Source organism: Gossypium hirsutum, chromosome D06 (assembly GCF_007990345.1).
Source record: "Gossypium hirsutum isolate 1008001.06 chromosome D06, Gossypium_hirsutum_v2.1, whole genome shotgun sequence".
Taxonomy (NCBI): Eukaryota; Viridiplantae; Streptophyta; class Magnoliopsida; order Malvales; family Malvaceae; genus Gossypium; species Gossypium hirsutum.
Genome location: NC_053442.1, coordinates 12,782,247 through 12,851,539, shown reverse-complemented (window position 1 = coordinate 12,851,539; position 69,293 = coordinate 12,782,247). Strand labels below are relative to the sequence as shown.

Below are 69,293 nucleotides of genomic sequence, written 5' to 3'. Positions count from 1 at the left end.
AGATGGATATTGCCTGTAGTAGTTGGAAGCAACGTGTTTTAGGCAATACCAATAGTGTTTTCGCTGTCATAAGCTTCCCTGTCGATCAATTGCAACTAGTATTCCGATGCCCCGATCCGAAATAACACAGATATCAAGTTGGGGGCATACATGCCTCCTTAGCCTAGATAGAAAAAAATCTCAGTCATCAGTTGACTCCCCCGGTGTTATTGCAAACGCAATTAAAAGAATTCTCCTACTGCTATCTTGTGCCACTACTAGCAATAGCCGATGGGTATGTCTACAAAACATAAAGGTACCGTCAATTTGTACAAACGGCTTACAGTATGAAAATGCATCTTGGCATTGCTTAAAGGTCCAAAACAGGTGTTTGAACACTTGGCATCCATGTAGCAATCAGCCGTTGTAGTACGCATGTTTCGTTTCAAGGTCTGTTATGCAACCTAGGACGTATCTCTCTAGCACTTGACACCACTGTCATATTTCATTATATGAAGCGTCCCACCCACTATGCAACTTCTCCAACGCCTTTTGCTTAGCTATCCAAGCCTTGCGGTAAGAGGGCGTGTACCTCATTTGGCTACGAATATTGGCAATTAAGACCGGCACTGAAGTTTTGGGATCTGCCTTCTTCGTGGGCAATATCAAGCTAGATAACATAGCTGAATCCATCTTGGGATGATCTTGTGAAATACCTATCAACGGAGTATATTAAATAGTGCAATATTACATAATAACAGTGTTATTCAGAAACCCTAAATACTGTACCTGCAGCACATGTATGTGGACCTTTGTACTTTTTTATCTCCCACAACCCTGTCCTTTTCCTCAACGAGGCGTAGATTTTCCATGAACATGTACCGTCTTGTACTGCACACTTCGCCTCAAACTTATCAGCTTTGGATTTAACCACGTGGTAGTTAACACCGTTATTGATGCTATGTTGTTTCAATGCACCAATAAAATTATCATTGTTGGAAAACTTATTACCAACTTCAAATTCACTTGAATCTAGTAGCGAACTTGTACGATCACGCAACCTGTGTGGTAGATCTGAAAACCCCAACGCATCATCTGCAGACAGATCGACATTATGCATATGGGCTGGAGGTGAGTATGCCTTAAATCGTAGATCTCCTTATTTATCTGAACCCCCTTCAACATCTTCAGGTTCGGTTAGAATAGGCTCCGATTTAGAAAATAATGCAACTTCTGCACCATCGGGCCTAGGCTCTCGAGGTGGATCCACATCGGAGTCATCTTCTAACCCACCATCATCTACAACGTACGAGGTCCCCTCACCGGTGGACGTCGTAGGTAGTATATCATCCCTTTTTCTGGGCATTTCATAACGTCTCCAATTGAATGTAGATTGTCAACCACTAGAAGTTGATACCGTTCCCCAGTACGTATTTCCAGCATCAAACATCGACCCACCGAGGTGAATGTCTCATCCACTGACAGAGTGTTGTGCAGGGGTTGTGTATTCCATACTTCTACCAAACATGGGGTGTTCCGTGTTTTGTAAGCCACTAACCGAGTGTCGGGTAGGGTTCGTGTATACCTCTCGAACAGCAGTCGCAAGTGCATCATTTGATGATTTAAATTGTATATATAACTCAATATAGGGTGCTCTACTAGCGAGATGAGTCTGCACCGTTGCCTCCAAGCTACGAGCACCTTTTATGTCGAACGAGTCATATGTCACCGGATCAACAGAAGAACAAAATCGATACGTAATAGACAGAATTTTCATTTGCGTCGTTCTGAATATTTTATGCCTAATTCTTTTACGAAGTTCTGTCAAATATATGTTCTGGTTAAAAACCAGTCGCACTACATTCTTTGATAAAAAAAACAACACCGTTCTTGGTGTGACGAACCTCACCATCATAGTAAATAATAGAACTAATACGTTCACTCATCTTCAATTTCTATCCTTCTGAGTCTCTCTAATTTTTTTTTGCTGTAACTTATGTAATCTGAGAAAAAATTTTGCCTCATTTATAGCCTCAGGCAAAATAGGAGCTACTGTAGCAAAAGCGCGTCCACGTGGGAGCTTCTTTCAATACTTTTGCTGACAAAGCATCCTGCTTAAAACGTTTTTGACACTATTTGCTCAGAAACGTCTACTTGAAATTATTTTTTCAAGAGCTACTGTAGCAAAAGCGCATCCATGTGGGATCTTCTTTTAGTACTTTTGTTGACAATGCATCCTGCTTAAAGCGTTTTTGACACTATTTGCTCAGAAACGTCTTCTCGAAATTATTTTTTCAGGAGATACTATAGCAAAAAAAGTCCACGTGGGAGCTTTTTTAAATTAACAAATAATTTAATTAAGTAACCCTAAACCCTAATTTATTTGAGTTTTCCTTAAAAAAATTTAAACACTGAACCCTAATCTAATTTTTTTAAAAAATTTATAATTAATTTACTCAAGTAACCCTAGACCCTAATTTATTTGATTTTTCCTTAAAAACCCTTAACACTAAACCCTAATCTAATTTTTTAAAATTTTTAATTAATTTACTCAAGTAACTCTAAACCCTAATTTAATTATTTTTTCTTTAAAAACTATAAACACGAAACCCTACTCTAATTTTGAAAAAATTATAATTAATTTAATTAAGAAATCATAAACCCTAATCCCTTATTTATTTAATTTTTTCTTTAAAAACTTAAACCTAAAAACCCCAAAACCCTAACCTTAAACCTTAAACCAAAAACCCTAACCCTAGCAGGAGACACGGGCAAAACGCTTTCTCAAGGAAGTGTTTTCCTGCTTCATCACCTGACAACGCATTGACGTGGACGCGTTTTCGGGGAAATAGGGTCATTCCGGTAATTAATTTTTTACCTGACCCATTTCAGTAATTTTTTTTAAAAAGGGGCTTTTATTTGTATTTTGCCCTCATTTGATTCTACATGCAATTTATTTCTGGTTTTAACAAGCTAGCGGATGGGCCAATTGGATATATGTAATTAAGGCGCAAATAATTTATATTTAATTTTCAACTTTTTCCCTATTAATTATAAACTTATTTAGTCACGAAGTCATTCCACTATAATATCATGATTGAGCTCTCCCTAATTACATACCATTACGAAAACTACTTAATCAATATGCATCTAATGACCTTATCATCAATGTGTTACCCTCATAGGATATCTTTAATCTCTTAGGGATAAATTCTTTCTAATATAATTCTATTTTATCTCATGGTAACCAGTATATCTTCCTTTATGGAAAGTCAATTACTGTAAAATAGTAATTAAGTCATTACCCCAAAGATAAATGACCCGTGACCACGTTTTTTTTTCATCTATCATGTAATGCTGACGAGAGGATGTCATTTACTCATTAGTTGGGTTATGAATTCTACTATTGTGAATGATGCTACATATTGCAAAAGTCGTATATCCAACGCATCAGCTTTCGTTTCCTTATCTATTTGAACTTGGGCTTTTACTTACATTAAAGTATACGAGTCACACATACATTGTTCATCATCCACTCAAGATTAATGTAAGTCACACTATAAATGTCACAAGTGAATAAATCTATAAATGGATATAGAATCTATTCTACTCGAGTCATGTCCGATGTTTTATCACTCCAGTTAGTTACATTTATGTCTCTATCTTTTAGGAGTCATCCGCTCCGATGCTCAAGATAAAACATCTCCCCAATTGGACTTTATAGATGACATATCAGTCTTTCAACCAGTTTGCTCATTTCTGATTAGATTAAGGATATGTTTAAGTTCATTTGCTAATACAAGATGCCATTTCGTATTACAATCCAACCACGTAATACCGCTTAGTATTAGTTAAACATTATATAACTAGTGAGCCAATATGTGCTTCTATTTCCATTTTGCTTTACATGCAAAAACATTAAGGACAATATACAAAGAGTATTAATGTAATTAATAAATGTGATTATTAAATCAATTTGTTCGAAAAATATAAGTATACAAAATGAATATACTACACTTCAAACATCAGATTCAACACAAATCTATTATCAATTACCATTAAATAGAAAAATAAGATTAGAGGAAAAGTAGAGGGATCAAACAACTTACTCAAGATCAAGCATACCGTCTGTTTCAACGCAAGGAATGGAGGCAAAAGGGTTGATCATATCAGAAGGCTTATTAGAAAGAAAGACAACTTTATTGATCTCTTAAACGAAGTGGCCTTCCTAACCTTTAACGTGTAACCTTATCAGGATCCTCCATTAGTGTTAGAACCCACAATAAGATCTTGTGATGGCTTGAAAGACTCTTTAGTAAGCTCTAACTAAAGGATTGCATATTTTCAAATTGCATGTATCTTTGTTTTTCTCATTTTCCTACCCATACACTCACCATACTTCTTTTGAATGATTAACTTGCAATGCAAAGAAGATTTTGATTTGCACCATTGCATGATGCCCTGGCTCATGGCTTAAACCATTAGGTAGCAGTGGCTCAACTCCATATCATCCATAGCAATGCCTTTTGTTTTTTTGGTCCTTCTAGAGGTTCTTCGACCATGCCATGGAAATGTCTTCATCAGAGGATGCACTTTATACTTTAATGATGGATTGGGATATTTCACGTTCTTACACGCAACACACATGATATTAAACACATATGCCATGGAAATGTTTTCATAGAGGATGCACTTTCTACTTCAACGATTGATTGGGACATTTCATGTTCTTGCACATAACAGATATGACATTAAAAACTAATATATATAAGTACGAGTTGGAAGAAACTTTTGAATTACCAATACAATCTTTATTGTTCATTATATTATTGAATTTTTCATTTCAAATATTTTTTATTTATAAGAGTTATTACGTTTATAAATAAAAAAATCAATTTTACTAAAATAATTTATTAAAAACCTATTACTTATAAATTATAATTTTATTAAATTAATTTATATTTAAATTATTATGTTTCCATTAGCCAAAAAGGTAAAATGAAAAGTAATATATATTACATTTTCGATAGCAAATTTTAATTATTTATACACCAAGTAATTTTATATTTCATATTTAAGATTTTATAAATACTATATTTTTATAAATAATATATTATATTTACATTATTTATATATTATCTACAATTCATTATTGTCAGTTTATTGAACATTAAAAAAATTGAATAGTAAACAATTTATCAAAATCTTTTATAATTTTTACAAATGTTTTAATAGTGATTAGAAATTTGTTATTAGCATTATATTTAATTAGTATATATTAATTATGTTTTTAGTTATTATTTTAGATAACATTTCTTTTCATTAATTAGATAAAGTTAAATTATATTGTATATAGAATTAATTTTCTTAGTGAGTATATAAATTATTTAGAATTATATATGATTTGTAATATTCTAAATACATTACTTGCATAAATATGTACAATAGACTAAATAATTAAAATATGCGCATTTAAAAATAATGATAAATAATCTTAAATTTAGAGTGACATATTCATAAATCATAAAGAAAGTTTGAAATTAATTGATATTATTATTATTTTATTAATTAGATGAAGTGAAACGATATTTGAATATTGAATTGATAAAAAATGTTTACGGTTTAAGATTTTATTATAATAATAATATTAAATATTGTTTTACACTAATATGATAGTAATTAAAAACAATATTTGAAAATGTACAATTTATTTAAACTTTTTGTCTAAAATTATAATATAACTATAGTATTTAATCTCACATAGCTGTTTTTATATTAAACAAAAATTAAAACTAATTCAGTGGAATTGCAAAATGATCCCTATAAATTACTTGAAAGAAAAATAGACCCTAAATTAAAACCCTAAAAGGGGTCATTAGCAAACGAGTCCACCGATCCCAGAAGCGTGGGTCTTCTTTCTAAGGTAAAGCGGCGTTAGAAGCCAAGAGCAGTCCTCCACTCACCTATCTATCGTCTTTGCCTTCAATCGATAACGCGCTCTCTTTTTCTCTCATCGAAGGTAAAATTCACTTCCTTCTCTTAGATCTGCAATTTATTTTATTTCAAACTTTCTCCTAGAGTCCAGTATTCTCTCTTTATTATTGTTATTATTATTATCAGATCTATTGATTTTAAAGTTCAATCACAGTCCACAGTTATTTTATTTTTCCATTTTGATTGCTTTTTTTTATGTTATTTTAATTAGCTAATTTCATGTTCTTTTCAATTTCACCATTTATGTTGTTAACTTAGGCTTTGCCTGCTATTTCAGAAAAAAAGAAAAGGAATGTGTATGTTTTTAATTATTTTATTTTTTATACGGTGCAGGTTTTGATGGCGTCAAAATTGCAGCAGTTGCAATCTAAGGCGTGTCAAGCGTCGAAGTTTGTGGCAAAGAACGGAACTGCTTACTACAAGCAATTGTTGGAGCAGAATAAGCAATATATTCAGGAGCCACCAACAGTGGAGAAGTGCAATGAGCTGTCTAAGCAGCTGTTTTATACTCGACTTGCCAGGTAATTGTTACTTGCCTTTGGTTATGAAGACTTTCAATTTTTGAGAAACTGATAGCAATTTGTTGTTTTAGTATCTTTTCCTCTGATGTTGTTATGTGTCCATATATTTTGCTTTCCGAGTTACTGGATCTGCCTGCATCGGAATTACTACTAAATGCTAGTATTTTATTTATGTATTGCACCTACATTATCATATAAACTAGAATTAATGTGTGTCAGCGCTTGACTGTTTATGTTAACCGGACTTGAGGATGAGTATTAGATACAGGTATGCATAAACTTGTGTAATTTTTTTGGGAGGATCATACCCTCGATCTATATGCAAATACTGGTCTCTCACAAATAGAGAGTAAGTTTATGACTTTATGTTTTTCAATTCCAGTGCCAAAAGTTTTGAGCAATGAAGAAAGTGAAAGTGAGACATGACTTATGTTGTGTTGACATGTCAAAGTTCTGTTGTAGAGCTCTAAGATTTGAGGTCTGAAATAACAAAATGATTTTAATTCAGTTATTAAAAACTGCAGTGAAGGAAATATGTTATAACTAGTCCAAATATCGATCAAGTTGAATCTCGCAGTACTTCTTAGGCATAAATCAAGTGTAGAAGTTGTCTTTGATAGAGGTGACAATGTCTCCTGTTATTTTATATGGAATTTCAGCTGTAAAGTGAAATCATGCAGTGGTAGCAACTTTGTCATGTAGTTGTATCTGTCCACGGCTCCACACTATTGCTAAGCTAATGATTATGGTGCTTTTTATCAGTATCTGCTAAAACTATATGTGATTGTTAAAGGAGAATTGAATTTATTGGCTTGTTAGACTAAAATGAAAGACCTTGAATTTTCTTCTACTAGTAGCAGAATTCATTTCTGTGGGGAAGAATGGGGAAACCATTGTTTACAGAATTCCCTGAAAAAATGTCATTTTGTTACTCCTCTCTCCGTTTGTGGCTTGTGGTTTGCAGTTGAAAGCTGCCTTGCAGCTTATTAATAAATATGTCAACTATTGAGTTGACGAGAACCTACTAATGCGATTGTGCATTCTCTTCAACATCATGGGAATTTCTGGGACTTTGCTAGTGACATCCTATGAACTTCTGAACAGAAAAGAATTAAGGAACAAAACAACTTGGCTGGTTTGTTTATGATTGGGCATGTTACAAAGAGTTAATCATACGGCTCCTTGTACCTTTTTGCTGTGTTTATACCATCTAAACATCAGAAACCTGAGGACGTATCAGAATAACTCTTATTGGTATAAATTTTGCAGTATCCCTGGCCGTAACGAGGCATTCTGGAAGGAGCTTGATTATGTCAAGAATCTGTGGAAGAATAGGCAAGAACTGAAGGTTGAAGATGCTGGTATTGCTGCATTGTTTGGACTGGAATGCTTTGCATGGTTTTGTGCTGGTGAGATAGTGGGAAGGGGTTTTACTTTTACTGGTTACTATCCCTAAGGAAAATCAGCTAGTAGAAGGCAGGGAGTCTGATGGATGTGTATGCCTTTTATCATCGTTTGCATGATTGAATTGCGGCCACTTTAGATGCACATTTTTCTTGTTTCGGTGAAATTTTTGAAGCTGAGAAATCAGTGGTTAACTTGCTAGCCTGAATAATTTTTATAGTCGAAATGGCTTAAGCTTGGTAAGCCTTACTGTTGTGTTTCTGGATTTGTCAGCATAATGTACTGCACCCCATTCTTCTTCTTTCTTTGATTATTCCAATTATTTCATGCCACTGATTGGTGGTATAGCAGGGTGTTAGCTGAACTGCCAATTGGTCTATCCGCAGCCATGAAATTTGGATTATGGGTCAAATTTTAAGAAATTAAAATATCTGAAAAATTCATATAAATTAATGCATTAATATTCAATAAATCAATGTATAATATAATTAAATGTAGGATTATTACAAAATTATTAAAAAACTAAAAGAAAAGGTTTCAATTATTGGTATCTTTTTTACAATTGTTAGAAGGCAAAATTGGTGCGGATAGTGACGCGTTTCCCACTCAATAATGCACAACTAAAAGTGAATTCCAAGTCTTCAAGCAGGATGAACAAAGCCAAAGTATTTTTCATCACAGCTTTTGGTTTTACTCATCGGTGTTCTTTCAACGGTTTCAGTTAGCTTTGTTGTTTGTATTATCTAAGGAGGAGTTTGCGACTGTTGAACATGCTAGGAGAAGTGGGGGTGTATAAAGTTGTCGTTAATAGAATTTTTGGAGTCTATTTTCTAGTGTACGTTTGATGATGAAGAAGTGAATATCTTGGAAGCAATGGGTAGGAAGACAGGAGGTTGGACAATAAGATAAGATGGAGGGATTGGAAAAAGATATATTTTTAGTTAATAATAAATTTATTATTTTATTTTAATTAAAATGTCACGTGCCATAATATAATCGGTCAATAGACCTTTTTTAACGGAGTTAATGGTTGGACCAAAAGTGTTACCTGAATCAAAGTTTGAGTGTCATTTTTATCAAAAAATAATAATTTATAGTTAATTTTTTATTTAAGTCTTTTGAATTTTATTGCTTGAAGAGAAATTAATTTTTTTTATATAAATTAATTTGTTTTAAAATAATTATGGGTATTATTATTCAAAATTTTCTTGATTCTTCAATTAATTTTTTTTAACTCAAAAAATTTTGTGGGTCAATTGGCTCCACCACTGCCTAAAGTTGACCTATCTATAATTAAGCAATGTACATGGTGGAACCTTTGATGTTACACTCGTGCTGGTCTTGCATGGCGCTGAACCCTGATCTACCTTTAACGTAATACTAAAATGGCATTTGGAAGAAAAAATAAGACACACACCGCAATGGGTAAGCAAATGTATGGAAATAATTTCCAACCCCTAAATCGTTTATTTGACGCCACAACTCTACGTCTTCCTTATATTGCGCCATTCCCTAATTTGAGTGAGTGTTGTAATGGAATTCGTTTACAGACTCAACACTCAGGATAAAATTTAAAAATAGAAAAAAAGGTTGGGAAAAAAAATGAAGAAAGAAAAACCTACATTTTCAATTTCCTATTAACATTTTTTTTATTCAGCTCTAACATCTTAATTTCCTTAAATCAAAATCAAAACTCAGTTTGTTTTCATGGTGTCTTCGAAAAAGATTTGAAGACAAAACCATTCTCTCCTTATCACGCTCCCTAAATAATCAAAATGCTTCGCAGGCGCTTCAAGCCAGAAAAATGGTTAATTATTTTCTTAATTCTATTTTAGTAATTGTTTCCTTAAAGTGGTTTTTGGATTGAAGAGGATGTGATCATATGGTTTTTCCCCTTGAATTTATGCAGCAAGATAGCTTTAAAGCTAGCCATACCGCGAATAAAGGTAATGAGGAACAAGAAGGAAGCACAGTTTAAGCAGTCCAAGAGGGAATTGGCTCAATTACTGGAGTCAGGGCAGGATCAAACTGCCCGAATTCGGGTACTGATTTAAAAAAAAAAAAGTTGATAAACATGATTTTATTATTATTATTTTCTTTTTGTAATGTGGTGGTAGTGGTGGTGTTTATTTTGTTTTTCAGGTGGAGCATGTCGTTAGGGAAGAAAAAACCATGGTAGCATATGATCTTCTTGAGATATATTGTGAACTCATTGTGGCACGTATGCCGAGCATTGAGTCTCAAAAGTGTGTAAAAGTACTTCCTTTAGTATTTCATATTTCGATTTTATTCACTTTTAACTTGAGATTTATATTGAATTATGTCTCTTATTTAAGGGTTGGGAGGGGTACGGGTAGTTCTAGACATTGTGTAAAAAAAAACAGATATGATACGAACTTATAAAGAGCTTAATGTTAAAAAAAAAAACTTTAGCATACTTTTGTCTAGTATTTACTTCAAGCTTGGGTAATATGAAATTAGGAATTTAAATGCGGAGAATAAACCTTTCCCCTTGGTCTTTAAAACTCTTTACCTGACATTTGATTGAGCTGCCAAAAACTAGTTTGATTTCTATCCTCCTGCAAGAGTTTTGAATGCCTGTTTATTTAATTGGCTGGATATGTGTGCTTAAATGTATAGAAAGCTAATCATGGATAAATGCATTATGGCTAGTTAATAAAGAGGATGATCTTATAAGAGTTTTAGTTTTTCGACCAGATTAAATTATGTCAATCGCTAACAAACTTGATCATTCAGAAACTGCCCAATTGACTTGAAAGAAGCAATTTCAAGTGTCATTTTCGCATCTGCAAGGTGTGAGGAGATACCAGAACTCAAGGATGTCACCAAACATCTTACAACAAAATACGGAAAAGATTTTACTACTTCAGCTCTTGAGCTGCATCCTGATTCTGGTGTTGGTCGAATGGTGGGTTTTCATGAACATAAACGGGTTAACAAACATTGATTGAAATGTAACTCAAAGTTCTATAATACTACTATTGATTGATCCTTTCCTTTTAGTTGGTTGACAAGTTATCTGTCAAAGCACCAGATGGCCCAACCAAACTCAAAATTTTGACTGCAATTGCTGAGGAACACAACATTAAGTGGGACCCTGAATCATTTGGAGCAAAAGAGTCAAAGGTTTATGACAACTTGATGGTAAGAGTAGAATAGTGCAAATTAGGTTTTTTCTTTTTTTTGTTTGACGTGCCAACATACAGTCAATGCTTAGGATCATTCTTGGAGAAATATGGTCGAATGTTATTTGTTTGTTAGAGATGTAATGGTTTGCTTGAAAACTTATTTCTTTCCATATGAATTTGCTTGTGCAGAATGGACCAAGTACTTTACCAGAGGCCACCAAAATGTCGGCAGGTCCTCATAATACCCAAGCTTCAACAAGTTATTATGTACAGAGACCTCCTAGTGTTCAAGATCCAAAACACATTGCTAAAAGTGATGTGCCCTCAAGCTTCTATGAGCACAAATCAAGATTATCTCCTCATCCTAAAAACTTTGATTATTCAAATACTAGTGCCAATAATTCAATCTCCTCTGGAGCTTATCATCCAAGATCAAAACCTCAACGTATGTTAATTAGATTAGAACTTGCATATGATTCAATTCTTTTGGTATTTTTTTGTTATCATCATCATCACCATTATTTGGGTGCTTTCCTTAGCAGAAACTGAAAAACAAGGGATGGAATTTGAATTCTCAAATACTAGTGCCAATAATTCAATCTCCTCTAGAGCTTATCCTCCAATATCAAAATCTCAACCAATGTTGATTAAATTAAAACTTGCATATCATTCAATTCTTTCAATCTTTTTTTTGTTTGTTTGTTTTGTTTTTGACTTATAATTACATATTTGAGTACTTTTCTTTGCAGAAACTGAAAATCAAGGGACGGAATTCAGGAATTCATCTTATAGGAATGAGAGTGCTTCACCTAGGGAACATGGGAATATGGAATTCAAGGATGCTACTGCTGCTGCTCAGGTAGCTGCAGAATCTGCAGAGCGAGCGAGTATGGCTGCTCGAGCTACTGCTGAACTTTCAAGTCATGGAAATATCGCCCCTCAGTACTCAATGGAATCTAACATATCGGGTCATGGTATGAGAGACGAGGAACCAAGAAAATATATTGGCTCGGCCTCTCAGTATGAATATTTTGCCAGACATCCAGTTGATACTTCCTTTCATGAAAGGAATTCTATGAAGTATGAACAAACTGACAGCAACAAACAACATAATCGAACAGGAGAGACTGAAAATGGTTTTACTAACTTTGTGAAGAATGATGGTAAATCTACTCACTGTTCTTCTAAGTCGACTGCGGATTCCTTCAATGAAAAACCATCAGTGATTAATGAAATTCCAGATGCATATTCTCAAATAAACTCATCTGTAGGCAGGGAAATGGAGCATTTTTCTGAAGTGACTATGGAGAGAAACTCAGGCAATGAGATGCAGTTTGTGAACGAATTGCATGGTATTAAGAATCCGCAGAATGTTGACGATCATGAAGTAAGGGACTGCAAACAGTCAAGCTATTCTTCTCACTCTCGATCAAACACTTCCATCAATGATTGTGATGTCGCCTCTAATTTAGATTGGCAGAAGTCAGAAAATGATAATAGAAACTCAGGTGAAAAGATGCAATTTGTGAATGAACTGCACGATAGGAAGAATTATGATGTTACTGATTATCAGGAAGAAAGGATTGGGAACCAATTAAGCTTTTCTTCATCTTCTAGTTCAAGTACTTTTAATGATGATGTTGATGTTGTATCAAATTTCAATCATCAAAAGTTGGGAAATTTTTCTGTTGAGAATTCTGTTCTTCTCAATGATAAAGGAAGCCTTCAAAGAAACACAATTGAAACAACATATACTTATGATAATGCCTCAGCAGTTTTTGATGATTATGGATCATATAATGATGAAGGTACTTTTGATTTTGAGGAGGAGCACAAGGTACATGAAGACAATATGAACCTTTCATATCCATTTCAAAGATCACCGGCTCATCCATGTCCATGTACAAATTCTTTGGGCTTTAAGCAGAAGGTTGAATCACAAAAAGAGCCCTATTCACAATCGCATATTTTCTCAGAGCAGCGGTCTACTCCTGTCTTCTTTGAAAGTTCAACAAGCTCGGCAGTTCCTTCACATGGAAATGATTTGCCTCCAACTTTTGATAAGTATGGCCCTAGCTCAGAAAGTGAAGATGAAGTAGACAAGTCTGATAGGAACAACAATCCTAGTATAGGGAGTCAGAAAAGGAATATGGATTCCCACCAAGCTGAAAACAGTGTTTTCAATCAACGGTTGGCTGGGGGCATGGAAGATACTGAACTTTCTAATGATTCTAGTACGGAAAGTAAGGAATTGAACTTTGGGAAGTTGATAGGTGGCCTTCGAAATAAGGGCTATAGGCATCCACCATATTTAAAAATTCCTCAAGGGATTGCTTTATCCTCTGGAGAGGCAGAGAATGATACATTTGCTAGAATTAAACAAACATCCCCACCACTAGCTGTGGAGGATTCAGTTAGTACTAGATTTTACAATCAAGAATGGTGCAGTAGGAAAGGGAGTGGTGAAGCGAGTCAAAAACTCAACAAGAGAATATCAGTTACTTGTGCTGATTCTAGTGATGATGACTTTGAGGAGGAAAGACCAAAACAGACTTTTAGTAGCACTCGAGACCTATACAATATACTGCCAAGCTCTGAAGAAAATAAAAGATCAACCTCAAGGGTCCCCATGGCATATTTTGATTCAGGAAATAGTGATTCCGATGAAGATCTTCCTAAAACAGGTTCAAAGGTTCATTCAAGCATTGGTTTTTCTCACAAGACAACTGCCTCCCCGAATTCAGGAAAAGGTTCCACTGTTAAAGCTGCAGTTTCCTCCGAATCGACGCTAGTTTCTAACCCCATACCATATTTTGGTCCAGGAAATAGTGATTCTGATGAAGATCTTCCTAAAACAAGTTCAAAGGCTCGTTCAAGCACAATTTTTTCTCATAGGACAACTGCCTCTCCAAATGCACGAAGAGGTTCCACTCTTAAAACTACAGTTTCCTCTGAATCGAAGCTAGTTTTTGACCCCATGCCGCATTTTGGTCCAGGAAATAGTGATTCTGATGAAGATCTTCCTAAAATAAGTTCAAAGGCTCGTTCAAGCATGATTTTTTCTCATAGGACAACTGCCTCTCCAAATGCAAGAAGAGTTTCCACTCTTAAAACTACAGTTTCCTCTGAATCAAAGGTAGTTTCTGACCCAATGCCATATTTAGGTCCAGGAAACAGTGGTTCTGATGAAGATCTTCCGGAAACAAGTTCAAAGACTCATTCAAGCACTGGTTTTTCTCATAAGACAATGGACTCTCCTTCAAATTCACGAAGAGGTTCCACTCTTAAAACTACAGTGTCCTTTGAGCCAGCGGTAGTTTCCGATTATGGTGGGGAGAAGAATTCCTCCTCAAGGAGTTGTAGTGCTGATGAAGCACTACTGGAGCTTCAGTCTCATAAAAGGAACTCAGATAACAGGGAAAGCTTTCAAAACTCCCAGTTGGCACCAGAGACCAAAATGAATTCGTCTGATGGATCTTCGAAGTCATCAGAAAATGAACAGCCGTCTACTTCTGTCCCAGTGATTGTATCATCAGGTAGCGCAGAAAGTTCGAAGGCTCAAAATTCAACCGAAGGGAGGCCAAGTTATGTTCACCCCAAGCTTCCTGATTATGATACTTTGGCCGCACACTTAAATTCTCTCAGGCAGAACCACCAATGAATATGTATTGTATTTGCATTCTGATATGCAGTTTACCAATATGACTACTGATTTCGATGTGCATGTTTATACATGTTCTTTTCGAGGTTTATAGGAATCCAACTTTATTTGTTTACTGGTTTGATTTCATAAACTTGTTTGATTTGTGACTTGTAGTACTGCAAGAAAATGTTCAAGTCTTTTGTGATTCGGTCTCATGTTTTCGGTTTATATTAGCATGCAATATCATCCTTTCTTGTAAATGTAAATATGTAATATGAGTCAGTTAATAAGCTACTAATGTAGAAAATCCAAAGCTGACATCAAATCAAATCGGGTTTATTTATGTAATGGCGGAGCCACTAACAACATGTTTGATTGGGTGTAACGGATTAGTCATTACAACCCTATTTTGTGGGCCCCACTTAATCCCCATTTAAACCCGTGTTTGGTTCGATGTATTGCCTATTACAGATCTATTACTTTACGGACGTATTCCTCATTTTCTATACATAAACAAGGATTAGCTAATAGTCTCTGTTTTACCCTCCCAGCCGAAATCCATCTCCACCCCACCCTCTCCCTCCCAACATCAACATCAGATCGCCTGTGAGTAATCTCTATTTCTTTCCTCTATGCATGCATAATTCCAATTTTGTGAGTGAAAATTGCCCTTTCTTCAAAAACCCAGCCTTAAACCCTTCTTCTCTTTCAATACTCCATTCGAACAGGTTGTGGCGTCTCCCTCCTCTGAGCTATGGCTCGTTTCCATAACGTAAGTAATAGCTCTGTTTCTTTAACTTTGGCATCGAGCGACTCTTTTCAAGTCCAAAATTAGTCTACTCGCTTTGAATTTAGGCCTATTTTTGCACAGTTAGGGTCTTTTTGGGGGTTCTTTGTTTTTTTTTGTTGGTTTGGTTAAATCATGTTCTGGTATTTGAATTTAAACAAAAAAAAAAGAGAAAGAAAAGGTTTTTGTTAAGCCAATTGTGAAAAAGCAGTAGCAACAGCAACCGAATGTAGACCATATCACAGGGAATAAAATCCGGAAGAGTTCTGTGTTTTCGATGGGGAAGCTTCCTGGTCCTCTTAGGCAACTTCAAATGGATTTGAGAAAATTGATGCTTCCTTATACTGCTCTCAAACTCAAGGTAATTCATTTCCCTTTTTTTTGTTTAAAAAAAATGAAATTTTGTTGTTTTATAAGTTGTCCCTTTAACTAGATTTATTGTTTGTCGTTGTTTAATGGTTGCAGGAGAATAAAAGGAACAATCTGAAAGACTTTTTGAATGTTGCAGGGCCAATGGGTGTAACCCATTTCCTCGTTTTATCTAAAACCGAAACTTCGCCTGTCCTTAGGGTTGCAAAGACCCCTCAAGGCCCTACTCTTACATTTAAAATACATGAATATTCATTGGCTGTTGATATAGCCTAATCTCAATTGCGCCCTCGTTGCCCGCAGGATCTTTTCAAGAATCCTCCTTTGGTAATTTCTTCTACTCACACTGTCTCAGCAGTGGAACTTGTTAGGTTATTGTAATTCTTAGCTGCTTGTATAACTTAGAAATGGATGTCTTTTTATGAGCCAAATATTGTGGTGTTTTTTTATATTAAAACATAACTAAAGAGAGATTGAAACCTCGTGCTTTCTTTGAGTTTATGCCTTAACTTGTATGGAACCTTCATGGTAGTAATTCTAAATATATCTTTGGGCAGATTGTTCTGTCTGGTTTTGCGGCAGCAGATGAACAATTAAGGCTCACGACTATGGTGTTCAAGAACATCTTTCCGGATATTGATATCAATACTGTGAGTTCACTTAGACAGTTAAATTATAGTATCCAAAGTGATCTCATTTCTTTTCTTCTTCCCTCTTTAACATTGTTTGGACATGAAATGTTTCAGGTTAAACTTTCTTCTTGCCAGAGGATTGTGTTGCTTAACTACAATAAAAACACGAAGCTTATTGATTTTCTGACATTATTCTATCAGACTAAAGCCTGTTGGTGTCTCGCGTAGAATTCGAAAATTCGTGCAGAACTATCAAGTGCCTGATCTTCGGTATCTTCAAGATATGAGCGACTTCGTCACTAAGTGAGTATTGTTATGAGCTATACGTATTTATAGTACTGTCCTTTTGAATGGTATACTCTTTGTGATTCGTTTAGTTCTCCTCACTCCTTTGATCTATTATATGAAGAGCGGGTTATGGATCAGAAAGCGAAGCTGATGAGGAAGCTGCAACAGTTAATCTGACTAGTGATCTTAGTCGAGTTAATCATGCCTCTACAAAAAGCGCGGTTAAGCTTCAAGAAATTGGACCTAGAATGACTCTCCAACTCACCAAAATTGAGGGTGGACTATGTTCTGGTGAAGCTATGTTCAGTGAATATGGTATGTTCATCTATCCATGTGAAAACAAGAGAAGATCTCGAAAAAGAAAGAAGTCTTTTAACCTTATCATTTACATGCTAGATTATTTTGCTGAGACCTGTTCTATAATGTGCCTTTATTCAACTAGCATATTTATACAACTATTTTGTTATTTATCAGGCAATGGTGGCAATAAGAAAGAGCCAGGCAATGAGGGTAATGAAAAGGAAGACGGTGAGAATGATGGCTAAATGGAGGATAGCGGTGAAGATGATGAAGCGGATAACGAGGAAGATATGGAAGAAAGTGAAGAAGATTAGTGCTTTAGCAAAGTGGAAGGTGCAATACAACTTCCATTTTCTGATTAAATGGCATGGCACTTGACATTAGCCATGTTCTTTACATGGGGAAGATGCTTATCTGGAGTGAGGATCTGATAAGCTTTTGTGCCAGTTAGCCTCTTGTTTTTGCTTTTTTACTTCCCAGCTTTGTTTGTTTCCTCCTGAATTTTGGCTTAAATTTGTTGTAGAAAATCCATAGATTTTGATATAAGAAAGAAAAGGCCATATTTTCAACTTTTTTTCTTAAAATATTTGTACTAGTAAATCAATTCACGTTCCTTATATGGTAATAATATTTTAATAGCATGAACATTGGCATGGTATCTCAGCATGTCAGAGAAACTCCATGCAAGCAGTAGAAGACACAATGTGAGGTTAAAAATATCTGTAGGCAGCAGTAGAAGACACAATGTGAGGTTAAAAATATCTGTAGGCTTATATTTGGGAGCATAACAGATACAATAAGGTAATACATATTAAGTTGATTCTGAACCTATTCTATTGAGAAATTTAAACAACATAGATAAGATAAAGATCACTCCATGGTTCAGAAATGAGACAAACGTTCTCTTTCCAAAGGACATTAAAATATGTATTGCAGTTTAAAAATAATAAAGTAGATTATAAATTATATTTAATAATAATTATTTTAAATTATATTTTATAGTATTATATATTATGATTTTAGTAAATTCATATAAGAATATTTAATACTAAGAATTTTATCAAATTATATTTAATAATAATTATTTTAAATTATATTTTATAGTATTATATATTATGATTTTAGTAAATTCATATATTTTATTAAATTAAATTTAATAATAATTATGTTAAAATATGATTAAATTATTTATTATTTATATTAATAATCTTATTAAAATTTAATAACAATAATAAATTCATATAATAATATTGATTATTAAGAATTTTATTAAATTGTATATTTTAATTAAAATATATTTAATAATAATTATGTTAAAATATGATTAAATTATTTATTACTGATATTAATAATCTTATTAAAATTTAAAAACAATAATAATAATCATTTATCTAAACAAATTTCTGCTAAGGGTATTTTAGTCATTTTAGTTTTTTTCCTTATGCTATTACACCTCTATCCCATTCAACCAAACACAAGAATACTATTATGCCTCTATTCCATTACATTCAACCAAACAATTGATTTGCTATTACGCTTCTATTCCATTACGCATCTATTTCATTACGCCTCTATTCCAATACAGCGAACCAAACGTGCTGTAAGAGACTCAGGGGTATGGTCCCCCAAAGCCTAAGATTTTTCAATTTTCTCTATTATATACATACTATGACCCTACCAAATATAAAAATAGATTCCCCCAATATTAAAAGTAGTATTTAAAAAAATTATTTTTGAGAAAAAAACTGAGGAAAAATCTCTTGAAGAAGCTAAATTTGGAGAGTTTCTTATAGATAATCTTATTGTTTATATTAAAAGAGAGATTGCTGAAATTTTTGATTCAGACTCTATATTTAGTGATTTTATTTCTTTAAAAGAATGTCGTGCACAATTTTAAATAATGATATGCTATTTCTTCCTAATTGTTCTTTTTAAATATGTTTTCATACTAATTTTTTAAACTTATATACATATATATATTTGAAAATATAATGTGGAACAAAATTTTTATTTAATTTTTTGTAGTATAATTAACATATATAATATATGTTAAAGGAATTCCCTTTTTATATAGCACGGTTAGCACTCGTAAAGTTAATATTGTGGTTCACCACTGTATTTATGTTATTTTGGTTCAGATGATATGTTTAATAACTTGGAATTTATGTTGATAAATTTTAAATTGGATATTATTTCATATTCACATTCGGTGTCATTTACATATTTGTCCAAATATATAAGAAAAAATATTAATAAATAGGGTTAAATAAGGAAATCAGGCAATTCAAACTGTAGTATTTAGTTCAATTTTGGTTTGTTTTTTACTCTCTTTTTTTAATTTAATTCGGTTTTGGTTCCATTATTATTTAAATACATTTGGTTTAGTTTGTTTTTTCTTCACAAAATTTTAAAAACTCTACAATTATTTGAATCGAATTAAATTTTTATTTAAATTATAATTATTTTTATAATATAAAATAAATATTTTATATATTAAATTAGTGAAAATGAATGTAAAATGCTATAGAATTTTTTTGAAAAAAAATTAAAATTGATAAACCAAACCAAACCAATCCAAACTTGTAAAATTCAATTTAATTTGGTTCGATTATGTTTGGTATTCAATTTGGTTTAATTTGAATTTAAAAAAATTTAAAAATTTCTCCAAAACACATTTCAACCTATACTTTTTAAAGTAAAAGTTGTGAATTTAGTTCTTATATTTTAATTTGATTATTTTTAGTTTCTGTACTTTTTAATTTTTAAAATTTCAGTCCTTACTAAATGATAACGGTTAAATTCATTAATTAAGTTTTAATATTTTCAAAATTTGACGTGAAAAATATATTATCACACGTGTAATGTCATATCAAGATCAACTTGCCATTTCCACATATTACTCACTAAAAATTTAATTAATGGATTAATGACTAACTTCGCGTCAAGATTGAAATTCCAAAGTTTGAAAAACATAAGGATTTAGAATGATCCAATTAGATAATATGGAACAAATCTACAATTATATGTGTAGTATAGGACTAGGAATTGAATTTAACCAAATGGATTTAATTGCTATTGTTTGGGACAGATTAAAATTTCAAAATTCGAAAAGTATAAGGACTAAAATGAGCAATTCAAAAATACAAAGACTAAAAGTGATCAAATTAAAGTTTATAGACTAAATCCACACCTTTCATGAAATATAGAGACTAATAATATAATTTAACCTTAGAAAGTTGGGGGATAGAGAGTTAGAGGTAGGGGCAAGTGAGTGTTCGACCGAATTGAGTGAAAATTTTTTGAGTTAATCAAGTTGGCGAGTCTTATTTTATCATCCTAACTCAATTCGAAATTTTTTCAAATTGAGTTGAGTGAAATGAAATTCAAGTTGAGTTGAAATGAATGAAATTGTTCGAGTTAAATTAAAAAAATTAAACATGTCAAATTGAAATCTTGTTGCAGTATAACTAATACCATGTTAGAGCACAAAAATTTGAAACCATAAATATTTGAAAAAAAAATTCAAAGCAAAATAAGAAAAAAAACAAGATACTTTAGTACGATAAACTTGAACCATTAATTAACTTATTTAAATCTCCAAAATTATTATTTTTAACTTTCTTTATATACTCTTTAGAATTTTGTTTTTAAATTTTTTAAAATATATATCAAAATGTTTAAATATTTTGAAGTTTTGTTGTGAGAGACCAACTTACTTATTTTCAAAATTAACAGGGACCAAAGCAGTAATTACAATAATTTATTATTTGAATTATTCGAGTTGTTCCAATTATTTGAATCATAAAATTCAACTCAACTTGAACTCGAAATTTGAATTATTTATTCGAGTTGACTAAAAAAATTGAATAACTCAAAATAATTTGAAATTCAAAAAAGAATTATTATTTTTAAATCCAACCAAGTTTTGCGGAATTGAGAGTTATCAATCCCTTTTCTTTAACAGGAATTAGGGTAAAAGGTACTAATTCAAACTTCGGCATATTAGTAATCCTTGTCCTAATTTTCGATACAAAAAATGGTATTGTTTCAGTAATATACATGATAAATAGATTGAGTGCATTAAAATAAACTAATTTAGAATTTAGTGGACTAAAAGTGAAAATAAACCGTTAAAAGAAAATGTGGAGTCACAAATAAATAAAAATTTTAAATATATATTGATACGCGGAATTGGAAATTAATAGTATGAAGCAAATTATATAAAGTAGAAAAGTTTAAGTGTAACATCCTTGACAGCTCGAAGATGAAAATAGTGTCAGTATGAATCTTACAAGTGTTAGAATGTTCGAATTAGATAAAATATAATTTTTTAATATTAGTGAAAAAGCTAGTTGGAGATTATAAGAAATCAAAAAGGCTTTTGGATTTAGAGAAATTAAATTAAGGTATTGATCAAATTGTAAAAGTGTGAGAGTTGTAACTATCTGAAAGATAGTGGTGTCAGAAATTGCTAAAATCACAAAAATACTGAACAAAACTTCATCTATCATTTCTTCTTATTTCTTTTTCATGCAAAGTACGTAAGTATATATACAGTAAGTCAAAAGTAGTTACAACTGCCCTTACCTAACTAACTGTTAACAACTAACTAACACTTCTTTATCTCCTAATATTCCTCATACTCATCCATTCCCTGGCTAACTAAAACACCTCCTAGTTTATGTTAACCACTCGAAGTAAATCCCGAAACCGGTTAAACCCTGGAGCTGACAGAGGCTTTGTTAGTACGTTTGCTAGCTGATGGGTCCCTAGGACGTGACCAACTTGAACAACTCCAGCTGCCACCTTTTCTCTGACAAAGAAAATATCTAGCTCGACATGCTTGAATTTGGAGTGCATGACTGGATTTCCTGCAACTGCTATGCTGCTGAGCTATCACACCAAACCAGTGCCTTTGGTAAGCTTGGAACACACAGTTCAGTCAATAAGGATTGTATCCACGTCATTTCAGCGGTGACATGTGCAACACTCCTGTATTCCGCCTCTGCTGTGGAACGAGACACAACGTGCTGCTTCTTCGAGCTCCACGAGACTGGATTTCCTCCAAAGAAGATACATACCCAGAGGTGGACCTTCGATCGTCAATGTCCGATCCCCAACTCGCATCAGAGTAACCTTCAAGAAGGAGTTTAGAAGCGCGAGTAAACTGTAATTCGTAGTTTATTGTCCCTTGTAAATACCGTAGTATCCTCTTGACTGCTTTGAGGTGACCAGTTAGTGGCTTATGCATGTATTGGCACACCTTGTTGACTGAATAGGCGATGTCAGGCCTGGTGATCACGATATATTGTAAGGCTCCCACGATGCTTCGATATTGATGTTCATCTTCAAGGGGGCTTCCTTCCTCAGCAGTTAGATGATTATTTGCAACCATCGGTGTTGGGAGAGCATTTGATCTGTCCATAGCTACTTTTTGAAGCAAGTCTCTGATGTATTTAGTTTGAGACAGAGCTATCCCATTCGTTGTGTGCTTGACTTCAATACCAAGGAAGTAGCTCAACTGCCCAAGGTCCTTCAACGCAAACTGAGCATCAAGTGTCTTGACAAACTGATCAATTTCCTGTGAGTCACTGCCTGTAATGATGATGTCATCGACATACACTAAAATGTACAACAAAGCATCCCCTTGATGTCGAATGAAGAGCGAGCTATCAGCCTTGGAGGTGTCGAACCCCATGGTCACCAAAAAATCCCTTAGTTTTTGAAACCAGGCTCATGGAGCCTGTTTGAGACCATAGAGAGCCTTCTTTAGCTTGCAGACCAGAGGCTCTCCATGCAAGCCATACTGTTCGAAACCTGGTGGCTGTGACATATAGATTTCCTCACTCAAGTCTCCATTAAGAAAGGCATTGTTTATGTCAACTTGTCGAAGAGACCACTGTGAGAAACGGCCAAGGCGAGGACGACTCTAATTGTGGTGGGTTTGACGACGGGACTGAAAGTGTCTTGAAAGTCAACACCGGCTTCCTGGAGGTACCCTTTGACCACGAGTCTGCCCTTGTATCTCGTAACGGAACCATCAGCATGCCTCCTAATACGGAAGAGCCACTTACAGCTAACGGCTCGTCGACCTTCAGGTAAACCAACTAGCTCCCAGGTGAGATTGGCAATCAAGGTATTGTACTCTTCCTTGGCTGCTGCAGTCCAAGCTGGACTTTGAAAAGCCTCATGAATGGTGGTAGGTTCAACTTCTTCCACTATTGAAGCCAGCACTTTAGGTCGAAAAATCCCACTTTTCGAACGTGTTTGCATGGGGTGATGATTGACTCGAGTGGGTAGTGATGGAGATAAGTCAGGGTTCTCAGGTGGATCACTTGTTTCATTAGGAGCTGGAGACTCTGTAGAATTGTGTTGAGACTGGCCAGGAGAGGTGTCTATAGTAGACGGGCTAGCAGACGCCCGTGCTGTAGCAAAAACATGCGAACCACCAGCTGAAACTATTGGGAGAACAGACCGATGAGGCACCATCCGCAAACTTTGTGATACGGCCTTGGTTTGGAACCCATATTTGAAAGGGAATTTTTCCTCGTCAAAAATTACATGTCAAGACACAAACATGCTGCCGTCTTCTGCGAGACATCGATAGCCCTTGGTATTAGGAACACTGCCAAGGAATACGCATTGTTGAGACCGAAAACTCAGCTTGTGGGGCTGAAAGGGCCTAAGATTTGGGAAGCATGCACATCTAAAAACCCTTAGAAGCTCATAGCTCGGTTTGACTTTGTGGAGAACCTCATAGGGACTAGTCTGTCCAAGGACCGGAGTTGGTAGTCGATTGGTTAGGTGAACTGCATGCATAACAGCATAGAACCAAAACTTCAAAGGTAGGCTTGCATGAGCTAAGAGAGACAAAGCCATATCAATAAGCTGTCTATGTTTTCTTTTGGCAACCCCATTTTGCTCCGAGGTATAGGGGCACGCAATCCTGTGTTGGACACCAAGAGAGGACAACTCACGAGCTAATACTCGATACTCACCACCACCATCAGTTTGTAGCATTTTAATGGAGCTATCAAATTGCACTTTAACCAGCTGATAGAAATCCCTAAAACATCGAGCCACTTCAGACTTGTTTTGAAGAAAATAGACCCAGGTAAATCTGCTATGCATGTCCACAAACGAAACATAATAACGAAAACCATTGGAAGGTAACCATGCAGGGCCCCATACATCAGATACAACGAGTTCAAAAGGAGAGGAATACATTGTTTTAGATGCTGTAAACGGAAGTTTGTGAGCTTTACCTAGTTGGCAAGCTGTACACACATGTTGAACACAGTTCTTTTTAACTGGAATATTACAAGTTTTTAAAACTCATTCAAGAACCTCAGTACACGGGTGACCTAATCTGTCATGCCACAAAGAAGAAGGTGCAAGCTGAACAGAATTGGCAGTATTCAATACAGTTGAATTTGACTCTGGAGCTTTAGCAACTGAAGCTGTCAAAAGCTTTGCAAACTGAAACTTGTAAAGGCCATCATGCATGCGGCCCTCGAGAAGCGTCTTCCCTGTTTGTACATCCTTCACAAAACATAGAATAGGGTGAAACTCAAAATAAACATTGTTATCTCTAGCAAATTCACCCACAGACATTAAATTCTTGCACACTGCAGGGACATGCAGTACGTTCTGAAGCTTTAGGAGTCGGGTCCCAGTGGAGAGAGTGGTTGAACCAACATGAGCAATAGGCACCAAATCACCATTACCCATAGTGACACAACTCTTACCTGTATATGAAGAAGGAGTCGCAAGATTGGACACCTCTGGTGTTATATGGTTCGTTGCTCCAGAATCGGGGTGCCAGATAGAACTACTTTGTGAAGATGGATGAGGAGGAAAAGAACCAGAGGAAGACTGAGGATTTGTGTGACAGCAGTGAGACACCACTTGACATGTAGGAGCAGCTGGCACACAACTGGAAGCATGCAGCTGATGACAGTTGACTTGGACCGTGTCAGCCCCTGCATTCTCAGAGAAGGACTCATCAAATCTGTGGTAACATGTTTGAACCATGTGGCCTACCTTCCCACATAACTGGCATTGCGGCCTCGAACGTGACCATCCTCGGCCATTTCCCCGAAAACGACCTCGAGACCACCCACGGCCCTGTCCTCTATCATTCTGCTTGGAGTCTTGGGAATACTTGGCAGAGTCTGCTGATCATTTACCCGTATCATCGTTATTTCGCTGATGAGTTGCCAGATTTGCTTGACATGGGGTGTCTTTTAACAACTCTAACTGACGTGCTTCACAGTCAAGTAACAATTCACTTAACAAATCAAGAGATAACGGAGTTGCAGTAGCTAGAACTCTAATGGAATCAAACTCAACAGAAAGTCCAACCAATATAACGTTCACTTGTTCCTGTTCGGATATAAAGCTCCCAGCAGCAGTCAAATCATCACTAAGTTGCTTGACTTTCGACATATATTCTTTAACAGAAAGACTGGACTTCTTGAGAGAGTATAAAGCATGCCTCATGCTCAAAATCTTTATGTTTGATTTAGCACTAAATTTCCTTTCAACAGCATTCCACAGATCACAACTAGTTTTGGCAGTTGTAAGATGAGCCAAAATATCATCCGTAATAGTAGATAAAAGCCAAGAGGCAAGAAACTTATCTTGCTTACGATGAACGATGAAATCTTGATTCGCAATTTGCTGACCATCAGGACCATCAATAAACTGAGGATGAGAGGTAGTGGTACCTAGTACATATCCTTCAAGTCCATATCCTTCAAGAATCAACAAGAGTTGATGTTTCCACAAAAGGTAGTTGTGCGACGCAAGCTTTATCGTATCATGCTTGGAGAAGTAGTGCACTTCAGTCGAGCCTTGAGTACCATTACCTTGTGAGTGTTCAGCTTCTCTGGTGTTGGACGAGTGACGAGGTGTATCACCTGCTGCATCCGTGGCCATGAGGAACACAACGCACCCTTCTTTTTTTTCTCAGAAAACTCAACAAGATTCAACTAGCTCTTGATACCATGCTAAAATCACAAAAATACTGAACAAAACTTCATCTATCATTTCTTCTTATTTCTTTTTCATGCAAAGTACGTAAGTATATATACAGTAAGTCAAAAGTAGTTACAACTACCCTTACCTAACTAACTGTTAACAACTAACTAACACTTCTTTATCTTCTAATAGAAATGGTGGTTTCAGAATCCTGTTCTCCAATGATCGAGTTCGTAAATTTTATTAATTAATATTTACAAATCAATTATAATATTATATTGAACTTTGGTCTGACGAATTTTTCAATTAGATAGTTGGTTAAGGTACAAGTGGATTGACTCTAAAGTCAGTGATACTAGAAAATGAGGTATCGGGACATATTTTTCATAGATCGAACTCATAAGTACTTTTAGAAAAATATTTACAGAGTTACTATATAAGTGAATTAAATTTTAGATATTTGATAAATTAGTAATTAATTAAGGTATAGAGAAACAATTGCTAGTGAATTTTTAATTAGAACGTAGGATCAATGATTAAAATGGAAATTGAACCATTTTAATTTGCATAGTGGGCGGTTAGGTTGAAGGAATATTAGATTTATTAAGAAAAATATTATTTATTTTATATTTTAATGTATATCATATGTTGGCGGAGGAAAAAGACATTATTCGACATCTTTTTCCTCCCAAGGCCGAAACAAAGAAAAAGAAAAACCCAAGGGTGCGCTGGAAGCTTAAACCTTAATTGGTATGTTCAATATAATCTATTTTCTTGTAATTTTTATGTTTTAGAAATTTTGAGAGTTTGACTTAGTTGACTCATGTGTTAATTTTGAAGTTTATAAATAGTGCCATTGTTGAATCTTGAATCTTTTGATATTAAATGGTTGTAATATCTCAAAATTTGTATAAAATATTTCAATTAAGGCTCGAATTTAATTGGACATCTTAATATCTAGGTATGATTGAATATTTGAATGGTCAGAAATTTTAAAAATGTTACAAAAAAAAAAATCCCTATTTGATTCGTTTGATTAAGACCTGGAAATGAATGTTGGTGATATTGAATAATACCTGGAATTTTACAAATATAAACGAATATTTGAAGATATTTGTGTAGAGCATCATCATTTCATTTCTCTCCCACTTTTCTCATAGGCAATTTTAGCTAAACTTTCCTTTTCTTTCATTTAGGTTATTCTCTACCATTTTTCAACCCTTTCAAGCTCAAGTTTCTAAATTCTTCCATAGATTTTTAGTGAAAACAAGAGAATAACTCCATGGCAAGATAAGTTTCTTATGAAACAAGGTAAGGGGTGTTACACTAACAGGACCACCGGATTTAATCATCCTTTGAATTATCAACTTTCCGTTAATTTATTCAGACTGTTCATTGGTTAAATGCTTAGGATCGATCTTCCATCCATGACTCAACTTTTCAATTTCTCTTTTTTTGGGTTGCCATTCTGCCAATTAAGCTCTTCACTGTCGGTTTTAGTTGCTCTATTGATCTTTTGGATCATGAAATGTTAATGGTGGACATGGCTCCAGATTTTGAAACCATCCCTTTTTTTTTTCCATGTCGATATTTTCAAGTCACAATTAGTTTCCATTATGAACTATAGAACCAGTTTTTGTAGTAATTGTTTTTACATTATATAATGTGAAGTTATTGTTAGGAACAATTTGAGAGGTATGGATAATGAAAAGAAAAGATCAGCAAGTTTCAGCAAGGGGTTATTGCAAAGTGGAGAACTGTATCAGGTATTGCTCTCTCTTAAATCATTTCATTTCTTTTTATCTTGTTTAGTTTCTTAAGACATTTTTCAATAATGTGACAGTATGTACTAGAGACTAATGTGTATCCACGTGAACCGGAGCTGTTGAAAGAGCTAAGGGATATGACTGCTACCCACCCAAGGTAGTAGATTACCTTGCAAAATTACTGTGTTAGCTTATGAAATGAAATGAATTGATTTGTACTTAAGTTGTTATTTTACAGGGCTATAATGGCTACTGCACCTGATGCAGGGCAGCTAATTGCCATGCTCTTGAAGCTTATAAATGCGAAAAGGACAATTGAAGTCGGAGTTTTCACTGGATACTCCCTTCTCCTTACTGCTCTTACAATCCCAGAGGATGGCAAGGTATATAATACATCTCTTCCACCAAGACTAATACCTTAGCCCGCAAGTAAGCAATCTGTAGAATTGACTGTGGAGGTTTGAAGGCCATTTACTCGATCTCGTCTATATACTCTTTTTTACCATTTGTTTTTGTGTAGATTGTAGCCATAGATATGAATCGAGAGGCATATGAGATAGGGTTACCAGTTATCAGAAAAGCCGGTGTCGAGAACAAAATTGAATTCATAGAGTCGGAAGCTTTGCCGGTCCTTGACCAGCTCCTTGAAGATGTAAGGATGAAGTATTTTAAAATCCTTGTTCTTAGTTTTCATTCATTGTCCTTGCATTTATCATTATTTCCTGTTTCAGCCTGGAAATGAAAATGGCTTCGACTTTGCTTTTATCGATGCCGACAAGATCAATTACTGGAAGTACCACGAGAGGTTGATGAAGTTGGTGAAGGTTGGTGGGATTGTTGTGTATGATAACACACTGTGGGCGGGATCAGTTGCAATGCCGTAAGAGTGCACTCCAGAGATACTGAGGGAGGGCAGACAAAGAACACTGGAATTTAACAAGTTGCTGGCAGCGGATCCTCTTGTCGAAATTTCGCTTGCTCCATTAGGTGATGGGATCACAATCTGTAGGCGTATGCACTGAACTTATTATCCAAAGCTTAAACCATTTTAAACATGTTTGTGGTGGTTCCCTGTTCAATTACTGTATCAGTCAAGGAATAATGAAGTTAAACAAAGAGTCACAAAGGCCACCATTTTCATTCAAATGTTTGGTCTTGGGCTTTCGGCTGCTTCTAGTTTAGGATGGTAATGGTTTGGTTAGATTTGTCCTCCAATTTTCTTCTATTTAATTTTTCTAACACTTAAATTTAAAATTGTTTGTTAAATTACTCAAAAACAAAATTAATGCCTATTAATTTTGCAGTCATGATATTTAGGTGGATGTCTATCAATAAATAAATAATTTTTTAATATTTAAAATTTCAAAAAATTATTAAAAAATATAAAAGGTATAAAAAGTATTTTTAATTTTTAAAAATTAATTAATTGTGGAGTGACAAGTACAACACGCCTAAAAACAAATAACTAGCATAGCAATAGCATTCAGTTGTCGTTTTAATTGCTTGTATGGCTTTTTAGACATTTCCAACAATCATTGGAGGTGTTATCGTAATTTTTGATACAACCCGAAAATGGCATTTTAGATATTAAAATGAAAAACATGACCATTATGTAAGTTGGTCAGATTCTGAATGGTAGTAATACCGTTTGAAACAATTCCAACACCTTCCATTCAGCTGTCTTGTCTTATTTTCCCTTTTCCTCTTCAATTTTTCTCAATGGATGATCTTCCCCCATCTCTTGTCGTTGATATCCTCAGTCGACTCACTGATTCTGCCGACGTTGCTCGGTGCCGAGTCGCCTCCAAAACACTGAACTCTCTCACTCGCGAGGTCCGTTCCCTTAACCTCCTCTGCACCTTGTCTCGCTACCTCAAATCCCGCTCGCCGGAGACCAAGGACCACGTCACTCCTTTCAAGGCAATCTTTAATAACCTTGTCGGCCAGGCTCCCTGTCTAAATTCAATCTCGATTGGAGTCGATAAATCGCTCAGGAATATCTCGTATGACGACGTGGATGACGAGTCGGATGATTTGTATTTGACTGATGTGGGGTTCGTCAAGGAGTGGTTGCCCAAGGTTTGCGGCGACCTAGGGAAGCTGTCGATTTCGGATTTTTGGATACAATCTTGCTGGAGGAAATCTCAGATTTTGAGCTTGATTTCTTCTTGTTGTGAGTTTCTTGGCACTTGCAATTTCATTTTATTTCTTATTTGGTATTTGGATACACTATAATTAGTTTGAAATTGACCTTAATGGATTCGTTTTAAGGTAAATTGTACTTGTGAAGCTTAAATTGTGTTAAAATTTTGAGAGATAGGATAGTGAATGATGGTTAAGCATACCTTTAGAAATGAACTCTGTTACTACTATCTCCCGGTCATTTTGAATCGCTTGTGTTCCAATTCAGTAAGAGCAATTATCCCGTTAACATATATACATAAACACAAAAATTATATATACAAAAATGGTAAACAATCTAATGTAGTGAGTTGGGTTACTCGTACTGACCCGGTCTGGTCCGCATTCTTGGTAACATGAATTCAGTGTCAGTTTTGTTTTGGTTGCATAAAAGATTAAAGCTTTCTCTTATTCTTTAAGTTATATTGTTGCTTATGCAAAAGCCATTGCCTTTGTTTTTTTGTGTATGTAGGCAATGGTCTTATGGAGCTAGAAGTGAAGAATGCTTGGCTCTCGGTTGATGGATTAAATCCAATGACAAGGCTAACAAGTTTGACACTTGAATTTATTAGACTTGAAGACGAGGACCTAAACAAAGTTAATGAATGTTTTCCTTCTCTTCAAGTTCTAAATTTGGTTGGCGTTGGAGGACTTAAAGATCCCAAGATTCATCTCTTGCATCTTAAATCATGCTTGTGGACGGTGTCAAATGCTCCTCTGTCTCTGACTATCTTTGCTCCCAACCTCGTGAAGCTCAGGCTAAAATGTATCAAGCCGAAATCTCTTGTTCTCGACACCCCATTGTTGTCAGATTTCCATCTTTCGGTCGAGGAAGCATCTGATTTTAGAGTGAAAGAGTTCCATAATTTGGGAAACCTTCACCTTGAATCTTCGAGTCTTTGCTGCCTCCTTGGCATGTTTCCATCTGGAAAATCAGTTAGGAAGCTGACAGTGAATTCTCTCAAATGGACTGCAACAATTAAATTTCGCTTGGAAGCAGTGTTTGATGTGTTTCCGAATGCAACATATCTTAATATAGGCCCTGGGGCTTGGTGTGAAGCTGAGAATTGCTTTCGGAAAGGAGGTTTGGAAGATAGGAATGCATTGAAGGAGTTGAGAGAGATAGTGGCAAATTTAGTTGTGTATGATATTGAAGTTACCCTTTCGTTTATATTCTCTATCTTGGATAAATGCACCAAGTTATCAGACATGGCATTACTCTTCCACCCTAAAGGAGATTATAAACTTGCTAGAAGTCTCATCCCTAGGTGTACAGCTTATTGTCCAAGAGTAAAATGGAGATGGGGAATGCGGGAAGGGCCAAAAGACACCTGGGTCTCTGTTGGAATGTAATTTGGTTCTCTTTCCTCAAAATGAAATAGGAATGCTTAATCTTTTATGTTCTGTGTGTTGTTTCTCTGGTTTAAATTAACCTTCCTGCGTGAAGATGGTGAAGGTTTTTTAGTAAATCTCAAAAGCTTAGAATAAAGATTTTTCTTCTTTTTCTTGTAAATACATATAGGATTATAGGTGACTGGTATGGTATAAAGGCATCAGTAACTACATGACCTGTACAAATGAATATTGTTGCTTGGAAGGTGAAAGCATAACAAATTATAGATGAAGAACAACGGAGTTCACCCACCAAGCACCACAACATCCCGCCTTCCAGTAGAAGGAAAGGAGAAGAGAATACCAAGCATTAGCAAGAAGTTGATGTCTGGTTGTTGATGGTGTATTTTTATGTTTTCTTTCAGGAGTATTTCTTAGGTGTATTTTTTTTCCTGATAAGCACAAAAAAGTACAGAATATAGTGCTCATGTTAACATTGGCAAAGCTTGTGTTTTAGTTGTTCCAATGAGGTTAATTCCTAGCCTGATGTATGTGGTCTGGCATTGAATGGTTAAATCTGTACGATCTAGATGGAAAACAGAACTGCCGAAATCAAGACCACTTATCACATAGAAAATGTGTAAAGCATTCATAAATTCGGGGCATTCCGAGAATCGAACTCGGGACCTCTCGCACATGGAAAACAGAACTGCCGAAATCAAGACCACTTATCACATAGAAAATGTGTAAAGCATTCATAAATTCGGGGCGTTCCGAGAATCGAACTCGGGACCTCTTGCACCCAAAGCGAGAATCATACCACTAGGCCAAACGCCCTCCTGATTGTTTGGCAACTTAAAATATCCATTATAATCTTTCAAATTAATTAGGGTTTTTGGCTATAAGGGCACACAGCTTAGGTTACATATAGTGTATCCATAATCAATTAGGCGACACTAAACCCTCTCTGCCGCCCTCCTCCCGTACTCCATTGTGGTAACTTCTTCTCCTCGTCATTCAAATAATTCCATTGCTTGTTTCCCAAACTTTGATATCGGCTGAAATTTACTTTTCTACGATCTTGAATTCGTTTCCCCAATTCCCCATTTTTGTTTCGCAGCGATCTGATATATCCATTGTTCTCAGGTAAGTAAATGGCGACGGTTCCAGGACAGTTGATTTGGGAGATCGTGAAGAGAAACAGCTGTTTCTTGGTGAAGGAGTTCGGTCGAGGCACCGCCGGCATTCAGTTCAGTAAGGAGAGCAACAATCTCTACAATCTTAACTCTTACAAGCACTCTGGTAATCTCATCCTCCATTTTTGGTTTGCATTTGTTTCCCTAGTCCTAAAATGAAAAAAAAAACCCCAAAGATGTTAATTTTTATGTTGTTATAGGTCTTGCTAACAAGAAGACTGTAACTATTCAGCCTGGTGGGAAGGATCAATCAGTGTTGCTTGCCACCTCAAAGACTAAGAAGCAGAACAAACCTGCAAGTGTGCTTCATAAATCTGTTATGAGAAAAGAGTTTCCTAGGATGGCTAAGGCTGTTGTCAATCAGGTATTCCACGAATTTGTTTTACTATTAAATGCTCTAATGTGTAGTTTTAGCTTCTATTCAATCTATGTGCTTGTCAAGGATTAGTCGGAAGTCTTTAAGTTCTTATGTTTAGCTGTAATGATAATATTCAGTAATGTCTATCTAGAAGAACCCATGCCAACCTAAGCCAGCGTTTAAATATCTGTTGAATCTTCTGTTTTGATGATCGTTGTTGGTAAAGCTACTTTTATCTTGGAACTACTCCTGTGGGCTCCATGATAACAAAAGCTGGCATTCAAATATCTGTGTAATCTTCTGTTTGGTGATCATTGTTTGGGTTTTTAAGTTACTTTTAGGTTTGAATAATTGCCTGCAACCATCCTTTTAAATTTGGTTTTATCATAGTTGCAGTGATGAGAAGCTAACATGTAAGAAGATCCCATCTTATTGAGGGGTTTTCAATGAAATATACCTGTTACGCTTGGCTTCTGAGCTTGCACCCTCAACCATTGATTGGCTTTTTTCGTAATTCTCTGTAGTCTGTTCTATCTTTGTTGTTTTGCTTGACGTTCTATACTTTGTTTGTCAGCTATTGGCCACTTGCTAACAATAATTACTGCTATTAACTATCAAGCGCTGTATTCCTTGTTGAATGTCTTGAATTAATCTTTTTCTTTCTTTATTGTGTTGGTTGCAAATGCTACTCGTTTCACAATTAGGGAAATTTTCTATTAGCATTCTAGTCCTAATGTCATCAATAGACTTTGAGGTTGAATCAACTCCCCTCCCCCACCCCCTCCCCCAAAAAAAAAAAACACGCGCACAAATTTTATGGCTAATATACCCATATCCATGGATGAAGAGTTGAGGAATATGAGCCTTTTACTGACTGCTGCTTGTTTGATGATGGTTTCAGGTTGTATATAATCACTACCGACCGGACTTGAAGAAGGCAGCCCTTGCAAGACTTAGTGCTGTCAACAGGAGCCTTAAGGTAGCCAAATCTGGGGTCAAGAAGAGGAACAGACAGGCGGTTAGGATCCGTGGCAGGAAGTGAAACATAGATAGTTGGGGAAACTGTCATGCCTGAATTGGTGATGGTTTTCTTTGGTTACAAAAGTTGCAGACAGTAGATTAATTTGTCATTTCGTGTTAATGTATTGGAAAATTTGTCACCTCTGCTAGAGATGGTTTAGCCTTGGATTTGATAATTGCATTTTTAGTTTTAAGTTATGCGCTAATGGGAATTTCAATTACATTTGTACGAGACTATTGTATGTTTATTTTGTTTTGGATTGTTGGTTGAAAAAATTATTTCAGTAACTGGATTAGCAACTTCCTTAAAGTAGCCTATTTTCACGTACAAAAGAATAAGGTTGTGATTGGCATCTTGCTATCTTTGCTAATTGCCGGATTATGGGTGGATATCTTCTGGCTAGTTAAATTAGGAAAAAAAATCCTGTCATTTTTATTAGAGGACTTGGTCTAATAAAAATAATTAAATCCTTCTAAAAAAATTATAAATAAAATTATTAAAAAATAACAATAGTGGCCTAATAAAAGAGTAGGAGTCAAATTTTTTTGAAGTCTTAGATTGGGTCGGTATTGCTATTAATTTTTATATCACAGCTATTTTTTAAAAATACGAATATAAATAGATATATATTTTATATTTCAAAAAAGAAAAAGAAAAAGAAAAATAATGGAAGAATGAGGTCATGGTGGCCTTTAGTTTTCTACTAAGCCCATCATTTATGGGCTAAGGATAGGGTAGTAGAAGGCTCAAATAAAAATTTAAATAACCTTCGTTTCTGTCTACCTCACGTGGTGAGTACCCTTCTCCCTCTTTTCGACTTCACTTTGATTTATTATAAATAACCTAAATAATCCCCCCAATTTGTACAACATAATTTCCCGCCTCACCGTTCTTCATTTCCCGCTCTGCAAAACCCTAACTCTCCGCCAAATGGGGCAGAAGCAACAACATCCCAACGCCGATCCACTCCCCGAACCCAAGAAAAAGCGACGTGTCGGTTTTTCCAACATTGGTCAGTCCCCTCTTCTCCGATTTCATCATTTTACGTTTTTAGCTTTTCCATCCAAATTACATTTTCCTTTTTTTCCCAACTTCACTTCCCCTCACTTCGCTGTAAATTCCATTTTATTTACTTTTCAAAGAGTTGGTTTCTGATTTCGCTCATGGTTGTTTCTTATTTGTTTGGCCTTGGAGCAGATGCTGGAGTTGAGCCCAATGACTGCATTAAGATTTACTTGGGTGAGTTTCTTTTTATTTTTTAAAATATTTTTATAACTTGTTTTAGTTTTTGTTAATTCTACTGTTATAATCTAAACTCTTTTTGGTTTTGCTATATGCTGATGGAGAAAAAAGGTTTAAAACAGAGTTGAATTTCCTGACTTCGTCAATTGAAAGCTCTAATTAACTGTGTTAATTGACGACAAAGACAATATTTTGATTTAGTCTCGACATGAATGGTATTTATGAGACTTAACTTTTCTCTTGCGTGAGTAGAGGCAGGCATAATATACAATAATTCGCTTATAACATTTTGAAAGTAGCTTTGCTGCATGACCTGTCAATATTCAAGTTGGCTTCTCAATTGATTTAAAAGAATTTGTTATATATGGCATGGGAGTAGAGGTGCTTCTTGATTGCTGTCAAATGGTTGGTTCCTGATAATATAACAAGAAGCTGTATTTGGTGAATTTTTAGTTTTGCATTTAAATTCTGCTACTTTTTGTGTGAGAACATTCTTCTGCATTACTTATTTGCTTAATTGATATTGATTTAGTTTCTAAGAAAGAGGAAGTCGGAACTTCAGATGGTTACCGTATCAGCCCTGTTGATTTGAACAGCTTTTTTGAAGAAGATGAGAAGATATACGGTTACCAAGGGTTAAAGGTAATATGCCTTCATAATTTCAACATAATGGCCTTCAAATAGTATTTTGATCTTGTTGATGATTTATGTTGATGTATTATTTCATTTTTGCCAGATAACCATCTGGATAAGCAGCATTTCTTTTCATGCGTATGCTGATATTACCTTCCAAAGTACATCTGATGTAAGTTGAAATCGGCAACCCTGAACTACTATAAATGGTTTTAGTCTTCTTTTTATGATATATTGAGTCAGTGAGGCATTTTTTTTGTCTTTTCATGGTATTTTAATGATTTTCACTGTTGTTTATTCAGGGGGGAAAAGGGATCACAGACCTGAAATCTGCTCTTGAGGTATACATTAGTTACCATGTTTATCCTTAACTTAAATCTCTTATATCTTGAGGCTTTTCTGATTGTCCTTTTTGTACAGAAAATTTTTGGTGAGACTCTTTTGGAGAACAAAGATGACTTCCTGCAAACCTTTTCAACTGAGAATAATTTCATTAGGTATTATGCCATGAAAATCTTGTACGCTTGTAAAGATGTATTGCTCTTTTACCTTTGCAATGTTCGCATTCTATTTTCTTTTTCTTATGGTTTTGCAAATTCAATATGTATACCTTTTTCAGTTCTGTTGTTTCCAATGAAGAGAAGTTGCAAACCAAAGCCTCCAATGGCCATACAACTCATTTTAATGGCAGTTCAGAAGCAGCGTTTTCTGATCTGGAGGTAATTTTACTATCCATGCATGAAAGTGTTTGTTTTGTTGCTTAAATGTCACTGTTATAACTATCTATTCTAAGTTCCATCTCCCAACCTGAAACCTCTGGCCAAACACTTTCATTTGGTTTCTAAATTTTGCACTGAGCCTGGCAGCATTCTCTGACTCCCTGGTCTTTTGCTAGTATCTTGTTGTTAGATTCTTCTTTGTTGTTTCCCGTCTTCTTACAAGTTCCAGTCGTTTTGGCCTCATCTTTGTGAGATGCCACCTTTTGTGGGATTTTTTTACATTTCATGAAATTTTCAAGTATCCACAATAGAAAGGATTTTTTTACCATTCCTTTCCAGCAATCATTTCCATTTTTTATGTAGGCCCCTTTGGACAGTAAAGGGATTGTCTGTTTATGATAATTTACATGCTTAGGAGGTTAGTTGTGATGACACTGCTCCTTAACAGTTCAAACCACCATGGAAAGTCCAATGGAGTATATTGTAGGGAAAATATTTTAATAGATTTAAGGTACCTTGATGTTAGCTTGCTGGTAGTTTACATTATTATGTAAGCAATGGTGTTGAGTTGTATATATTCAAATGTTAGCTATGATTGATTTGTTTTCTTTCTGTATTAGGTTGTTCGCCTGATGATGAGCAATTTGGCTGCTGGTCATCTTTATAGTCGCTTGGTACCTCTTGTTCTTCTTCTTGTTGATGGTAGCTGTCACTCTTCACCAAATATTAATGACAATTTGTATCTCATTTTTAATGTAGTCTAAATAATTATGTTTTCCTGATTAGGTAGCAATCCTATTGATGTAACTGATCCAAGCTGGGAGTTATATCTCTTGACTCGGAAGAAAACTGATCAGCCCGAGAACACTCAGCATATATTGCTTGGTTTTGCAGCGCTCTATCGTTTTTATCGTTACCCTGATGGTTCACGCTTGCGTCTCAGCCAGGTTAATCTCTTTCATTGTCATTATTCATGTTAGTATCTAAGTAGACTGAATGGAACCCAAAGTATTGCCAGCGCCACTCTTCAACAACTGTTACACGTTGCTAATATTTTGTTAATTACCAATAGCATTTTAATGAAATTATTCTCCCTGTTGGCAGATTTTGGTATTGCCTCCTTACCAGCACAAGGGTTATGGCAGCTACCTTGTGGAGGTGCTGAGCAATGTTGCAATATCTGAAAACGTCTATGACTTGACAGTTGAAGAGCCTCAAGAGTACTTCCAACATGTGCGCACCAGTTTTGATGTAAAACGACTGCTAGCTTTTGAACCAGCCCAGAGTGCTGTTAAATCAGCTGTCTTGCATCTTAAGCAAGGGAAATTGTCAAAAAAAACCCAGGTTCCTAGATTCTTGCCATCCACTGATGTCGTTGACGAAGTCAGGAAAACTTTGAAAATTAACAAGAAACAGTTTCTTCAGTGTTGGGAGATTTTGATATATCTTGGCCTTGATCCTATAGAGAAGCATATGGAAGACTATGTAACAATAATTTGCAATAGGGTGAAGGCTGATATACTAGGTAAAGATTCTGAGACAGCAGGAAAGGAAGTAATTGAGGTCCCAAGTGTTCATGACGAGGAGACGTCATTTGCCATGTTCAGGTTGCAGAACAGCAAGGCTGGGGGTATTCAAATGGATGAAGATCAGACAAAAACCCAAGAACAGCAGCTGCAGCAGTTGGTCGATGAGAGAATCAAGGAGGTGAAGTTAATTGCACAAAAGGTGTCTCACAAACATGTATGAAGGGTACCACTTTCTTGGCATGATGCATTGACCTGGTTATAAGCATATTACTGATAATTTCTAGTGAAGCTAGCACTGTTGTAGGATTAGTAAATTTGAGGCTTGTTCTGTAAAATTTTTGAGCACTACTTTAATTGGAGCTTAACTTAGAATATTAGCAGACGATATATTCAATGTGATAACTTTTTAACACATGTTAATTCCAGTATTCCCTTGAATGTTGAATGCTTGCTAGCTGATTTTTTTTTTCCCCATTTTGCATTATGAATATTGACGGCATGTCTGGTTGTTGATATATTATAGCAGCTGATAACCCCCCTACCCCCCCCCCCCCCCAAAAAAAAAAACAAGAGTTTACCCTAACCATTTATTCTTATTGAATAAGAGAATAAAAAGCTATATTCTGTGCGGTGCTATTAGTATGCACTTGGCTATAGTTTTAAACACAATGGTGGAGAAGGAAACTCCAGCAGGATTCAAAATGTGCAATGATTGATAGCCAGTGGTGCGAGAAAAGGGTGGCCCTTGGTATGGAAATGGCACATTTAACAAATTTTACGTTCTTTGGTACGTAATTTGTCACCTTTTTGCATCACTACTGACCTGTGGTAAGGAAGGTGAATATATTTTATTATTATATTTTAAATAACCACTTTCTTAATTTTTATTTAAATCTATATTTGCAAACATCAAAATAATATTGAATATAAAAATTTATTTTTAATAATTTCTTTTAAGAGAAAAAATGAACTAAAACACATACTAAGGGTGTGTTTAGTTTACAAAAAAAAAGTTTTAATTTAATTTTTAAATTGTGTTTGATAACTCTAATCAATTTACTTAATTCAAAATTTTTTAACAAAATAATTTGAATAGAATAAGTAGATAAATAACTACTTATTATTTAAATTTTTTAAAAAATAAATTAATTTTATTTTTAAAACATGTATTCACAATAAATTATCTCTTTACATTTGTTAAAAACATGAAATGTTCAAATTATTTCATTTAATTTTTATTCAAAATTATGTAAAATAATATAAAATATTATATTAATAAGATTAAAATCATGAAATAATTAGTTTTCAATAATTAATATTTATTATTATCTCTTTTTAAAATATATTATTATCAAACGATATAATTATATTTAACACTAATTTTTACGAACAAATCAATTAACTTTATAATATGAATTTAGCACTTATAAAATTATATGCTATACTTCAATTTTCAATACTTAAATTTTTTAATTTACGAAATGACACTTAACTTATATTTCTTGATTGAATTTGGGTTCTTAGCTTATCTTACACCAACTCAATTACAAGAAAGCATAATAATTTATTTAACCCTTCAACTTTACAAAAAAAAAGTTATTTTAGCTCTTCATTAAATTTTCATATTTTTTAGCTCTTAAACTTGTGTTTTTTTGTCAAATCACTCTAAAATGGATGGAAAAATTAACATTTTTTAATTTTGTAGACATGGGTGACACGTCAACATTTAATTAATTTTTAAAATTTAAAAATTTAAAAATATATAAAAATTATTTTTAAAAATCATTAAAATTATTTAAAAGTACAAAAATATTTTTAAAATTATAAAAATTAATTAAATGTTGACATGTCATCCATGTGACAATCCAAGTGTATGTAATGTCGGTAAAAATTAATTAAAAAAATTAAATAATTATTAAAAAACAAAGAATCATTCCTTTTTTTTCTCATATATATACCTATATATAAAGTAACTAGTTTTTCTACCCGCGATGCACAAATTTATTATGTATATAAATCATTTAAAATATAATATATTTGTAATATTTGTAATATATTTAATACATAAATATTGTGGAAAATTTTACTAAGATATAAATAGTATTAAAAATATATTTTTAAAAAATATTATATTTATGTATTAAAATATATTAAACTATTTCTTTAAAAAAATATTATAAAAATTATACCGTTTGAAAAATAGCATGTTTAGAAATTAAATCATAAAATTAAATAATAATCATTGTAGAATTAATTTATGTTAATGTTGTTCCACTTTTTTATAATTTAATATAAATGAATCATTATATCATAGTCTTTAGGATATATATTGTCACACCCGGTTTTTTACTACGTCCGGTAATTAAGAAATAATTGAGGGGTTGAATTGAAATAAACTATAAGTTGACGGTCTCTACTGGAAAGCCAAGATGAGATACTAATTGAAATTGGACAAGGTTGAAATCTGGTTCTGGTTCGGTTGGATTAGAACTAGCAGTTTCTTTAGTGAGAGACAAAATGATTATGGATGAATGGTTATCATAAGGTGAAAGACCAAGCTTGAAGGGCTATAAATAGTTGTTAAATGACTTCTCGGGGAGGATTCAACTCCATTCTGTTTCATTTTCCTCTCTTCTTCATCTTCTTCCTTGGTTGTTTCGAAGAACAGATGGTTATAGGAAGCTCTGCATCGAGTAGTGATCATGAGGTTTGAATCGAAAAAGTAGAAAATCCAGTAAGTTGGTAAGATTTTTAGTCCCTCTGTAACAATTAAATTGAGAAAACCAAGATAAGGATTTCTAGAAAACCTTTCAAGGGGTTTTGCATGATTCTAGAAAATCAAGTTTTAAGTTGTGAATACTGAGTTTAATTTGTGATTTTTGGTTATCATGGTTAGCTGCTAGGAGAATGAAAGTTCTGGCGTTTGGAAAAGCTAAGTCGATATAGCAAAAAAGAATTAGGTGAGTTTTATACCCCATTTTTGGGATATTGTTTGAATAGCATGAATTTAAGTAGAATGGTTGAGGTGATGCATGTATAAGTTGGCATGTTCCATGTTACTATGCTTATGTGATCTCATACCTGTGTGTGTCTATTCCAAATTGTGAAACATGGTGGGAAACATTGACAAGTTAGATGAAGTTAGGATTGAGAAATGGGTGGTTCTGTTAGATATCGCCATATGGTGTTGCTGGGTGTACCCGTTATGTGCGAAGCTTCGGCCTTGTCTTTATCATGATTTGTTAAGGCTCCACTGATGTTTTCAACTTTGCACAAAAATATACATATTACTAAGCATTCAAAAATAATATAGCTTACTCCCTTTATGTTCATACAACGGCTCTCAACTCACACATACTTATTCGACTTATTTTGTAAAATTTATTTCGCTTAATTTCTTCTTTTTAACTTAATTAAATCCTTAATTTCTACCTCCTAACCCCCTAAATTGTGCCTAATTATAGATCTAGATCTCTAACTTTGCTCAATTTCTTTAATTAATATTTTTTTCGAAAAAACATTGTCCATCCTCATTCTCAAAAGACAACCATTTAATTCATGCAATTACTTAAAGATTTTGATAAATTGAATTTGTAAACCTCTTAATCTCGTCAAATATGCTACAAATCATTTTAAAAACATCTTTTAGCTCTTTATTATGAGATTCACCATTTTTATGCAAAAGATAGCTTTATAACCATAGATCTTTAATTTTCTTGCTTTAAAAGACTTGTACATGCTAGTGACAAGACCTGTATTGAAAAATTTAGGATGAATAAAGTTACATTTTTAAACTATGTGAGATGTTACAAACTTTAGGAGGATTGAAGTCGTCAAAGAACATGCTTGTTGATGAGCAAGTGACAATGTTATTACATATTATTGCTCATCATCTAAAAAATTGAGTTATCAAACATCACTTTAATACTAAGTTTAATTTGTGATTTTTGGTTATCATGCTTAGTTCCCAGGAGAATGAAAGTTCAAGCGTTTGGAAAAGCTAAGTCGATATGGTGAAAAAGAATTAGGTGAGTTTTATACCCCATTTTTGGGATATTGTTTGAATAGGATGCATTTGAGTAGAATGGTTGAGGTGATGCACGTATAAGTTGGCGTGTTCCATGTTACTATGCTTATGTGATCTTATACCTGTGTGTGTCTATTCCAAATTATGAAACATGGTGGGAAATATCGACAGGTTAGACGAAGTTAGGATTGCGAAATGGGTGATTCTATTAGATATCGCCATATGGTGTTGTTGAGTGCACTTGTTATGTGCGAAGCTTTGGCCTTGTGGAAGGGACACTACGGTGTTCGAGCATCAAGGTATCGGACAAAAAATGGAGGAATGGGCAGAGGAATAGGGAAAAAGGAAAATTGGAATTCCATTTTGATTTCCCCATCCAGGATTGTTGGGAGTAAACTGAGATGTGCGAAGCTTCGGGCCTTGCAGAGGGGACACTTTGGTGTTTGAACATCTAGGTGGATATCTGATAAGACGATATTGGTAGCTATTAGGTTATTTAGAGCAACACCGTGATGGCGGTCGATAGGCTCTATGGGGCAGCATCGCGACGACGATAAGGTGTAAGACCATGACTCGATTATAACAATCAATATAGTTTGTCAGGACACTAAACACGAGTAGTCCACCAATACACTAAATACAGGGTAGTCCACTGGGACAATCAACATGGGTGGTCAACTAGAATGGAAATCGTGGGAGAAACTTTACGAATAAGAAAAAAACAGATTTAAAAGGAAAGTGGAAGTATGAGGCAAAATAGTTGGGCAGCGGGTAGAAGGAATCAGCCAATGAATGGGGAATAAACTGAAAGTGGGAAAATCCTGTTAGATTAGTAGTTGTGAAAGCTAGTAGGGCATATGGGTGGTAACCCAACAAGAAATAGTCACGGGAGTTGAAGCACTAGTGGTGCCTGGTATACAAGCTAATGAAAGATGGTTTGAATGAGGATTGTAGTTAAGGATCTGTCGTTTAGAACCGCTAGAGTGTGCCCAAGGAAACCCTATAAGCTAGAGATGTGACACAAAATACTCGAGTTGGTCTACAAAAAAAAGAAGGGTTGGTTAAAACCCATTGACAAATAAGGATACACCGGGTGAAAAATATGTCTGTCAAGAATATTCCTCTTCAAAGGGAAAACCATTAAGAAAGTACCAGCCAGAAGGATAGTTTCATAGGGAACCAACATACAAGAGAAATCGTGAACACAGATGATCACTCCGACGATAGTCTGTTGGGTACTGAATGACAAACTGGTCCACAGCAAACGGACATAACACACTCACGAGCATGGTATCTTTAGTTTTCCAGAGTGAAACTTAGTGGAACTTAGTTTGTCAGAGTGACGGGAACCTCATTAGTTATCCCAACGGAGGGAATGTCAACAAGGCCTTCAAAATTATAGTAAGGAGGGGGAAATCCACCATTGACTAAACAAATTGGGAAATTTCGTCAATGGGCATGGTCCTTTCTCATAGGCCTTATGAATAGGTAGGCCTTATGAGTAGGATAACTGTGTATCCGCTAGGACTATGGCACTTACGATCTAGAACAAAACATAAAGGAGTATTCCTAACAAGGTGTGCAGGGTAAAAGTGAAAACCGGCCAAAATAACAAGGCATTTAAAAACTACCAGAACTCTGTCGTCGGGACATAGGTTCGACCAAGAACTTAAGGTATTAGTGGTCAAATCGCCATTAAAGTGGAGGAAAGTGTATGAGAGTCTGCCAGTCTAGATTGAGCGCTAAAGTCTGGGTAAAAATAGGGAGTTAAAGTATTTTATTTTCCTTTAAAATTTTACCCCATTAAAGAAGGGGTGAGATATGAAATTTGGTAGCGAAGAATCTCACTAAGTTCATTGAACTTACCAAGATGTTGGCCTGTGTTTTGCAGGATTTGCGAAATAAAGGATTTGGGGAGGAACCAAGCCAGACCGTATTGGATCGTGGAAGTCCATAGTAAGGTGTAACGCACATAGGAAATGGGGATACCTTTAGAAACTTCGCCATGGGGGCGATTATATTGTATCTTTGTAGTTCTCTTAGAGTCTGAAATTTGGACAATGAACTTTTATTTAAAACTTTTATCTCTGTTGTAAGTTAATTTTTATAAATAGGTAATACAATCTAACTTTAAAATAATGAATTCCAATCATGTACAAGAATCCAGTTCGGTTGCGACGCTCCATGCCCGGATTCAGCCAACAGGTTGGGTAAGGGTGTTACATATGTTGTACGTGAATAGTTTTTTTAAAAAATAAACATGTAAAATATTAATAAATAACAATTATATTACAAACAAATTTGTGTGTTAAAAAATAAATTAAAGTAAAGAAGTTATAGAAATTAAAACCAAAATGGTAAGGATTAAAAAATAGAATTGAACTTTATTAAATAAAATAAATTAAGAGCTTAAATTAAAAATTAAAAGAAAAGAATAATTGATGTGAGTTAAAATTTAAATAAATCAAGTAGTATTTTAAAAATAAATTTAAAAAAAATACTTAAATATAAGTCTAAAAGTGGTAATAATAGAAATTATATGGTTAATGTTTTTTTCATGAAAAACACCCAAATTATTAATCAACAATATGATAGGAAAAACTAAAGTCTCGATGTTAAAAAGTTTCCTAAAATGTATTTGTACAATATATGAATAGTTTTCTTATTCATGTATGTATGTTGTTTTTCTGTAATACTATTTTTAAAATTTTCTCCTAATTTTTATAAATAAAAAACATTTTTTCTTTTATTTATATATATAAAAAAGAATTTGAAATATAACAATCATAATTTTAAAATATATAACAATAGGTTATACTCAAATTTAAAATATATAATAATAGTCAAATTTCAAATTTGATCCTTGTGCTAACATTTTGATATAATTTGGTACCTCAATTTTTTAAAGTAACATCGATTAGTCCAAATACTTTATTTTGATTAAAATATTGATACAACTTTCAAGAGTTGTTACCATTAATAAAATTATTTGTTAAATTCAAGTCCACTGTAATGACATCTTTTTGTGACCTCAATATTTTTTGACTCAAAAAATAATTAATAATTAATCTAACGCAAAACCTGAAAACATCCATACTAGTGCAGCTTTTCTTATAGGAAACAATTTTCATTTTTGTTGGATGGTCCACAATGTTTTAGGAAAAATCACATACTTATTTGCTAAATTAATCTAAAATAAATAAACAATTATATCCTTGTTATTATTTAATTTTTATTTAACTTATTTTTATTTTAACTACAAAATAAAAAATATATATAATTATTTTAAAATCATACTCAAGTATTATAAAAATAAAGGTTATTAATTTGGTACATTAGCAAAGAAAAATTTTAACTTCACAAGACATGAGTCTTTAAGTTATATATAACAAGTGGTAAATTCACAACCCAGCTGGTAGAGTTAAAATTTTTCAGTGTATATGTACAAAATAATAATCCTAAAAATAATTATAACTAAATTATATTCAGATTAAAGTAAAATTAAGTATTTTAAAACTTATATTTAATTTAATTATATATTAGATTATTATTTTTAAATTAACAACCATTATTTAGAATATTTTAATGAAAATTAAAATAAAATATAAAAGCATATAAATAAAGAAAAAACATCTGAATGTTAATCTTTAATTAAATTTAAAATATTTAACATGTATGCATATAAAAATATATATTAAAAAGAAAAAAAATATTATCATTCATAGCATTTTAGATTTTAGATATCATTATATTAAAAACTGTAGATAAGCTAATGATTTAGTATAAAAAATAGGATTTTATTACGTACCCAACGACCTAAACTCTACATATTCATAGTCATAAACAGATTAAACAGATGGGGGAGGTGCGGTGGCGTTGATGGCCATTTTCATTCCGGCGGCACAAAGATCGGCAACGGTGTCGATGAAATAATTAGCTCCGAAGGCAAGTTGAATTTTATCGTTCCCGGAGTGAAACACTTTGGCTCCTTCATTAAGGCTGCATGAATCATGCCCGGTTTGATTTACCACCGCTACATCGAACTGCTGACCATCATATGTGAAAACTGTTTCAAAAAAACAATGTAAATCAAATAATATGAAGAAACATAACTCATAGAGAAAACTGTATGCGTACCCAGAAAATCACCGGCATGGAAGGTTTTTCCTTTAGTCCAACCTTCCATGTCAAGGCCCGAGTCCCAGCCATCTTCGTCTCCAACCATATAAGTAGTTGGCTTTGAATGAATGGCCCCAAATTGTAACACCATCAAAATTACCATTATTATTGCTCTTCTCCTCATTTTTCTTTTGCTCTCTTTTCTTGAAAGGACCGATGATTTTCTACAGCACCCTGTGGTATATGTTATATATATTCATAATGTGCAGCACAATATGGAAATAAATAAATTAACTTTAAAATTCTACCAAAATTATGCCACACATTTTTGCCACTTAAAATTAAGAATTTATTGTCGATTGAGTCTTAGCTGGATAGGCCAATGCAAGAGGAGGTTGATTCGAGTGTACTAAAATGCATTATCCTTCTGTTTAAAGATTGGAGGGAAACTATGAATAATTTTAGGCTAAAAAAAATTAAAAATTTATTCATGCATATTTGAGTTAATTATCCTATATATGATATCTCAAGTTAATTTGTTTATTTATGGTGTGGATTTCCTTTGATTTTATATGCAATAAATAGATATTTTGTCTTTAATAATTAAATGTTAATAAAATTTGTTGTATAATTTTTATTTTTTTAAGATTTTACAAATAACGTTTACTAATTTATGTTTTATTTGATGCTGAGGTTTTTTTTAATGCTACGTGGTTTAGTCCATGTTTTTAGTTTAATTTATTTTTGCTATTGTATTTAGATTATTTTTTACTAAAAATTCTATTACAATCACGTAATTACAATATAAACTTGTATTAAAAATTCTATTAGATTATGTTCTAACTTTGAAGACGACATTGTTGGGAGGGGCAGCCACGAACCCCGACTATGGATCGTAAAATAGACATGAAGAATACAATAAATAATGAAATGTAAAGTTTGAAACTAATTAATAATAATACATTGTCAAAACCATTTTTAAACAAAATGAAAATTTTTAATTTTAAAATACCGGGTTTTTAGTTAAGAACATAGAAGTCGCCACCGATCTTTCTGGCTAGGTGTGATCGGTCACCTATAACTTCCCTTTTGAAAAGATAATTTTTGGTCTATATTGAAATCGGGAGTCAATGCCCGAAGATTGATACCTTTCCTAATTATGTGTTGTGTCACATATATTTCAAACATTACATTGTTTAGACCCTGAAAAAAATAGGATATCATTTATTATTTGAGCGAATTTAAAGCAAAAATTACATTGTGTCACATATATTTCAAACATTCCAAGTTTAATAAAGAAAATTGCATCAACAGCACTAATAAACACCTCACTAACTATCCACAATATAAGGGCAATTTACTTTAGGACAATAAATATATCATTATTACTAATATATTGCTTGATAGCACAACAATCTCCCCATGTCATAGTCTATAATAATAATTTTATTCCATCACAAAATAGCAAGTAGGGACTAAAGTGAAAGTAAATCAAACATATAGCAACTCCCATCACAAATATACAGTCCACGTGTAGGTTTTCAACTAAATGCACCAATAAATTCTTATACATACACATATAGATATAATATTATCATATAAGTATAAAGTTTTAGTCCAATATATAAGTATAAAGTTGTTGATTTTTTTTCTTTTAATTGTATTGTTAAATACTAACTATAATTATAATAAAACAATAAACTAAATAATAATATTTAGAAAATATATAATTTGATCTCAATCCGAGCTTGACCCGATTGTGACTCAGACAGAATATAGTTACTGCAAATATGAAATATGTATAATATTAAAATAAAATTTGATTAAATAATGAGTAAAATTAAAATGTCTAAAAAATCAAAATAAAATTTTGGTTGCAATAAATTTAAGATTTATTAATGTAATTAGTATGGGTTCAAATTTTGCTAGATCCAGTTTTATTATTTTTTTTCTAATTAAAAAGACTAAACACTCGAATAATATAACTTATTTTAAATATGAAAAAACATTTTAATTTATTGATGCTCGATTGACTCATGATACTAACTCAATCAGAGTTTAAATAATAGTATAGATATTATTTTGATTATTTATTAATGTCATTGCATGAAGACCCGATTTATTGTATAATTGAGTTAATTTGATCATATTTTGCATGATAAATTTTAATTTTGTTTTGGGTAAAATTCTAAATGGTTTGTTTTTTAGTCCAATATTAGTTTATTTGATTAAAATATTTTACAATTTCTTTATTTGAAACAATTTTAAATTTTTAGAAATATTTTTTGAGTTTTGAACAAATAGTATATAAATTTAAAATATATTATTTTATTATTGTATCTGAATTTAGGTTTTAAATAAATTATTTAAGATACTACTTTAAAAAAAGGTAAATGTTGAAGATTGAAATAAAAATAAAATAAAATATATTTTTTTAAAAATATTTATTTTATATTATAAATATAATATTTAATAGAACATCAAATAGTTTTTATTACCAAGCCGTGCTCACCTGTTCCATGGATTTTTTTTTAAAATTAAACATTGTTTAATTAAAAAGATATTTTATTTTTTTGACTTCAATATTTTTATCACCAAGTGTTGGGTGTACTGGTAAAGCACATTACATTTTTAAAGGGAGACAAAACTTTGAACCTTCGAAATGACATTGTTGGAAGAGGAAGCCTCGAATATGGACCGTAAAAATGGACATGAAGAATACAATAAAAAAAAAAGATAATGATAATTTTGCACATTACTAGTTTCTAATGTCACATGCGTTGCATTTAATTTTACACCTTTAATTTTTAACGTATTTTTAATTATTGTTACCTATCATAATAATGATAATTTCTCTTAATTTTCAAATTATATACAAATTTTGAACTATACAAGAAAGTAAAGTATAATGTTACTTTCAAAAAATTTTAAAAAAATAGGTGGATAAAAAATCACGAGTAAAGATAATTTCACTATAATGGCAAAAACGAATAGTACAAAGATGGAGATAAAACTAAACCCCAAAACCCAAAAATAAGAACCCTCAAAACGTAAAAATAGAATTCTTTGAAAACTTGAAAAAACTAATACCTAAATGTGTAATAGGAAGAGCTTGATGAGAAAGTCCTATCTGTAATTCAATTGTGCCTCACGAAAAATGTATTGTAGGAGTTGTTGATGGAGAAAACGACATACACCTTGTGAAAAATGTTAGAAACCCTTTACGCGACAAAGTTTATGGTTAACTAATTGGTGTTGAAACAACGGTTGTACATGTTCCACATGAACGAATGTGAGCACCTTAAAGGTCACATCAATCAATTTATTATTCTTTTGAATGATTTAAAGAATGTTGAGGTTTAGATTGACGATGAAGATCAGACAATGCTATTATTTTTCTCTTTACCCCCTTCATACAAGTCTTTCAAGGAGACCTTGATTTATGGTAGAGATAATATCTCGTTTGAGGATGTGAAAGGTCATCTGTTGAGAACAGAAAAACTCGACAATGAGTTTGGTTGGGATAACAAGTCAGATAGACAAGCCACGATTTTGGTAGCATCAATGAAGCAAGATAAGAGATGTTGCCATTGTAAGAAGTTAGGTTATGTCAAGGTAGATTGTTACAAACTATGAAATAAAAGGGCTGCTGAGAGTAACGAGGAAGATTTAGCTGGTGCTAATTTGGTCGATGACATGGGTGATGATTTCTTATTATTGTCAACAAGTGAAAGCTCTGAGCTTACGTCCGAGTGGATCTTGGATTTGAGGTGCTCTTTCCACATGTGTCCCAACAGGGACTGGTTCTCCACATACAGTTTAGTTGAAGGTAGAGTTGTGTATGGGCAATGATTCACCTAGTAAGGTAATCAGTATTGGTATTGTTCAGATCAGGATGCACGACGAGACAATCAAGACACTATCAAACGTCAAGTATGTACTTGATTCAAAGAGAAGTCTCATCTCCTTGGGAAATTTAGACTCGAAGGGTTGTAGAATTAACATCGAGTCAAACGATATTAAGGTATCCCGTGGGGCTCTCATTTTGATGAAAGGTAAAAAGATTGACAATCTTTATGTTCTGGAAGGATCAATGGTGACCGGTGAAACAGAATGTCCTTCGTCTATTAAGGAGTCGAAGTCGAGTTGTTTGAAGTGGAGACAACTTAGCCATATGAGGGAAAAATGTATGACCATTTTGTAAGAGATGTTCTCTTTTGGATGCATGTTTTGAAAAGATAGGGCACTGCATTCGTGAAAACCAGACTCGGGTCAGTTTTGATTTAGCAGTGCATGAGTCAAAGGCTAGAAGAATTACAGCTTCAAAGCACAGTTTCGACTCAATTAATATCCTAAAAAATTTGAGATAGGCCTGTGGCAGGCTTTAGTAAAGAAGGCACTATGAAAATATGAGTGAAGGTGGAGATTTGTGGAGTATGCCTCGCTTTTCGGTCTAATTAGGACACAATCAGATAGTGACTTCGCAATGAGGAGGAGCTCTTCGTCCTGGCCAGTTGCCGACGTCACAACGAGGAGAAGACCGTCGTCCTGATGACATGACGTCACTTCGTCCTAGTGACGTGAATTCCATGTCATAACGTGGAGACGTGCCATGCAATTTTCTCAATTTTCTTCTCCTAGTTAAACTTTGATTATTTGTTTCAATTGAACTCTGATTAGTGTAGATTATTTTAATGTTATTTGACTTATGAATTTAACTTATAAATAGGCTTTTTACAAACTTAGAAAGATCAACCCATTGCACATTTAAGTATTAGTTTTTTCAAGTTTTCAGAGAATTTTGTGTTTACGTTTTAAGGGTTCTTATTTTTGGGTTTCAGGGTTTAATTTTATCTCTATCTTTGTACTCTTATTTTTTACTATTATAATGAAATTATCATTGCCCATGATTTTTTATCCTTTTCGGAGGGATTTTTCCACCTAAAATATTTGTGTTCGATTTTTTCAATTCCTTTTTTATTTTACTTGTTCGTTACTTAATCAGGTTTATCCTTTACAAATTGGTATCAAAGTTACGGTTCAGCTTTCGCAGATTGACTCGTTCGGTGACACAACAATGATTTTGGATATCGAGAAGTTTGATGGATCACAAATTTTAGTTTCTGGCAATTTCGAATAATTTCGGAGGTAGCTGATGTGGCCGAGGACAAGGGTGTTGATTCATTGCTCTCTACATAGTCTAGTTGAAGGTGGAGTCGTGTCAAATGTCAGGCTCGTGGAAGCCAATGTTATGTAAGAAGGGTTGATTTTTAGAACTTTAAGTGGACTATTTAGTAAATAGGGGTTAGTTAGAACCCAATGACTGAAAGAGGTATTAAAAAGGATAGACTGAGTGACAAATTTATCTTTCAAGACTATTCCTCTTTAAAAGGGAAATATAGTAAAGTAACCGTCAAAAGGCCAGTTCCGCATATAATCCTTGCATGAGAGAATTAGTGAACTCGAGTAGTTTCTCGGATGACAGACTGGCGAATACTATAGACCCAAGGGGGTCCATAATAGACGAATATGCACCTTAAGGGCAAAGTATTATTGTTAGGGCGATTCCCAAGGGAATAACCCAAACAAATTGCAACACAAACGTAGGGTGGAATGAGATTTGAATCGCTAGGGTGGCATAGATCCTTATTAGCTAAACCCATATGTAGAGGGTCAGTAAGTTCTGTAGGACTGAAGCAAGAATATAGAGTCCTCCATGGACGATTCGAATTTGCTATGCCTGCCAAGCAAGACAAGCGAAAGGGGAGAAAAGGATCTGATACTAGCAGCTGACCTCCCAACCATATGGTTAGGGATTAAAAACTATGGGTACAAGTGTGTCCGTTAAGGAAGACAATCAAAGGAAAGAGGGATGAAAGGAATAAATAGAGTTCGCCATTATGGCAGGATACCTTAGAAGCTGTCGAGACTTGACGGATGGCTATAGGTTCAACTAGGGAAAGATCGATTAGCAGTCTATTCACCTATAGATAAACTTGGGGAATGAACCAAATACCGCCAACCCAGATTGAATGAAAATTTTCCAAGACGATTAGGGGTTTAAATATTTCTTTTTACTCTTTTTAAATGCCTCAGCAAGGTTGGAGATAATTTGCATAATATAGTAACGAAACTCACAAAGTTCTTTTGAACTTACAGAATTTCAACTTATGTATGTAGGACTCGTCGGACGAGAAAAGACCTTGAGGAGGGACCAAGCTAGACAGTTGAAAATCGAGGAACGATCATTAATCAGTGTGATCCACATAAGATGGGAAACCATTAGAGGCTCCGCTTCGTGGTCGAATGAGTTGTAACTAAATAATTCCCTTAGAATTCAGAATTGAGACAGTAAACACTTATCCTAAATTATTGTCTCTGTTGTAAAGGTTTTTAAATAAATAGATAATACAGTTTGTTTTCAAAATAATGTGTTCAAATTTGTACGTGAACTGTGATGCCCCAAACCCGAGTGGGACGGTCTGACCTGAATTTCGAACATCATATTATCCACTGAAGTGACTCTTCATTTAAAACTTTACGAACCACACTAACCAACCTTACAGACCACACATTTGTAGAATATTTCATACAGGAAATTAAACCTAAGTGCATGCTTTTCTAAATTAATGATTTCATTTACACAATCAGAAGGTATAAGGTGTACCTTATTACTCGGCGGTCTCCCTTAGTTGCAAATTTTTTTTAGTTCATTTAATTATCATCATATGGAAGAAGTAATAAAACCATCTAAATAAGCAATCAAGCAAGGAATTATAACGTTCAAAAATAAAAAAAAAGTTCGTAATGTCTGTTTACAACCCGTTGAAAATTTTATTTAAAAATTCTAAGTCTAATTTTAGTACTAAACCCTTGGAACAACCCACATTGCCTTCACACCAGAGTTTAAAATCTCAACACACATACTCTAGAAAAAATGCCTTGCGATGGATCACCGATTTACCACCTTCCCTGCTAACCTGCGAACTATTTATCTGCAAGGTAAACTAAGGAGTGTGAGCTTGGAGAAGTTCAATGAGTACACATGCATACAACACAAGTAAACACACTAACACATGTTACGATTTAAACATACCTTAACAATACACATATAACACAATTTTCATACTCAACACAGTGATATATATTGGCAATTCATGAATATGAAACGTAGTCAAATTAATGCTCATTGGATAAACGGATCTCCAAAATGCGCCACATGACTCATAAAGTCGTACGCTATCTCTATGTAAGTTTAGCATGTATGCTCACACTCTCCAAACACACCACACTATCTACAATGACTGGAGCTATGCTCGACATTCCCCTATCTCTCCAATGTTATCTCTGGGCCACAATGCCCAACACATAGTAAAAAGGGGCGAGCACTCACAATCCTATGACATGCCAATGATATCCAACTGTTTCAAGTGTTTACATTGCCAACATATCTATTTAATCACATTTTATTACACAATATAACTGGCTCGCATTACTATTGAGCTCACACTTAGCATTTCAAAATAATATAATTTTGCACTAATCAAAACTCACAATATCATAAATCTCATAATTCACTTATTGGTTCGTGCATAGGGGTGAGCAAAACTCGATTCGACTCGAAAAAATAAAAAAATTCGAATTTCAAGTTAAACGAATCGAGTTATTCGAGTTAATCGAGTTATTCGAATCAACTCGAATTTTTTTTCAAATTTTGAGTTCGAATCGAGTTGAGTTTTTGAATTCGAATAACTCGAATAATTCGAATATCAAACTATAATATTTTACATTTTTACCCCAAACTCCCAAATATTTTTACTTTTACCTCAAAACTTTTACTCCCCTCCCCTCCCAACCCCCCAATATACCCAAAATCCATTTCCCACCAAAATTTTACTTTCCCATTTACTTTTTCTTAAAATTTTACTCCAAAAAACCCTCAAAACCTTTTATTTTCCCCCAAAATTTTTACTCCCTCCTACTTTTCCTCTAAAACTTTTATTCCCTTCCCATCTCACCTCCCATCTACCCCAAACCCTCCCCCTTCCAAAATTTTTTTAATATTTTTCCTCCAAAATTTTACTCCCCCTATTTACTTTCCCTCAAACTTTTATTCCTCAAAACTTTTTATTTTCCCCCTAAACTTTTATTTTTCATTCTGTACTCTCAAATAAAAAATCAAAATTATCCAAAAAAATCACTAAACATAAATAGTAATAGTTTTATTTATATCTACTATTTATATTATTAAATTAAATGTCACATTTTATATTATTTATATTATTGAATTATTTAGTCATATTGAATATTTATATTAAAATTGAATTATTAATTATGCCATAAAATATTCGTGTTAAAATTTTATATTGGTATCAATTTCACATTTTATTTTTAAAATTACTTTTATTAAAAAATCATATTTTTACATTTAATATATTTTTTAATTCCAAAATACATAGTGACAAGAATCTGAAGATAATTGAAACAACTAAGCAAGCAAGCTAACCAATATATAAAAAATTAATAAATAAATTATGAGGCGATGAAAGTTAATAAAAAATTTGATTAAGGCGGACAAATTTTATTACGATGGGTGACAGTGGTTACAAGGACCCAATTTTTTTTTTAAAATTTAATTTGAACAAATATATTCGATTCGATTCGACTCGAATTCCATCTCACTCGACTCGATTTGATTCGAGAAAACTTCAAATAAAGTTAGGATGATGAAATGAGATTCGAAAACTCGATTAACTCGAAAATTTTCGATTCGATTCGATCGAATGTTTACTCCTATTCATGCATGCATAAATGTGCATTATCAATAAATTTTACGTGTTGTAAAAATCTATATTTTATTATTTATTTTTATATTTGTTCGCAAGTATTACATAACTATATATGAATATATATTACATATATATACATACCTATTTAGTGACCTTTGTCACATCAAATTTTAACATATATTAAAAGTCTCATAAATGTATATATACTAAATAAAACAAAACCTATAAACATATATATATTATATAATAAAACTCACACATAATATATATACAACCACACATATATATATATATAACACGCATATATATATATTACTAACTCCCCCATTTATATATCATAAATGCAACACGCATATATATATATATATGTATATTGCCAACTCCCCCATTTATATATTATATATATAACACACTAATATATATTGTATACAAAATAAAGGCCAAGTATATATATTATAAGTTCATGTATTTTAACTATTAAAATCACATAGTGTATATACGTAAATATTCAACCAAAATTGCAAGGATTTGTACAGGGAAGAAGTCAAGGTTTGCATACCATAAATGGGGATTTGCAAGTGTCACTTTGACTCTCTAGATCTTGTAATTCATGTTAAATACAACGTACAAATGCACTCACCTATAACTCATCACGACTCATCGAACTAGACAATTTTATGCTTGCCTTTATCCTGATTTGTTGAGGCTCCACTAACGTTTTCAACTTCGCACAAAAATATACATATTACTAAGCATTCAAAAACAATCTAGCTTACTCTCTTTATGTTCATACAATGACTCTCAACTCACACATACTTATTCGACTTATTTTGTACAATTTATTTCGCTTAATTTCTTCTTTTTAACTTAATTAAATCCTTAATTTCTTCCTCCTAACCCCCTAACTTGTGCCTAATTATAGATCTAGATCTCTAACTTTGCTCAATTTCTTTAATTAATATTTTCTTCGGAAAAACATTGTCCATCCTCATTCTCAAAAGAAAACCATTTAATTTATGCAATAACTCAAAGATTTTGATAAATTGAATTTGTAAACCTCTTAATCTCGTCAAATATGCTACAAATCATTTTAAAAACATCTCTTAGCCCTTTATTATGAGATTCACCATTTTTATGCAAAAGATAGCTTTAAAACCATAGATCTTTAATTTTCTTGCTTTAAAAGACTTGTACATGCTAGTGACGAGACCTATAGAGAAAAATTTAGGATGAATAAAGTTACTTTTTTTTAAACTATGTGAGATGTTACAAACTTTAGGAGGATTAAAGTTGTCAAGGAACATGCTTGTTGATGAACAAGTGACAATGTTATTACATATTATTGCTCATCATCATAAAAATCGAGTTATCAAACATCACTTTAATAGGTCCGGGGAAACCGTTAGTAGATCATTTCACAATATTTTAAATGCTATCATACGCTTATAATATGTGTTATTTAAAAAGGCAGAGTCAATTACAACTAATTCTACAGACCCAAAGTGGAAATGGTTCAAGGTATTGGAGTAAGTTTCATATATAACTTGTACATGATTTAGTTGATTTAGATTTAAATATAATATCCTAACTCTAAGTTTTATACATGTGATGTAGAATTTCTTAGGTGCTTTAGATGGAACTCGCATTAAGATTAGAGTTCCAATAGTTAATAAACCTAAATATCAAACGCGAAAAGGTGACATAGCAACAAATATGTTAGGTGTTTGTACACCTAATATGCATTTTGTTTATGTTCTTCCTGGTTGAGAAGGTTCTATTGCTAATGGACGGGTTCTTCGAGATGCCATTAGTAGGAGACATGGACTAAAAGTTCATCATGGTAAAGTGTAGAATTGGAGGAATTTGAATTAATTTTTAAGATAATACTTTTTTGGGGAAATTAATCATGATAAATAGTTTTTTATAGGTTGTTATTATCTAGTTGATGCTGGATGCACAAACTGTGAGGGATTTCTTACGCCTTTTAGAGGACAAAGATATCATTTGAATGAGTGGCGTCAGGGTTACCAGCCAAGTACTCCAGAAGAATTTTTTTTAATATGAAACATGCTTCAGAGTGTAATGTTACTGAAAGATGCTTTGGGTTATTAAAACTTAGATGGGGAATACTTGGGAGTCCATCATTTTATTATGTGATGGTGCATAATAGAATCATTATTGTATGTTGTTTACTCCATAATTTTATTCGAACCTATATGAGTCTTGATCCTATTGAAGTGAAGTTCTGAGAAAGATTACCTAGTAATGCGATTGATGATGATGAACCGGATATCGTAAATATTCATCCATCAGATGCATGAGCCACTTGGAGGATGGAACTAGCCAATGAAATGTTCGATGAATGACAAGCATCTAGAAATTAGTTAAGTTTAGGGTAAAAATAGTAAATAATAATTTGTTTATGTTATTTGATGTATCTAGTTTATGAAACTTTGGTGGTGTTTGAATTATTTTTCTATACTGTACTAGACTTGTTGAATTATAATTTATTTTCTTTTGATTCATCATGTGTTATAATTTTATAAAGTGTCGACCTTTTAGTTCATAATATTGAACTTAAATTTAATTTGCATTTTTTCTTAAGATAGTTATTTCAGGTTTGTCACGATCAAGTGTTTCTTCCTAAAATTCTCGAGGAACCAAAAGAAAATAGGTTCTAGAAGAAAATGCTGCATTGGTTGCCTGTATGGTCGACTTGCACAATGTTGGAACCTTTAATATAGATACGGGATTCAAAGCCGGTTATTTAAATGAGTTGGAAAAAAATGTTAGAAAAAGTTTTACCCCATGCTATGTTACTAAACCTAATCTTGAATCGAGGATTAGGATATTGAAAAGAGATTGGACAATCGTTTATAACATGCTTAGTGGAAAAAAATAGTGACTTTGGTTAGGACGAGCATAAGAAACTTGTTGTTGCTAAAGATGCTGTGTGAAACCCATATATAAATGTAAGAATTATTTCAAGTCTTTATTATCTTGTTTTGACCAAACTTATATCTAATATGAATTTCTCATTTTTTATAGAGTTATAAAGAAGCTGGTCAATTCAAACATCGTAGTTTCCCTTATTATGACCAACTTATTGCCATCTAGCAAAAGATCGAGCTATTGGGAAAGATGCTCAAACAACCATTGATATTATTGAAGAAATAGATGTTGAGGATGTAGCTACTACAAATATTCATGAAGAAATAAATGATTTCCATGCATGCGAAGCTGATGTTTCTTTGGATGACATAAATCTTTTAGCTACACAACTGCAACCACCTAGAAACCAAGGTGATTCCACATTTTCAAAGAAGAAAAAAAGATTTCTGATGCAAGTGATCATATTTCTTCTACTTCATTTGTTGATGCTGCCACTTTATTGGCGAAAAGCATACGGACCGTTGGCTTTGAAATCAGTAGGAGTATTGCCTCCGAAGTGCTAATTCAACAAAAGTCAGAAATGATCATTCAAGAAAGTGCTCTAAAATTATATCCAACCTTATGTGAAGTAGAAGGTTTAATTGAGGATGAGCCGTATCGCGCGTTGAGTAAAATTCCAGACTATCCAACGCAAATGTTTATTTTCTTTAGTATACCTTCTTCTGTACGATTGGAATGGGTAAGAAGATTTCTTGCTGACCATTAAAAATCATGGTTGTGTTGGTGATATTTTGGTAACTTTTTGTGTTTGTAATATTTGGATGGTATAATGACATGATAGAATGTCATTGCAATGTTGTAACTTTTTGATGTTGTAAAATTTAACATATAGATTATGACATATAAGCTAATGAAATCATGCAATTTTTTTGTTAATATATGAATATTATGTTTGGATATGAAATATAGTTCTCAAGCTATTTATTACTTCTAATTTTTTTTTAGAATAATTAAATTATTTGTTTCACTAATGATATTTTAGCATATTAAGTATGTATTGCAGTTTAAAAATAATAAAGTAGATTATATATTATTTTTATAATATTATATTTTATAAATTTTTAATTCATATTATAATAATTATATTAAAAATATTATTAAATTATATATTATTTTATTAAATTTTATTTAATAATAATTATGTTAAAATATGATTAAATTATTTTTTTATTATTTTTATTAAAATATATTTAATAATAATTTTCTTAAAATTTAATAATAATAACAATAATCATCTCATTTAAGCATTTTTCTTTATACTATTACAACATCTATTTTATTCAACCAAATACAAGAATGCTATTACAGTTCTATTCCATTCCATTCAACCCGAACAATTGAATTACTGATTACAACTCTATTCCATTATAACTTTATTTCATTACAGCTCTATCCAATTACAGCCCTATTCTATTACAGTGAACCAAATGTACCCTTATATTCTTTACACAATTTAATAATTTTTTAATATATTATTTATATTCCTTACCAAAATTATCAACTTTCCTCAAATAGACCTCGAGCTAGAATTATTTAAGTTTGAATTTTCTCAAGCTCTAATTTCTTTTCGGGCGCTAATAGTTAAGAAATTAGATTTTTTTTATATTCGAAAACTATTACCGACTTGGATCGACATGAACAAGCTTTCGAGTTTGGGCCTAGCTTTACTGTTAGATTATATGTTTGGTATGTAAATGAATGAAACAAATCAAATTCGAAGTTGGATTTTATTTATTTTGGGTAAACTACACCCATGATCACTGTAAAATAGAGTTTGTTTTATTTTGGTTAGTTCAATTTTTTTCTCAATTTAGTCATTTTAAATAAAATAATTGTGCGAATTAGTCACTGTAGTTAAAATTTATGTTTTGTTTTAACGGATTTCTAATGTGGCACATCAGCACATTGAATGACTAACATGTGACATTTTTTGTTCACTTTTGACTAAAGTTTAGAGATCTTTCTATAAAGTTTAGGAGGAAAAGGTTTTGGACTAATTACAGGGAGGCCCCTAATCTTTAGTCAAAAGTCAAAAAAAATACCACGTGTCAGTCACTAAATGTGCTGATATGCCACATTAGAAATCCGTTAAAAGAAAACATAAATTTTAACTGCAGTGATTCACACACTTATCTTATTTAGGATTGCTAAATTGAAAAAAAAAACAAAATATAGAATAGACCCTATTTTAGAGTTACCATAAGTGTAGTTTACCCATTTATTTTTAGGCCGCGAGGCCATGGATTTAAGTGTCACAATGAAGGGCCAATAACATGGTCCATTAATATTCGGAGAAACGGCACCGGTTTGTAGAGCCGTATGCAAACTAGGGTTTTCTTATTTGTGTTTATTTTAACTTGAGCTCTTCCATTCTGTATCCTCTCTTCGGCGCGCTTCTGCTTTCCTTCAATCCAATCCAATCCAATCCAGGTCTCTCTCTCTGTCTCGACGTTTCCATCCATCAGGTTTCCTAGAAAACCCAACGAGGTACTCTGAACTTAAGAAAGATCTCTAATACTTTTTGATTTTGAACTGAATGCAGGTAAGGGCTAAGGCAAGAGGGAGTGAAAATGGTTGAGAAAACAAGAGGAAGAAAGGAAGAGGTGGTGACCAGGGAGTACACCATCAACCTTCACAAGCGCCTCCATGGCTGGTAACTGGTCTTTCCCTCACTAGCAAAAATGAATTTCTTTTCTTTGTTTCTTTTCCCCCCTTCTATTCTTACTATTGTGATCTTTGCTTGGCTGGTATTTTTTATTTTTGTTGTAAATTTTGCCTCTTGCTTTGAAAGTTATTTGCTTTACTTATTACTCTTTTCTATATTTCCCAATGTTCATTTGACTTCAATTGTTTGCTTTATTCACATTGTTAGTGAAAAGTAGTTTAAACTATTATACCAATGGATTTGGTTGGCTAAATAATGATTTTCAGGGGTATAAGAAATGGCGCTATAGGGTTGAGCTTGTAAATGATAGTGAGGTTCATGATTCTCATTGTTTTTCCAATGTTTGGTAAATGACTTCAAGTGAAAACGGATAGCTTAAGGTGGCACCACTTCGATTAAGTTAATTGTGCTTGGAAGTTGTATGAATGGATTTTAGTTATAGGAAAATAATGCTAGATTGAATGCCAAATATTACATATTTTAGTATATGGCTTCTTGTTCTTTTGGCAGCCATAGCTTTATGGATAATCTAACTATGATTCTGTCTTTGGATTGGGTGGAATCTTAAGTTATTTCTGCAGCTGTGTATCACTTTTTTCTGGGAATATGTTTAACCTTATGGTAGTTTTTTTTTTTTTAACTTCATGGTTATCTTGTAAAACAGCACATTCAAGAAGAAGGCTCCCAAGGCTATAAAGGAGATTAGGAAGTTTGCAGAAAAAGCAATGGGGACAAAGGATGTGAGAGTTGATGTCAAGCTGAACAAACATATCTGGAGCCGAGGGATCCGAAGTGTTCCTAGAAGGATTAGGGTCCGCATTGCCCGCAAGAGAAATGATGATGAAGATGCGAAGGAAGAGCTCTACTCTCTAGTAACTGTTCCTGAAATCCCAGCTGAAGGACTGAAGGGTTTGGGCACTAAGCCCATCGATGATGATGATGAGTAATTTATTGATGTTTAGTTTTATGAAAACTTGCATTTGTTCACCAAGAAATTTACCCGAGTTTTGGCTAGTGTTACATTTGTGACCTGTGAGACATCATTCTACTCATATATTTGGTTTATTGTTGTCAAGACTATTTAAGCTTGTTCCTTGTGCAATTGAAGTTTCCAGCAGATTTTAGAGTATTGTGGTATTGAAGCTTAAGCTACTATTATATTGTTATGAAGTAGGCCCGGCAAACCCTGTTTTCATTTGGCCATTACAGGATGCTGTTGGGTTCCCAGCTTTTTGATGATAAGAACAAAATTACCAAGTCTAGGTCTTGGCATGAATATTGTCAAAGCCTTGTCATCATCTCAATTGCATATACAACGGTAGATTAAATAAAAACAAACCTGGCATGTTAAGTCTTAAATTTGGAGCTTCTGTTCTTAGATTGCATATGTAGGTTTAGAATTTGATTTCTTGTATGCATAAACCCCTTTTTTATCTCTAAATCATGATGTTATCTACGACCCTTGTCTTTATCCCTAGACTGTACCCTTGTCTTTAAATCATGATCAGAACATATTCCTTACACTCGGGCTTTTCGATTAACTGGAATTTTAGGTGTAACCATGACGGAAAGACCTCTCAAATACCTGGGATGTCAGATGGGACACATCCTTAACGGAAACAGTTCTTTCAATCCACCCTTGGAACGCATTCAAATCAAACTCGCAGGATGGAAAGCCAAACTACCATCGCTGGGAGGTACCCCGTAAGTTGGTACTTATAAAAGCTACTTTGACGTCCATACCAATTTATTCTTCATGTATCAAGGCCCCACAAAATATTATAGACAAAATACACCGAGTTATCAAAAATTTTTGTTGGGGTCACTATTCCAATACAAAAAAACCTACAACTACGTAGCTGGAAACTTCTATGTCGTCCGAAAAGAGAAAGTGGACTAGCTAGCTATACCCCAAACAGAGCTTTTGAACGAAGCGCTTCTATGTAAGCAAGCATGGCGTATTCTCACATAACCACACTCCTTCGGCCAGGCACTACTGTCAAAATACTGCACCAACATCAACTTCCTTGAGGTTGGACTGAAACCAGTGGATTCTTGGACATGGAAGAGTATCCTAAAAGGCCGTGACATATGTTTACGAGGACTTAATATCTAAATCTGGTCTAGCCGCAATGTCTCTATCTGCGGAAACGGTCTAGCACTCCGGCGATACCAATCACAGCAATTACCGTGAATTCCATTAACAGACATGCAAGATACAGTAAACAAACAGTGGCGTTCCCAGTTTATACAAGATCGACTGAGAGACAACTGGACAAATGAACTACATTAGAGAAGTTTCTCTTTAACCGAAAATGAGGACAGGTATGTATGGAAACATAGCTTCTCAGGTGAGTTCTCAGTAAAAGCTGCCTACAACATGCTAATCGAGGAAAACAACCCTGAACCCAATAACAGCCAGTTTCATATAAAATGGGAGGCTCTATGGCGCATTAATGTCCCACACAAGATACAACGAAACGAAACCCTATGGAAGTAATTTACCGTGTAATAACTACTCATAGTGAATACAATGGGGCCTTGCAAACAAAGGGCAACTTACAACCTGTCTGGACAGCAGAAACAAGGGTTGAAACAACAAATATTTGGAACCCCAATACATCAATTCAAGAGAGGTCTACTTCTGCCTATCGCCTAACATTATCGTTCACCTACAATCACCAATACTCAATATAGGGCGCAACAGCAGCCCTCACCGTTGAAAGCCCTCCTCCACTAATCTTTGCTATCTCCCTACAACATCTCGACCAAACCCACAGCAAATTAACATTCATCGGTCAAATTCTATGCCCGCTCCAACGGCTCCGAATTTCAGAATTTTAACATGTGTTATTTATCTCCCCAACAGGAAACGGCGCAAGTATTTCCTTGGCCAATGTCAAGTCCATTGGAAGACTCCCCAACAGATATAATACACTTGCAAAAAGGGATCCAAACACACGTACATGAGGAACGTCATCCACTCCAGGCACTGGTTAACAGGTTGGCGTATCGAGCAGCACACTCCGGGTTCTCAAAGCAATGGTCAACGTAACTTAGAACTACTATGTTTCATTTGTAGATTACCAAAAAAAAAAAAAAACTGAAAAAAGGGCTGAGAAGAGAAATGAAGAGTTAGAAGAGGTGTCAAGTAGTGATTTTCGTTCCACTGAGAATTACTGGTTAACAGGTCTTTGAAGTGCAGAGCTAAAGTTGCTTCTAATTCTAATCATGCTAAACAAGATAAATTCTGCTAAAAAATGAGCCTAGATGAGCTGAAATGCTGCTTAAATTGAGCTTATATAAGATGTGTAAATATCTCCATTAGTAAGAAAGCAAGTATTGCTTCTATTTAATTCCTGCTTTTCGAATTCATTTTTTTTTCTGATCTTTGTAGGAAATTACAAAAGAAAACATACTACTTCCCATGGAAATCAGACATTGTCTTGTTTCCATCTCAGGCTTCAAATATTACTCAAGAAGGTAGTTTTATCATTTAATTTGTTACTAAGATAAAACTGTAGGTTTCAGACATGAGGTAAAGAAGACGTATATATTATTGCATTAGATGATAACACTAACATCCATATATAACAAACATGTGCTGTTAAGGATGAACAGAGAAAGAACAAAAATGAAGAAACAGTTTTACTTTTACAATTCTTTTCAAGGTACGTAATATGATTGCCAATGCGCAAAAATTACTAAAACCCACAAGTATTAAACTGAAAATCAAGACCATTTTCTCAGGTCATCTTAGAAAAATCCAATCACAGATCAGCTCTTCCTGGATATCTTGGGAAGGGAATAACATCTCTAATGTTCTCGATGCCAGTGGCAAAGAGAATCATTCGTTCAAAGCCTAGCCCGAATCCACAATGCTTAACAGTTCCGTATCGCCGCAGGTCAAGATACCACTCATATGGCTCAAGAGGCAACCCCACCTCCAAAATTCTGCGAGGAATAGCAACAAACCATGACAGGTCAGCAGTACAAAACAAAAATACCATCATGGCATGAACGAGGGAAACACTCCCACATACCTTTCCCGAATGACCTCATAACGTTCTTCCCTTTGGCTTCCCCCGATTAGTTCTCCAACCTGAAATATTTGAAAAATATTAACTCAAAAACGTGACAAAGCAAAAAGGTAAGATTGTAAATGAATATGTAACGACAGAATAGGAAGTAAATGCCGACCTTGGGCACAAGGACATCCATAGCAGCAACAGTCTTCAAGTCATCATTGAGCCTCATGTAGAATGCTTTTATTCCCTTTGGGTAGTTATAAACAATAAGGGGCTTCTGAAATTTAACTTCAGTCAAGTATCTGCAAGGCCAACGCAAAATAGGATTTAAGCATCCACATAAAGCATAGGATTTAAGCATCCACATAAAGCAGGTAGAAGAAACAATAAGAAAGACTTGCATACCTTTCATGCTCAACATTTAAAGCAGGTCAAAAATAATAAAAAAGACTTGCATACCTTTCATGCTCAGAAGCCAAATCAATCCCCCACTTCACTTCATTCTCAAATTTCTTACCACCTCTCACAGCTTCCTCTAAAAGCTCCACTGCTTCTGTGTATGATATCCGTACAAAGGGAACTGAAGCAACCATTCTCAACCGATCAATGCAACCTTTATCATAACTTTTAGCCATGAATAGCATATCGTCAAGGCATTTATCAAGCAACCAATTGCACATATACTTCACATAAGCCTCGGCACAGTTCATGTCATCCTGTAAAAGCATCCAATCTTTTGACTTAATTTTCTACATAGATGAAAGTAAAGGAGTACTATGACGCCAGCCATACCTGAAGATCTGCAAATGCTATTTCAGGCTCTACCATCCAAAATTCTGCCAAATGCCTTGAAGTGTGAGAGTGTTCAGCCCGAAAAGTTGGCCCAAATGTATATACGTTACTAACAGCACAAGCATATGTTTCAACCTGCAGTTGCCCAGAAACTGTCAAAAAAGCTTGGCGGGCAAAGAAGTCTTGAGTGTAGTCGATCTTCCCATCCTTCTTGGGAATCCCAGGTTTCAATTTAGATCTCTCCTCCAGCTTAGAGAGATTCTCCTTTGCTTTGTTAAGTTCAGCCACAGAAGCAGTGATTTCCGATTTGCTTGCTTTGGCAGCTTTAAGCTGTTTAACAGCCTCTCCTCTCTCGCTCACAACTTGCCTAGCTGCTTCTATGTCAACCTCCGATGGAGGAGGGTTTTTAATCAGTTCCTTCTCCAGCTTTTCAGATTCACTAATCAAAGTTGTGACTTGAAACATCTCACCAGCTCCCTCACAATCACTAGTAGTTAAAATTGGAGTGTGCACATAAAGGAAATTATGCTCTTGGAAGAATGAATGCGTAGCAAAGGCAAGTGCGTTCCTAATTCGAGCAATGGCTGCAATCTGAATCCACATATAATTACCAAGAATTACAAAATAACAAAACAAGTAGCAAAATACCTATTGCACAGCATTAAAAGGTTCCTAAATTTACCAAATTTGGTTTCCAATTGAACTCAGCACTGTTCATTTGTCAGGAATATTAATAACTATACCTTCAATGTTGTTTAGTAGTAGTAAAATTTTTAGCTTTTTTTCAGGGAAATAGTGTTATTTTTCAACGTTCCATAAAAAGAAGGGATGAGCATTCAATTTGAGTAATGATTCATACCGTGTTGGTCCTAGCTCGAAGATGAAGATGATCTCTCAAAAATTCAAGCGTGAGCTTCGTTTTTGGAATCGGGTACTTAGCAGGATCCACCTCGCCTACAGAAACAACTTTTTCGACTCGAAGCTCAATCTTCTGCCTCGTGCCTTCAGGTGGCACCTTCAATATCCCATCCACCACCACGCAGGTGCCGGTCGCCACCAGCTTGCTCAGAACAGCCAGTCCGGCGTCCACAATCACCTGCAAGTTCGCCGGGCACGACCCATCATTCAATTCCAAGAAGGCGAAAGTTCCTTTCCCTTGCTCTCTCCCTGTCTTTACCCAACCACCGGCCCGGACTCGTTGCCCAGCAAGGCCAGCCCCGCCATCTGGCCGGCCCACGATGGAACGGATCAGGACACGGTCAGAAAATGCGTGTTTCTCAACGGTGTCGGTCAAGTTCATCGCGGCGAGTTGGTCCGACGGCGGCAGCGCCTGATCTGTTTCCGCCATTGGATTTTTTGAGCGTGACAGAAATGAACGGGGAAAATGAAGGCCTTAGAGAAACTTCAGTGATATAAACCCTAGAACTAGACTTTATATGTAATTAGGAGCGATCTGTTGCAGCCAAGACTACATTAATTTCGATGTAGTCCAATGGGGGCAGGGTCACAATGTCTTGTTTCGTACACGTGTGCCTTTTTAATTGGTGCATAATGAGTCCCACGGAATCTTTGATTTCTTTTGCGTCTGAAACTGACGAAAAAACTACCAAGGATTCAGAGAGCGCGTTATTTTAAGGTGGAATCTTGTTTTCATGCTGGCGCTGCTACAATCATACTTTGTCCAAAAACTTCTTTATAGTAAAATGTAAAGATGGCAACTAAACAATTTGCTTGTCTAATAAATTGTTTTTTCATTAGTTTATTGATCTGCGCATATTATATATAAAATTTGATATGTTAGTTTATTCAATTATGTTAAATTCTAAGTTTAGTGACAATGTAATGATCCATTAGAGTTTTAACTAAACTGTGTTAGCAATCATAAACTATTAGAAATCTTATTACATATATATACATGTATATAAACCAACAATTGTAAGCTTATTTGAGTTAGCAATGACTAATCTTTTTTACATTCCAATTTGTTAATATCACTATTTTCATCTTTTATTGTTCTCATGTCTTGTTACCTCTCTCTCGTCGACAACGTCAACATGATATCAGAGCCACCGTTCGTGGAGGTTACTGGTCAATCATTTCTCGTGCTTTGTGGTTTTTCCTCTGCTTCAGTTTGCTTCTGTTCACTTTGCTATTTGCTTCAATTGTTTTTTTGGCTACTTGTTTTTCTGTACGATTCTTGGGTTTCTCTATTACAATGACCATTATAGATTTCAATGGAAGAGGTGGAGAGCCTGTCACCATGGACTACAATAATCCAATGTATCTGCATCATTCAGATATACCAGACACATAGTTAATTTCGCATAAGTTAATGGGTCATGAAAATTATGCCATTTGGGGCCGATCCATGCGAATTGCATTGCTGGCCAAGAATAAGCTTGATTTTGTTGATAGAGAATTGGTGCAACCAATTTTTCATTCACAATGTGATCGTTGCAATGTGATTGTTCTTTCATGGATCTTGAACAATTTTAATATTGATCTGTACATTGGAGTCGTGTTTGCAACCAATATTGCCCAAGTATGGAAAGACCTTAAGGAATGTTACAATAAGGCCAATGGGTCATGTATCTTCTTTCTTCACTGGGAGATTGGTCCGCATATTCAAGGTACTACCTCCATCTCTGATTTCTTTACTCGATTAAAGTTGCTTTTGGGATGAGTATAATGCCTTGGTGCCAGTTTCTTCATGTAATTGTGAAATGTCCTAAAGATTTTAGAGCATGTTCAACAACAGAGATTGTTTCAATTTCTCATGAGCTTGAATGATCCTTATGCTGCTATATGTAGTCACATTTTTCTTTTGCAACCATTACCTACGGTAAATCTTGCATACCAACATACTTCAGGAGTTTCCTTTAATGACCCAACAGTCTTGTATTCTTCAAACATTCAACAACAATCTCAGAAAAAAAAAAGGTTTAATGGAATATGTGATCATTGTAAGGTTCTTCATTGGATTTCCTCCAGGCTTCAAATTCACTAAACGCAAGTCAAATACTTCAATGGCAAATCAGGTTGGCTCGAACGAATCGTCAACTGAAACTTCTATTACTACAAATTCTCTACCTTCAGCCCCGATATTCACTCAAGAGTAGTACCAGCAAATTTTAAATCTAATGATTCGAAGTCAGTAGATAATTCAATTGGAGGTGCTACACATATGGCAGGTATGGTTTCTTCACCGTCTTCCTTCTCGTGGATTTTGGATATTGGAGCTACAAACCATATGATATCTGATGAACAATACCTGGAATCTCTGATTTCATGTGCTTCAATCTCATTGTTTGCTCAATTGCCTAATAGAAAGTGGGTACCAATTGTTAACAATGGTTCATACACTTTATTTCCCTTTGCCAAGCTTACTAATGTTTTTCATGTCCTAGATTTCAATTTTAATTTGCTTTATATTTCAAATTTAACCCGATACTTACATTGTTTCGTTTCTTTTCCCCCTCATTTTTGCCTTCTTCGACCTCTACAGTAGACAGGTGAAAGCAATTGGTTGAGCAACATGGTCTCTACATTCTCTTTCCACCACCTTCTCCAAATTAATTCTCTTCACCAACATAAACCTTCTATGACACCACTGCTTTCATCTTTGGCCACAGAAGATTCTTCATTTCTTTGGCATGCTCGTCTTGGACATGCTTCCATTTCCAAAATCAATAAATTAGATAATGTTTCATGTAATGTTTCGAACAAAAAGTGTATTTCTCAATGTCATATTTGTCCTTTAGCTAAACAAACACGACTTCCATTTACTATAATTCATGCACTAGCTATTGCACCTTTTGATTTGGTATATCTCAATTTATGGGTTCCTTACAAAATTCCAACCTATTTGGGACATCGATTCTTTCTTATTATTATTG

At 34.0% G+C, this 69,293-nt stretch overlaps 9 protein-coding genes, 2 non-coding genes and 1 pseudogene across 14 annotated transcripts; 9 read left to right on the top strand and 3 right to left on the bottom strand.

Annotated features, from left to right (window-relative positions):
* The first annotated feature begins 5,751 nt into the window (after positions 1-5,751).
* Positions 5,752-8,199, top strand: LOC107901134 (uncharacterized). The gene is made up of 3 exons (XM_016827014.2): positions 5,752-5,998; positions 6,307-6,494; positions 7,764-8,199. Exons 2-3 carry the CDS (start codon positions 6,313-6,315, stop codon positions 7,948-7,950), a joined length of 369 nt encoding a protein of 122 aa, XP_016682503.1. The 5' UTR covers positions 5,752-5,998; positions 6,307-6,312; the 3' UTR covers positions 7,951-8,199.
* Positions 8,200-9,670: 1,471 nt separating this feature from the next.
* On the top strand, positions 9,671-15,055 carry LOC107899959 (uncharacterized). The gene is made up of 7 exons (XM_041095549.1): positions 9,671-9,705; positions 9,808-9,940; positions 10,041-10,144; positions 10,656-10,827; positions 10,923-11,063; positions 11,222-11,492; positions 11,797-15,055. The coding sequence occupies exons 1-7, from the start codon at positions 9,674-9,676 to the stop codon at positions 14,706-14,708; spliced, it is 3,765 nt and encodes a 1,254-aa protein (XP_040951483.1). The 5' UTR covers positions 9,671-9,673; the 3' UTR covers positions 14,709-15,055.
* Positions 15,056-15,153: 98 nt separating this feature from the next.
* Positions 15,154-17,635, top strand: LOC107899960 (peter Pan-like protein; annotated as a pseudogene).
* A 9,060-nt stretch (positions 17,636-26,695) lies between these two features.
* LOC107901135 (probable caffeoyl-CoA O-methyltransferase At4g26220) lies at positions 26,696-29,029 on the top strand. Its single transcript, XM_016827015.2, has 7 exons — positions 26,696-26,798; positions 27,245-27,359; positions 27,720-27,814; positions 27,892-27,971; positions 28,053-28,197; positions 28,335-28,466; positions 28,546-29,029. Exons 2-7 carry the CDS (start codon positions 27,350-27,352, stop codon positions 28,696-28,698), a joined length of 615 nt encoding a protein of 204 aa, XP_016682504.1. The 5' UTR covers positions 26,696-26,798; positions 27,245-27,349; the 3' UTR covers positions 28,699-29,029.
* A 437-nt stretch (positions 29,030-29,466) lies between these two features.
* Positions 29,467-31,500, top strand: LOC107901136 (F-box/LRR-repeat protein At4g29420). The gene is made up of 2 exons (XM_016827016.2): positions 29,467-29,987; positions 30,468-31,500. Exons 1-2 carry the CDS (start codon positions 29,534-29,536, stop codon positions 31,346-31,348), a joined length of 1,335 nt encoding a protein of 444 aa, XP_016682505.2. The 5' UTR covers positions 29,467-29,533; the 3' UTR covers positions 31,349-31,500.
* A 592-nt stretch (positions 31,501-32,092) lies between these two features.
* On the bottom strand, positions 32,093-32,164 carry TRNAP-UGG (transfer RNA proline (anticodon UGG)). The gene has a single exon. It is a non-coding gene; the product is annotated as a tRNA-Pro (tRNA).
* LOC107901137 (60S ribosomal protein L28-2) lies at positions 32,098-34,189 on the top strand. 2 transcript variants are annotated; one of them, XM_016827017.2, is made up of 4 exons: positions 32,098-32,323; positions 32,474-32,629; positions 32,724-32,887; positions 33,783-34,189. In XM_016827017.2, exons 2-4 carry the CDS (start codon positions 32,482-32,484, stop codon positions 33,921-33,923), a joined length of 453 nt encoding a protein of 150 aa, XP_016682506.1. In that variant the 5' UTR covers positions 32,098-32,323; positions 32,474-32,481; the 3' UTR covers positions 33,924-34,189. The 2 variants fall into 2 exon arrangements, with proteins under 2 accessions (XP_016682506.1, XP_016682507.1); XM_016827018.2 differs by having other exon boundaries at positions 32,236-32,323; positions 32,448-32,629.
* On the top strand, positions 33,271-33,363 carry LOC121218970 (small nucleolar RNA R24). The gene has a single exon (XR_005915451.1). It is a non-coding gene; the product is annotated as a small nucleolar RNA R24 (small nucleolar RNA).
* Positions 34,190-34,688: 499 nt separating the features above from the next.
* On the top strand, positions 34,689-38,470 carry LOC107901138 (histone acetyltransferase type B catalytic subunit). Of its 2 annotated transcripts, XM_016827019.2 has the most exons (10): positions 34,689-34,914; positions 35,100-35,141; positions 35,677-35,786; positions 35,881-35,949; positions 36,080-36,118; positions 36,198-36,274; positions 36,397-36,496; positions 37,117-37,198; positions 37,283-37,443; positions 37,601-38,470. In XM_016827019.2, the coding sequence occupies exons 1-10, from the start codon at positions 34,833-34,835 to the stop codon at positions 38,243-38,245; spliced, it is 1,407 nt and encodes a 468-aa protein (XP_016682508.1). In that variant the 5' UTR covers positions 34,689-34,832; the 3' UTR covers positions 38,246-38,470. The 2 variants fall into 2 exon arrangements, with proteins under 2 accessions (XP_016682508.1, XP_040951647.1); XM_041095713.1 differs by lacking the exon at positions 34,689-34,914 and having other exon boundaries at positions 35,100-35,359.
* Positions 38,471-45,791: 7,321 nt separating this feature from the next.
* On the bottom strand, positions 45,792-46,466 carry LOC107900291 (basic blue protein). Its single transcript, XM_016825951.2, has 2 exons — positions 46,190-46,466; positions 45,792-46,118 (listed from the first exon to the last, which is right to left on the bottom strand). The coding sequence occupies exons 1-2, from the start codon at positions 46,353-46,355 to the stop codon at positions 45,901-45,903; spliced, it is 384 nt and encodes a 127-aa protein (XP_016681440.1). The 5' UTR covers positions 46,356-46,466; the 3' UTR covers positions 45,792-45,900.
* Positions 46,467-60,148: 13,682 nt separating this feature from the next.
* Positions 60,149-61,706, top strand: LOC107901141 (60S ribosomal protein L31). Of its 2 annotated transcripts, none has more exons than XM_016827021.2 (3): positions 60,149-60,342; positions 60,455-60,565; positions 61,242-61,706. In XM_016827021.2, exons 2-3 carry the CDS (start codon positions 60,483-60,485, stop codon positions 61,522-61,524), a joined length of 366 nt encoding a protein of 121 aa, XP_016682510.1. In that variant the 5' UTR covers positions 60,149-60,342; positions 60,455-60,482; the 3' UTR covers positions 61,525-61,706. The 2 variants fall into 2 exon arrangements, with proteins under 2 accessions (XP_016682510.1, XP_016682511.1); XM_016827022.2 differs by having other exon boundaries at positions 60,169-60,377.
* A 2,410-nt stretch (positions 61,707-64,116) lies between these two features.
* On the bottom strand, positions 64,117-66,804 carry LOC107901140 (asparagine--tRNA ligase, cytoplasmic 1). The gene is made up of 6 exons (XM_016827020.2): positions 66,257-66,804; positions 65,398-65,988; positions 65,065-65,321; positions 64,778-64,907; positions 64,621-64,679; positions 64,117-64,531 (listed from the first exon to the last, which is right to left on the bottom strand). The coding sequence occupies exons 1-6, from the start codon at positions 66,743-66,745 to the stop codon at positions 64,348-64,350; spliced, it is 1,710 nt and encodes a 569-aa protein (XP_016682509.1). The 5' UTR covers positions 66,746-66,804; the 3' UTR covers positions 64,117-64,347.
* Positions 66,805-69,293: the final 2,489 nt, after the last annotated feature.

What these genes read in the sequence shown, in the direction of transcription:
- LOC107901141 (XM_016827021.2), top strand. Translation starts at nt 60,483, where the DNA reads ATGGTTGAGAAAACAAGAGGAAGAAAGGAAGAGGTGGTGACCAGGGAG. An exon ending in CACAAGCGCCTCCATGGCTG is followed by an intron (nt 60,566 to 61,241) that starts GTAACTGGTCTT and finishes CTTGTAAAACAG; the next exon opens with CACATTCAAGAAGAAGGCTC.
- LOC107901134 (XM_016827014.2), top strand. Translation starts at nt 6,313, where the DNA reads ATGGCGTCAAAATTGCAGCAGTTGCAATCTAAGGCGTGTCAAGCGTCG. An exon ending in TTTTATACTCGACTTGCCAG is followed by an intron (nt 6,495 to 7,763) that starts GTAATTGTTACT and finishes TAAATTTTGCAG; the next exon opens with TATCCCTGGCCGTAACGAGG.
- LOC107901137 (XM_016827017.2), top strand. Translation starts at nt 32,482, where the DNA reads ATGGCGACGGTTCCAGGACAGTTGATTTGGGAGATCGTGAAGAGAAAC. An exon ending in TAACTCTTACAAGCACTCTG is followed by an intron (nt 32,630 to 32,723) that starts GTAATCTCATCC and finishes ATGTTGTTATAG; the next exon opens with GTCTTGCTAACAAGAAGACT. An exon ending in CTAAGGCTGTTGTCAATCAG is followed by an intron (nt 32,888 to 33,782) that starts GTATTCCACGAA and finishes TGATGGTTTCAG; the next exon opens with GTTGTATATAATCACTACCG.
- LOC107899959 (XM_041095549.1), top strand. Translation starts at nt 9,674, where the DNA reads ATGCTTCGCAGGCGCTTCAAGCCAGAAAAATG. An exon ending in ATTCTGGTGTTGGTCGAATG is followed by an intron (nt 10,828 to 10,922) that starts GTGGGTTTTCAT and finishes CTTTCCTTTTAG; the next exon opens with TTGGTTGACAAGTTATCTGT. An exon ending in TCCAAGATCAAAACCTCAAC is followed by an intron (nt 11,493 to 11,796) that starts GTATGTTAATTA and finishes TTTTCTTTGCAG; the next exon opens with AAACTGAAAATCAAGGGACG.
- LOC107901140 (XM_016827020.2), bottom strand. Translation starts at nt 66,745, where the DNA reads ATGGCGGAAACAGATCAGGCGCTGCCGCCGTCGGACCAACTCGCCGCG. An exon ending in TTGGCTTCTGAGCATGAAAG is followed by an intron (nt 64,908 to 65,064) that starts GTATGCAAGTCT and finishes TTGGCCTTGCAG; the next exon opens with ATACTTGACTGAAGTTAAAT. An exon ending in TGGATGTCCTTGTGCCCAAG is followed by an intron (nt 64,680 to 64,777) that starts GTCGGCATTTAC and finishes CAAATATTTCAG; the next exon opens with GTTGGAGAACTAATCGGGGG.
- LOC107901136 (XM_016827016.2), top strand. Translation starts at nt 29,534, where the DNA reads ATGGATGATCTTCCCCCATCTCTTGTCGTTGATATCCTCAGTCGACTC. An exon ending in GAGCTTGATTTCTTCTTGTT is followed by an intron (nt 29,988 to 30,467) that starts GTGAGTTTCTTG and finishes TTGTGTATGTAG; the next exon opens with GCAATGGTCTTATGGAGCTA.
- LOC107901135 (XM_016827015.2), top strand. An exon ending in AAAGTGGAGAACTGTATCAG is followed by an intron (nt 27,815 to 27,891) that starts GTATTGCTCTCT and finishes ATAATGTGACAG; the next exon opens with TATGTACTAGAGACTAATGT. An exon ending in ATGACTGCTACCCACCCAAG is followed by an intron (nt 27,972 to 28,052) that starts GTAGTAGATTAC and finishes GTTATTTTACAG; the next exon opens with GGCTATAATGGCTACTGCAC.
- LOC107900291 (XM_016825951.2), bottom strand. Translation starts at nt 46,355, where the DNA reads ATGAGGAGAAGAGCAATAATAATGGTAATTTTGATGGTGTTACAATTT. An exon ending in CCATGCCGGTGATTTTCTGG is followed by an intron (nt 46,119 to 46,189) that starts GTACGCATACAG and finishes TTTTTGAAACAG; the next exon opens with TTTTCACATATGATGGTCAG.
- LOC107901138 (XM_016827019.2), top strand. Translation starts at nt 34,833, where the DNA reads ATGGGGCAGAAGCAACAACATCCCAACGCCGATCCACTCCCCGAACCC. An exon ending in ACTGAGAATAATTTCATTAG is followed by an intron (nt 36,275 to 36,396) that starts GTATTATGCCAT and finishes TACCTTTTTCAG; the next exon opens with TTCTGTTGTTTCCAATGAAG. An exon ending in TGTTCTTCTTCTTGTTGATG is followed by an intron (nt 37,199 to 37,282) that starts GTAGCTGTCACT and finishes TTTCCTGATTAG; the next exon opens with GTAGCAATCCTATTGATGTA.